Here is a 72,089-nt window from a genome sequence, read left to right on the forward strand (position 1 = left end):
CCCCTGGGGCAGAGACAAACCTGATCCCTCCCCAAGCTCCAGTCTGCCCTCACTGTCCACTTTTCTGGGATGAACCTGGATCCAGCTGCAGGTTCTTTATGAAATCTGCTGCGTCCAAGCTGGAGGCTGTTTCTTGCTAAGAGACAAAGAGGGAATCCAAACTAGGACCATTCAAACCCATCACACTCTGCCCACATTTTTCTTTGCAAAGAGCTCTAAGACTCTCTTAGCCACCAGCCAGCCCCGTCCCAGAGAGGGCGTCTAACACTGGACTCAGAACACATCCCACCTCTTGACCTCTTCTCCTGAGCCTCATTCTGATCCTCCCTGGTTCCACCCATGTCCCTTCCTGCCCTGTATGATTAGTTTTGAGACTGCCCACAGCCTGAGCTTGTGATCTGCATTGAGTAGGAGGCTGCCCTCCATCCTCCCTGAGAGCTCTGGGCACCCACCACAGGGTTTTGTTTCTATCCATCTTTTGCTTAGCAAAGACCCTAGGAAAGGAGAAACTGTCTTATCTTGTTCACTAGGGCGTTCTCAGTTCCTAGAACAGTGCCTGGCACAGAGAAGGACTCAGAGTCTACTTTCAGGGGAATGAATGAAATCACAGCCTCTCCTTGAATCCTGGGCAGCTTTGGGGCTCCTCGGCTTTTCCTGCAGTACTGGACTTCCCTTTCCTTGGGGAAGGCAGGGTGCCCTTCTCCGTATCTTGCTTCATTTTCCTCTTCTTTTGTGTCCTCCTTTTGTACAAGATTTTTTCCAGTGCCTGGATCATCTGGTGTTTTCAGAGGACTCGTACAGTGAAGTGCTGGCCGACTTAATCTTCCTCTCTAAAAACACTCCCAAAGTCACTTGGTGGTGGCGAGTCTTCATGCTACCTTCATTGTCACTATCAAAATTACTCACCACCCCTGCCGCTCAAGTGCAAGATCCAGGCCTGGCGCAAAGAGAATTAATTAAGGCTCTGGTCCATGCCCACCCTGAAGCTGGGCCACCAAGGGCAAGGCTGGACCAGAGAGTGATCTGGAGTGCCGCAGATATGTAAACGAGTGTTGTGGGGAATGTATGAATGGCTGGCACATTCTTAGAGAAGAAATGCTCTTTGCTTGGGGGTAGGGGGAAGGGGTTCATCTGTGCTTATGACAGAAGGTGAGTTCTCAAGAGCCTGATGTGGACTATGCCAAGGTTCAGAGAAGAGGAGGGCCTGGCTACATTTGATGAGCAGGGAGAACTGGACTTTTTTTCTTTTTTGGTTTGTTGTGGAGGGTGAGAGGAGAAATTGAGTGACTCAAAAATAAATAAATAAATGTGACCAGAAAGCATGGAGGAGGCACGAGTATAAGGCTGGACACTGAGCTGAGACGAAGGGGTCCTTCCAGTGACAAGGGGACAAGAAGAATATTTAAAAGCAAGAATGCCTCAGGAGTCCTTGTGAGCATGTGCATGTCAGCCATTCACAATGGTGGTCCACTCCAGCTCCTCCATAAAGTCAAGACTTTATCCCCAAATATTTCATGTGACTGAGTTCTGATTGTATCTTATACTTGGCACAACATGGTAAACAGAACAGAAGGCAGAAACCAGAGGCCCAGACAGCTTCCCAAGCCCTTGGGCCTTTCAGGATGCTTAGCAAGTGGAATTGCAGCTGAGTTTCCTAGATCATAAAGCTCAAGGGAGCCTGGTCCCAGGTGGGGCCACATTGCCACTCAAAAAGTAGAAATGGAACTGGATGTTGACCTAGAGGTCCATGCAGGTCAAAGAGGATACATAGTATGTTAAGAAACAATTGAGACTGGATGGGAAGAAACAAAAGGACTGTGCCGGAAACTAGGGGAGCCAGGTGCTGGCTTCAAAAAGACCCCTAAGCTAAGTTAAAGAGTCTGGACTTTTAATCTGTTGGCACTGGGGAGCCATTGAAAGTTTATCAGCTGAAGGAGGGCAGGTGGCCAGTAAGGGAGGGTGAAAGAGGAGAGGACAGAGGGGCACTGGGAGAAGTGGGGGGCAGGAGATCATCCTCCAAGAGAATCAGGGAGCTTAGGGTCTGTCAGCTGGGAAGAAAATCTGCCAGATGAGCTCATGTGGGGAGAGGTGGGAGGTTGTCCCTCCACCTTCACACTGCTCTTCTCAGATGCAAACCTCCTCTGTCCTCTGCTGTGTACAGAGGCGGCGCACAGGCTTGCTTTGGGATAAGAGAGGCATGTGTTTCTCATTGGGCAGAGAAATGCATCACCCCAAAATGCCCACTGTGCAGCCATTCAGCTCCCCTGACTTCACGGCATCTGCAAAGGGAGCCTGGCAGCTCCCACCTGGCCCGGGGCCTTTGCTGGCTGTTCCTGGGGACCACCCTGCTATCCTGGTGAACCTGCTCAGGATCCACACAGTCTTTGGGCAACCCAGCTACTCAGCTGCCTTTTCCACCCAAACCACTCAGACCACTACCTATGAAAGCATCCGTTAGGCATTTGATGTGCCCCATCTGCAAAAACCTGAAACTCCTCTGGCATTTAAGCCCTCCCGGCACCTGTTTGCCATCCTCTGTCCTCTCGCGCTGTCTCGTGGTTCTTCACCTCTGCTTCCAAAGTTTGCTCCTGTCACTTTGCACGTATTGCAGTTGGAGGTTTCCCATTATGTTTCTCTGTCTCCGCTGCATCTATTTCTTCCTCAGACCAATTTGTGTCCTGCCTGGCTAGTTTACATATGCTTTTCTGTGTTCATTTTTTCCACAATTCAACAATTCCCCTGGACAGACAGTGATGATTTGGCCTACGGCCCTATAATTAGTCCTTCTCTAACTTGCTGTCTCACACAGCAAGTCCTGGAGCCCAGAAGCACCCTTTTCTATTTTAATTCCCCACCCACCCTAGGATCTGGCTGTTCATGCCGCACTGATTGCTGGGAAACCCAGCAGTGGCCTCTCTTCTCTGGGATCTTCCTGGGAAGGCAAGATTACCTCCGCCAGACCAGCAAGGCCAGGTGGGTCCTACAGGGAACATTTGGTCTTCCTCAAGGACTAGACCCTCTCGTTCTGATTCAGGATTCTTTTGCCTATAGGTTTCTAAGAAGGAAAGGAAACTCTGTAGTACTTTTTGAAGTCTTTTCTGCTCATCAGATATCTCTGGGGGTGTGGCCTGCCCTCCTACCAGTCTAGCTGACCCTTCCTCAGATGTCAGGAAATTCTGTTCCTTCAAACAGGGAGGTGGCTTCCAGAGCATGGGCAGGAGTCTGTCACCCCATTCGCGTCCCCAGTCCCCGCCAGGGCAGGTGATGTCTTCATCCAAGCCTTCTGGCCTCAGGTATCTGGGATGGTATTTGGAGTCACATGTGTGACCCTCCAGCCAGGACATCCATGTCTGGCCACCGTGATTTTGATATAGGAGGCATCGTGGTTTCTGAGAGTGAGGGGGGATGGGCATGATTACTGGGCTGTGGCCCACACCCTCAGGGATAGAATCCACACAGCCAAGGGATGCTGTTGAAATGGGGATGCTAGAGAAAGGGAAACCTAAACGCCTTACTTCTCAAGACAGAGCCCCTGAACTAGGAGCAATGGCGTCTCCTGGGAACTTGTTGGAAATGCAGAATCTCAGGCTGCATGCGTGTGGAGTCAGCACGTGGAACCCTCTACGCAGGTTCTTGTGGTGATTCCTTGTGAGTCTTTATATACCATGTGGGCTTAGCCTCAGTGGCTTTCAAAGAGGTGTCCCCACAGGGGGCCTCCCAAGGACATCCATGGGCTGGATATTGGATTCCCTGGGCCTCACCCCTCTTGCTGGAACCCCTGATACCTCTCACACCCAGCATGCCCACCATGGGACACCCACCACTGTAGCCTTCACCCCGCAGTCCCAGAGGGCCCTGACTGAGAATGGCAGCTGAAGCCCTACAGCTGAAGCCCCACAACAGAAGCTGCAGTGGCTTGTCCAACCAGTTGGTGTCACCACCCTCCACAGTGTTTCCTGGCTCCCCTAAAAAGCTCAAGGCTATCAGACCCCTGGAAATCTTGGTGACTCTTGAGCTTATGGCTCTTCTGCTCAGAAGTGTTGCACTGTGAATCCAAGGGTCTTTTTTGTTTTTTGTTTCTGATAGGCACCTCCAGATCCATTCTCTGCTGTGCATGAAGCGGCCACACCCCTCCCAATCTGGACGGGGGTAAGAATGCCAACCCAACCCACATTGGGCATCCTCCTCTGAGTCGGTGGGGAAGCTGTGAAGTACAGGTGCAGACATGTGGCACCAGTCTTGCTTAGGGCTCTGGGGACAGATGGCCCAGGCTCAGAGGGGATTTTTTTTCCCTCCTGTGGTAGAAATGGTTGGAATTCACATAAACTCTGACCTCGAGTTTGCCCAAGTATACAGTGTGGACATGGAAGTCGAGGGTGTCTGGGTCCTCTCCACCACAACCACCCACATGACAAACCCCCTGGGTGCCGTCCTGCCCAGCAGGACTCAGTCCTCAGGTACAAATTGCAGGTTGGACCTTTCTAGGCTCTAGGACCTAGTCCCAAGGATAACGGTTAGTATCTTAGAGAAAAAATGCAAAAGCTTTAAACACAAAATTCTAATATAGAATGGAGTTTATGACAGCGGTGCTGGCATGACTGGATAGATGCCTGGGAGCAAATAAAATTGAATCCAAAGCTCCCACAATGGCTGTTTCAGAGACAGGGCTCAGGGAGACTGGCACATCAGGGTCTCTAGAGACTGTAGTAATTGGGGGGAAACCGGGGCACAGCGGGGAGGGCAGGGGGCAGTGTTGGCAGGCTTGTCACGAGCAACAAGCCTTGGCTTAATCTGCCCTTGGAGCCTTCATCTGACAGGCTGTCCATGGGCAGCAGCTGCTTTTTGTGGGGTTTGTTCCATGTCACAAGCATGGTCACTGCTGTTCTCTGCCCCGGGAGAGCACAGTCAGAGGTAAATGGGACCCAGTCCTAACTGCTGGTATGGCAGGGAGCAGACCCTTCATGATCATGCAGAGATGATGGGCCACAGCAGCCTGAGTTCAGCACTCAGGCAGGCTTCATCCTTCTCCACGGTTCACACTGAATGATCGAAGGGGTGGAGTACGTGGAAGGAATGCGGAGGAGGAAAGGACACTCTACCCAGTATCTGAGATCTTCTAAGGAACCCATTCAGACCCCAGGGGCCTTGCTCACACTTCTCTGGAAAGCCAGCACTCTCTCTGTCCACCTAGAATAGCCTGGTGGACCTGGCTGCGGTCAGCCTTCCTCCTTCCTCTACATACCTGGCCCCTCATCTTGGACAGAGTCCTAGCGCTGGGCGGCAATGTGACACCATGAATAACGCTCAGTCACCATGAATAACGCTCAGTCCTTCAACAGCAGGCAGACCATTGCAAGCCAGGGATCTGGGCAAGGTCATTATCAAAGTCTTGGCTTCCTCACTCTCAAAGTAGAAATGGTGACACAGAAGCTACTTTGCAGCGCTGCTGTATACATTAACAAACACATTAGTGCTGCGCGCCTGTCAGTGTCAAAAGTACTCAAAAGACATTAACACATCCAGTTCACAATACCCGGATGAAAGGTAATACTGCTGATTCTCCTGTCACAGATGAGGAGAGGGGAATCACAGAGGTTAAGAGATTTGCCTAAGGTCACACAGGTGGTAAATGTTAGAACCTGGATTCACACCCAGGGAATCCCGCTTCAGAGTCCAAGCTTCAGCTTAGTATGCAAATGAGTCTCTTTACAACACGTGTAGAGTTCTTACCCTGACCCCTGGAACACCATAAAAGCACCATAAATTGCAGCTGTTGCTCTCAGTTGCCAGGATGCAGATGCCTCAGAGAAGCAGAAGTATGGGCCATGATGGGGCTCTGTACAGACCTTATCTCCCTCCTACCCCAATGGTCTGAAAGCCAGGAGTGTGCCAGCCCCGGTCACCTTGGAAGCCCAGCAGGCACCAGCATCCGGGCCGCAATTCTCTGCTGGATGTGTAACAAAATGATAGTTCATGTCCTGAGCACCCACCATGGGTGCTCTCCCCGCCTCCCAAAGCTGTGAGAAGCTGAGAATTTTACGGTCTCAGCACGAAGGGACACCAGCACGAAGTGAATGGTGTAAAAAAGGAGGCTGGTCTGCACCATGGCATACCCTGCACCTGGCAGAGCTGCCAAATGAAAAAGAGATTATTCCATTTCATTAGTTGCTTTATGTGGTACTTATACAACTCTGCTGTTCTTCACTTTCTATTCCGGAACGTTTCCAGTAATTATTTTCCATGGGTCCTGATTCCAGCTAAAGGAGAGAAGAGTACACGCACACTCACCAAGACCTCGGGGGAACAGGGAGGGAGAGGGAAAAGATCAGATTCTGGGGATTGATGTCAAGCCCGGCTGAATCAACAATGGTCTCAAAATCTCACAGTGTGGGAAAACAATCATTACAAAGAAAAACGTGCCATCGTGGAACAGTGGGCATCCCAAAGCTCATCTCTACATCATTGATTTAAAAAGAGAGAGGAGACGTGCACAATCCCTGCAAACTGACTCCATTTTGGCAAATCGTGTCCTCACCTCACATGTTCTGGATGGGCTCTTCAGGAATGAGAACCAGACGAAGAGAGACCAAGTGTTCTGATTTGGATTTGGAATGTCCCCCAAAGGCTCATGTGTTGAAGGCTTGGTACCTAGGGCAGCAGTGTTCAGAGGTGGGGCCCTTGGGAAGTGATTGGATCATGAGGGCTCTGCCCTCACCAGTGGATGAATCCATTGTTTGCTTCATAATCTATCTAATGGGCTATTGGAGGTGGTGGAAGCTTAGGAGGTAGGGCCTAGCTGGAGGTGGTAGGTCCTTTGGGGCATGCCCTTGAAGGCTCTATCTTGTCCCTGTATTCTGTGACTCTTTCCACTTCGTAGCTGCCACGAGGTGACAGCTTTGCTCCACCACACCCTCTCCACTGTGGTGCTCTGCCTTGCTATAAGCCCAGAAACCCCAGAGCCAAGTGGTCATAGACTGAAACCTCTGAAACCATGAGCCAAAATCAAACTTTCCTCCTTTGAGTTAATTTTCTCGGGTATTTTGTCACAGCAACAGAAGCAGACTAATACACCAGGTGTGCTATGTTCCCCAGCACACAGCCCAATCAGATTCCAGTCACATTTGGGCAGAAAGCATTCCAGAATCCTGGATGCCCAGGTGAAATCTCAAAAGGGAAAGGCGCAGGCTCCAGGGGACATAGCCCCTTTGCCCTACAGATTCCTTTCCCCACCAGGAGGGGACACAGCTGAGTTGGCACCTCTTTGTTATCTTAAGTCTCCTTGAGCCACAGCTCAGGCATTCCACCATCCCAAGTGTAAACTTTTAGAGTCTCAAAAGGAAAGTACCCCACCTCTTCCCTTCACATAAATGACCTGGAAAAGGGCAGGCGATTCCTGATTCAAGACCTTCCCCTCATGAATCATGTGACCCTGTAGAGTGACTGACCTTCCCAGACTCATTCCTGCACATAGAAAATGAAGGCATTCACCCATCTCACCACATTGTCAGTAGGACTCAGAGGGTGTTGAAGTGCTAGGCAAATGGATCTGTTTCCTTATGGGGAGCTGGGGAGAGGGGAAGTGGCTGAATGGAACAGCCCTGGGCCTGCCTAAATGGTCACCAAATGCTCAAGTCTATTCCAGGGAGAACACCTACCCAAGGACTCACTGAAGAACTGAATTATAAGCAAAGGTTCCTGGCACACAAGAGGAACTCTATATCATTAATGGTGACCATTCCCGGGTGTCCCCCGTGCCAGATATCTGCAGCACATTCTTGGCTAAATTATACCTTTTAATGATCACAATAACCAATGGAATATGGTTTCTCCCATATTATATGTGGGGAGGGTAAGGCTAACATGGCAGAGACCACGAGCAGCAAGGCCAAGAATCACATAGAGGCCTGCCTGCATCCTGATCCTTGGTCCTGCCCAGCTGGTTTTCTTGCAGAATTTTGCAGGCTCTGAGGCTAATGCATTCAAAACACTCACAGCACGACACCTGCTCACAGTGCCCATGCCAGATGAGCCATTTAAATATTTAAATTGGAGACTGTGGGCTACCTGCTTTGCCAACAGATACATATGAGCTTATTGTGTTCCCATCCACGTAGACTTGGCTCATCCAGAAACCCATCCCCTCAAGCTAGGCACATGGGCACATGCCTGTAATCCCAACTACTCAGGAGGCTGAGGCAGGAGGATTGCAAGTTCAAGGCTAGTCTGGGCAACTTAGTGAGGCCCTGTCTCAAAAATTTAAAAAAAAAAAAAAAATAGGGACTGGTAGTATAGCTCAGAGGTAGAATGCTTCTAGGTTCAATACCCAGTACTGGAGGGGGTGTTGGAGGGAAAGGAATATGGAGTTTACTAAGCTAACCCACTAAACCTCATATAAGAAATAAAAGCAAATTTTGAGGCACTTTACAAAGAGTATCACACCCAGGTACTTTGCGGACCAAAGACTCAGGTAGCAGTGCAGGATGTGGCTCATGACAACCATCTGGAAAGTTCACATCTATTTGGTTCCCAACAATAATGGAAAATTAACCCTGTTTTCAAAAGTTATATGTTGTATACTGTACACTGAGTCCACATCAAGTGTTCTTGAATTCTCTGATAAATAAAAGCCACAAGAAATTCTGGCACTGCTGGGCTAGAGGGTGATAAGCACTGATTCCCACCTGTCAGTAGGAACAGCCAGAAGGCCTCATGGGGACAGATCCTTTTCCTACACTGGTGGTGTAGGAGTGGACACATCCAGATCCCTAGAACTGCACACACACACACACACACACACACACACACACACACACAGAATTAAGTCATTTATTTGCACCAAAGCAAACTTAACTTTACCCCCAGAGTTTCCAAACACAATGAGGGTGTATCCCTGAGTGTCAGGAGGAACCAGCCCAGCAGGAAGGTGCTCAGTGGAGGGAGCTCAGATGATGGGAGATCCACCATCCAGTGCTTGCCTCTAACACAATCCTGCTTGGATAAAGAGCTATCCTGGAGAACTCCAGTCACAGTTATGGCAAAAGAGAAAGAAAGGGCAGAAAAGTCAAGTAGACCATATCCTTCAGCTTTTTGGTTCTGTCCAAGGGTGACATGTTAGAATAGGAGGGAAAAAAAAGTGAGCTTTCTTTTCTGGCTGTTACTCACTTAGGGGTTAACCCAGCCTGGATGCATGCATCCCATTCACACTCATAAAAAGCTTATGCTGACCCAGGTGTGAGGAAATGATAAGCTAACTTTTTTTAACATGATTAGTTCTGTGTCCTCTGCAGATATCCCAAGAGTTTCCAAACACAATGAGGGGCAGTATCTCCTAACCTATAGTCGGTTTCCAGGAAATGATCAAATGAGCCCACACATGTGTATGTAGCACCATTTCATTCCCAAGCCTTTTTCCAAATCACCAGGACCCAGGGACCTCCTGCAGGTAGCAATGCAGGATGTGGCTCATGACAACCACCTGGAAAATTAGAGCCAGCCCTCCCTCCTCCACAACCTTGCACCCACACTCCTAATCATAGGAAAGAACCTCACCAGCCCCCACCTCAGAAAATATCCAGACCCAATGCACACGGGGTTCATGTCTAAAAGGTCTTTATTTTAAGCGCCTGTAGTGCTGAAGTTCCACCAAGGATTTAGAAAGTCATTGTCGGTGTCCCCTCCAGCAGGGACCAGTGGTGAGCACAAGGCGGCGCGGGGTTTAGACATAAGGCAGAAGAATCCAGCTTTTCTGGATGACTGAGCTGTAGTCATAAGACTCTGCAGATGAGAGTTGGGCATTTCCAGTTCAAAGGCTGAGAAGGCGCACAGCTGCGAGGTGTCCTGGCTTCCTCGTGTCACTGCTCAGGTTGTGAGCACACCACTATGGAGGGGGGAGAGAGTGCAGCCACAGCTGTTCTGCTTCCAGCCCCACCCCTCTGACAAACAGAGCTGAGGGGAGAAGAGTCAACAAAGGAGGTGAAGCGACAGGGCCAGGCCCAGCAGGCACCACGTGTGGGCTGCGCCACAGCGGACAGCCCAGCAGCACCAGCCACAGGGCTATACTTGGCCTGGGCTTCCAGGGCTCCCTTTGTGCCACCAGCACGCCTGCTAACAGCTAGGGTCACACAGCACCCACACCCAGGTGAGCCTCAGGGCCACGGAAGCCCCTGCCCATCTCTTCCCACCAAGAGAGCCCTTCTCAGGAAACTGAAGAGCCTGAAAATGGGGGTGAGGAGGGGAAGGTGGGAGTTTTCATCCCCGCCAACGGAACAGGACCATAGACAGGCAAACATAACAAACCGTAGGGCAGTGCCAGAAAGGAAAAGAAGGGGTAAAAAATTAAAAACACCTTTTCAGACAGAATGGAACCCCAGGGTCCCAAAGGCACTGCTAGTAGGCTTGAAGTAGAAATGCACTGGCTGCATCAATATGGGAGGAGAGCAAAATGGGAGGCCTCCGTCAATCTGAGAGGTCTCCCAAGGTCCCGTTCCACAGGGTATCTCTGGGTAAAGTTACCTCACAGGCTCCCAGGGAAGCGGCCTGCCTCAGACCCTACCCATGCCTAAGGGAGGGGGTCCTTGTGCAGTAAACTCCTGGGTCCAGGAAGTTCCCAGTCTAGACTGACTTAGGGCCAGCAGAGTCCCTAATCATGTCCTTCACTTGACCCAGCCAAATCACCATTGATTTAAATTACCACAGTGATTTTTAATTATATTTCTAAGACAAACAATGAAGAATCGTGACAAACACACACACAACACATACACAAAAGCATTTAAAAAAACAAAAAAGTTACCAACCCAAAGCTGCCCAGTGCTTTCCGTTCCCTTGAGAGGAGAAATTATTTTATATATATTCACACACATGTCCACACACACACACATACTTTGTTTTCCCTGATAACTGAAATTCTAAATTCTTTGTGAACTAGCCAGGCCTATTTCTGCTGATCCCTTTTAATAAAGGTGTGCGGTGGTGGGGACAGGAGCTAATACTGGTTCACTTCCAGTAGGGGCCAACCAGTCTCAGCATTCCCCACCTGAAATTTCATACAGCCATCACCAAAATAAGGCCTGAGCCCCCACCAAGCCAAAAAGATTGCCAAAGGGCCTGATGTCTAGCGTAGAGATCCAGGAGAGCAGAGTGGCAAGAATTCTAAGTGTACAGCTGAAGACTCTTCAGGCTGTTCTTAGATACTTGATCCTCCTAATTATAGTTCCACTATTGTCAAGAGTTGCTTTAAAAATATTTTTCAACATGTTTCTACCCTTTGCTTTAGCAAGGCAAAAAAAAAAAAAAAAAAAACCAAAGGGAGGCAGGAGAAGGGGTGACATTTTAAAAGGGCACCCAGAAAGTAGCAGAGGCAACTCCTCCCGGGTGGTGATTTGGAAACAAGCTTGATGGTGACACTCTGAATGGACGCTGGACACACATGACGGAGCCAGAGTTTCGTGAATGTTGTTTGTTTTGGTTTGAACACCGTGGACGAGAGACTGCTCCAGATCCTTCACAGCCCAGGCTGCAGCTGAACAATTTTCCACAGTATGCAACCCCCTGGGAAACAGGTTTTACCTGAAAGAAAAGGAAGATGGAGAATCAGCGCCTTCTGGCAGAGCACCAAACCACCCCCCCACATCACTCCCCAACAGTCTCCATCCCTTGAACTGCACTGCCTACTCTCCTCCCCCTCCCAGCCCTTCTCCAGGTGTTCACATCAGGGGTCAGCAAACTATTTCTGTAAAAGTTCAAGAGTTTTCAGGTTAGGCAGGCTCTGTGGCAACTGTTCAGCCCTGCTGCCGTTGGTGGAAAAGCAGCCAGACAGAGTGTTTGGGCATGGCTGTGTTCTAATAAAACTTTATTTGTGGACACTGAAATCTGAACTGCATGTAACCTTCATGTGTCATGGAATGTTGTTCTTGTGATGATTTCCCCATTAAAATATAGAAATCATTCTTGGCTCATAAGCTGTTGATATACCCTGGATCTGGACTGTCCCCCTAAAGGTCTGTGTGTTAAGTGCTTGGTCCCCAGGCTGGCACTACCAGAAGGTGGCAGAACTAGTGGGAGACCACCAGGTCACTGGGGGCATGTTCCCAAATGGATTTATGGAACCATGGTCACTTCCTATCTTCTATTTCCTGGTTCACTGATGAGGTGAGCGGTTTTGCTCCACTACGTACTCCTGCCGTGATGTGCTGCCTCACCACAGGACCAAAGCAACAGGGCCAACTGATCACGGACTGAAACCTCCACACTGTGAGCTAAAACAAAACTTTTCACTTTTTAAGTTGATTATCTCTGGTATTTTGTTATAGTGATGGAAAGCTGACTAACACACTTGTACAAAACAGGTAGTGGCCTAAATTTGGCCCATGGGCTGTAGTTTGCTGACCCCCAATTGTGTAAGTACCCTATCAGTATCTGTTTCTTGCTTAGAATAACAGATCATATAGGCAAGATCCATGTCCAAAGTTTGCTCACCTTTAATCTCCAGCACCAAAGTAGGGTTAGACAATGTAATGAATACAAGAAATATTTTTGAAAGGAATATTTAAAAAGTTTAAAAACTCAAAAAATCTATTCAAAATATCATCTAAAGGAACTCGGGAGGAAAAAGCTGACCAGTTACAGTTGCTACCATCATCTGTCAATGCTTGGATTACAGGTATTATATAATCATACATGTAAAAATGAAGGCTTAATAAAATTTATAAAATGGATGCCTTTTTGTAATTTCATGCTCCCAAATATTACCACATCAGGTAGTGATTTACTGAAAGATATGGACATCCTTTGTGTGTGTGTGTGTGTGTGTGTGTGTGTGTGTTTTACCGGGGATAGAACAGGCACACTCTACAACCTCAAGCTAAATCCCCAGCTTTTGTTAATTATTTTATTTTGAGATCGAGTCTAACTAGGTTTCCCAGGTTGGCCTCAAACTTGGTGATTCTCCTGCCTCAGCCTCCTGAGTACTGGACATCCTGTTTCTAGGAAATTCATGCACACAGTCCCCAACTTACACCAGTTAGGCTTATGATTCTTCAACTTTACAATGAGGCACAAGTGATACACATTCAGTAGAAACCACACATTGAATTGTGAACTCTTCCCAGGCTGGGAAACCCTCTCCCAATGCAGCAGCAACAAGCCACAGCTCCCAGCCAGCCACATGGGCATGGGGCTGTTAAACAAGCAACACTCCAGAGAACTGTGTTGCTGGGCTATGAGGTTTGCTAGGTTAGGTGCATTAAACGCATTCTTTACTTATATTTCCAGTTCATGATGTGTTAATCCTGATGTTTGTGGGAAAGGGCCATGATATTGAGATATATAAAAATATAATGTACCCTCAAATGACTCAGGGAAAAAAAATTGCATGTTCACACCCACACAGGGCAATCATAAGGTGAGAAGAAACGTCAAAAACGGAAAAATCTCAGTGAAAGGTACAAGGTGTCCTCCCCATACTATTTGTATTTTTGCACTAAGTTTGAAAGTTGTCTTAATTAAAAACCTTAAAGAAAAACACAGATATGGGCATCCTCATGTTAGCCACCAAGGGATCCAACAGACCAGGGGAAGGAAAGTATACAGGCCAAGCCGCCATGTCCACACGGTGCAGGCTGGCTTTTTACAGCAGCCACCTGTTCCCTCCTGTGGGCAGGGGAGTGGGGGAGTGAATCCACACTGAGAGGCGACTCTGCATCTTACCAGGGCCCCAAGAGCACACCCAGACCCTCTATCTGGTCTTGGGCCTTCACTCTATCCTGGTTGCAGTTTATACCCCTCATACCAGAGCAATGGAGCAGAGGGGAGCCCCACAACCCATCACTAGCACTTCATGATTCTCTGTCCACAACAGAACTAAACGCCCAGGGCCTGGGTGAGTAGAAGGGCCTTCCAAGCCCGGCCAAGTAGGGCCCCTTAAGAAGCAGAAGCAGCTGCAAGAAGTCACCACCCTGAAAGTATCTAGCAACTGCAATGAGAGCCCTGAGAGCCTCAGCCTAGGAGGAGCAAGTAGGTGTGTTTTCTCCCACTCCTTGCCTACCCTGCAGGGACCTCTTGCTGGGAACAGCATGGAATGTCCTTTGTTCCCAAAATGAGATGTCAGACACCGTCCCAGCATTACAGCAGAAATCTCATCGGTTTCTAATTATACCATTGCAGCAAGTTCTATCCCCAAGAGGGTGGGCAGTTTATACTGTCCACACCCCCCCTGGGACATCATTTCCACACTTAAGAACTGGGGACAGAGACCTGCCTCTTGGCAGGGAGGCAAGGCTGGCAGGAGCAGTGGGTTCTCTCCGCAGCATATCTTTGGGCTGCGTTGGTCACAGCTGCCCACAAGCGGGAGGAAGAGCCAGCATTTGCCTTGCCTTGGGGGATGCCTAGAAGGTGTGTCGAAAGTCTCCTGTAATGAGCCAGGGATTCGCAGAGGCCCAAAGCATCCACCACAAGTGCACGCTAGGCCAACCGTGCCCCAAACACACACAAGAGAAATCCAAACAACTCTTGAAATATGGAACCATTTCAAAACCCCAGGGTTCTCTGTACTCCACTTAGCAATCGCTTCCCCCTTCTAATTAGTCTTTTTAAGTGCAGAGTTGGAAAGTCATTTCTAAAGACTCTCCTACCCCTATCTGGCCAGAATCGCTGGAGGTCTCATCTCATGGATGACGACACCCCAGGTACTCGGAGCATAAAGAGAGTGCTGTCAACAGAAGCCTCCCTCTGCCCATCTTCTCTTCCTCTGCATTTCCTACCTGGCTAAAAACTTGGAGGGGGAAAAAAGGCCTTACTGATAATGCAGAGGCTCCAAGTGACGAGACGTTATCAGAAAATTACACGTGCAGAACAAATAGGCGGGTTATCACCTTACTACCTTGGCACTAAAAAACATGATTTTACTCTTTCCACTTGATCATAAAATAACCCAGTCATGATCCAATCACATCTGAATTAAATGCAGTCTGTTTTCTAGAAAGAACAAAAAAAAAATTTCTTTTGGTTGAGCCCCGACTTAATAGGAAAAAGAAGCCCCCGTGAACAGATTATCAATGTGCAGACAGGAGAGCTTAAAAACACTACACCCAACAGGAAACCGGCCTCAAAGCCTTTGTTCTTTCCTGCTTGTTAACCTGAAAAGCTGTTAGCAAAATGTTGCCATAGAAGTGTTCCCAAACAGCCACTGCAACGTGGTCCTATTTCAACAAGAAAGAAAATCCACATGAGTACTCACACACACTTAGTTCAGAAATCCACAGATGGGTACTCACACACACTCTAGTGGTTACCGTTAAGCAATGAGATCATAGGTCATTTCATTTCCCCCATTTCTTACCTGTAGTTTCTGTAATGGACATTACACCTGCAAAAGAGAAAAGCTACCACTGCCCAGCAGTCTTTGTTACTTGGTCCATTGTCTTAGGGCCTGATGACTTGGGGCGGACTTGGGGAATCGGCTTCAAGTTTGTTCACATCCTGATTTTTATCTCAACCACAAACAGCCCAAACTTCTAACAGGATCCACCCAAAGTTCAGTTCTGCAGGATAAGCAGGGAGGCAGGGTAGAGCCTGACAGTGACAGTGAGTGTCCGTGGGAGGTAGCCACACAGGTCAAGAATTGAATGAAAGAAGTTAAAAGAGAACAGAACATACCCAGAGAAAGCATAAGGAAGAGATGCAGATATCAACTGGAAATGGAAAACCATGATAGGATCAAAGGAGCCAAACTTTAGTTCTTTGTGTGGATTGATAAACTCGCTGCGAGACAGCCAGAAAAAAAAAAAAAAGGAGAAAAGGCAAAAATAAGAATTAAGAAAGGGGACCACCTGCATTTCCCATGTTTCCAAGATTTACAAGATGATAATAAAAGGATGTTATGAGTAACTTCATTAGAACACTGGAAAACTTGGACAAAATGGACAAAATCCCTGAAAACGACAACTCAGGATAACTGAACCAAGAAGAAATAGACTAAATAGTACTGTAAATATTCGAAGAACTGAACATTGGTGTTTTTCAAACTCTATGCACAAAGCAAGCATCAGTCCCAGCCAGTTTTAGCATGCTATATTAAGCATTTAAGAAACAAGTCATTCCAATCTTACACAAACTGTTACAGAGAAGTGGAAAATAAGGAACCATGTCTCTACTCACTTTATGACACGAGGAAAACTTAAGTCCTATGGGGCTGTTACAAAATAGGAAAATGACAGCCTAGATCTAAGTCATTAAGAGAGACAAGAAAACTCAAAACAAAATATTAGCCAACTGAGTGGAGCAATGCATATGAAAAGATAACATGATCAAACTCATTTTATCTCAGGAATGCTAAGCTGATTGAATATTAGAAAGTTAATATCAGCTGGGTACGGTGGCACATGCCTGTAATCCCAGCAGCTCAGGAGTCTGAGGCGGGAGGATTGTGAGTTCTAACCAGCCTCAGCAAAAGCAAGGCACTCAGCAACTCAGAGAGACCCTGTCTCTAAACAGAGCTGGTGATGTGGCTCAGTGATTGGCCCCTGAGTTCAATCTCTAGTACCAAGAAAAAAAAAAAAAGAATGTTAATGAATATCAATTCACCACCTTAACAGATTAAAGGAAAAAAGATAGCCTCCATGAAGCAAGAAAAAAAAAACACTGAAGAAAATCTACCTTTGAGACACTAGGAATAGAGGGAAACCTCCTGGGGGTGGGGGTAGGGAGAGCCACAGAAACCCTATAACAAACCCTATAACTTTTAGTGGTCAAATATTGAAAGCATACCCTTTAAGATCAAGAATAAGATAAGGTGCCTGTTATCACCACTTGTATTTAACATTGACTTAGAAAACAAGATAGAAAAAAGAGTAAAAAAAGAAAAAAATGGTTAAGGACTAGGGAGAGGGCAAAAGGGCCTAGGAGACCCTTACAACTCTTAAAAACCCAAAATAATCTATATTTATATTACTAGAGTTTGGCAAGTTGCTATATTTTGAAAAAAAACAACTGCTATGAACAAGTTTTAAAAACAATATTTTTATAAAGTTACTCCTGATGAAGTCACTAATCAAGAGTGGCAGCTTATGTAGGAACATGTTTTTGATGCTGTCCTCAAAGTGACAGCAGAGAAGACTGCAGCCCCAGGAGCAGAAACCCAGGCATGGAGACTGAGCCTGGGAGATAGGAGGGTTAATTATGGCCAACAGCCTGGGTTAGGCAATTAATACAAATGTATTTGCTGGGTCCTGAGTTTCTTCCTAGAATAGGAGCAGAGGAGAGATATGAAGGTGCTTAGGGAGGTAACACAATTCCCGTATCAAAAATGACCCAATGCTGAAGGGCCCGTGCCACTGCTGTATCAGAAAGAGATGGAGTGTCTGTAATTCAGGTGGTGGTGAAAACACTCTAGAGCATGCCTGCAGAACTGATTTCTCGCTGACTTTTGCCCTTACAACAGGCTGAGGAGTAAACTTGGGCTTTCAAAATACAAAAGTATTTGCTATTTTGATTTGTATTTCTCTTAATTGCTAGCGATGATGAACATTTTTTCATATATTTGTTGATTGATTGTACATCATCTTCTGAGAAGTGTCTTTCAGGTCCTTGGCCCATTTATTGATTGGGTTATTTGTTTTTCTGGTGTTTAGTTTTTTGAGTTCTTTATAAACCCTAGAGATTAGTGCTCTATCTGATGTGTGAGGGGTAAAGATTTGCTCCCAAGATGTAGGCTCTCTATTCACCTCACAGATTGTTTCTTTTGCTGAGAAGAAACTTTTTAGTTTGAGTCCATCCTATATATTGATTCTTGATTTTAATTCTTACACCAAAGGAGTCTTATTAAGGAAGTTGGGGCCAAATCCTACATAATGGAGATTAGGGCCTACTTTTTCTTCTATTAGATGCAGGGTCTCTGGTTTTATTCCTAAGTCCTTAATCCATTTTGAGTTGAGTTTTGTGCATAGTGAGAGACAGAGGTTTAATTTCATTTTGTTTCATATGTATTTCCAGTTTTGCCAGCACCATTTGTTGAAGAGGCTATCTTTTCTCCAATGCATGTTTTTGGCACCTTTGTCTGATATAAGATAATTGTAATCTAAGTCAGGATGGCAACTATTATGAAGACAAACAACAATAAGTATAGGCAAGGATGTGGAGAAAAAGGCACACTCATACACTGCTGGTGGGACTGCAAATTGGTGCAGCCAATATGGAAAGCAGTCTGGAGATTTCTTGGAAAATTGGGAATGGAATCACCATTTGACCCAGTTATCCCCCTCCTCAATCTATACTCAAAGGACTTAAAAACAGCATACTACAGGGACAAAAGCCACATCAATGTTTATAGCAACACAAGTCACAATAGCTAAGCTGTGGAACCAACTTAGATGCCCTTCAATAGATGAATGGATTAAAAATATGACACATATACACAATGGAATATTATTCAGCAATAAAAGAGAATAAAATCATGGCATTTTCAAGGAAATGAATGGAGTTAAAGAAGATAATGCTAAATGAAGATAGCCAATCCCAGAAAATCAAATGCCGAATGTTTTCTCTGATATAAGGAGGCTATTCATAGTGGGATAGAGAGAGGGAGCATGGGAGGAATAGAAGAACTCTAGATAGGGCAAAGGGGTTGGAGGGGAAGGGAGGAGGCAGGGGTTTAGAAGTAATGGTGAAATGTGATGGACATTATTATCCAAAGTACTGGTATGAAGACACAAATTTGTGGGAACATCCTTTTATACAACCAGAAATATGAAAATTATGCTCTCTATGTGTAAAAAGAATTGTAATGCATTCTGCTGTCACATATAAATAAAAAAATTAATTTAAAAAAATATTTGCTGTAACTTGAATGCAGACCAAGTGGTTCAATTTAATCATTTACCTCTGGTGGTGAATTTCATAGCCAGTGACAATGCCAATACAGGACTAATTGTTCGTCCAGCAGTGGAACTTGTACCATCAGTTGAAGAACTATGACACACTGTTTAAGTTTCTTAATATGAGAGTGGTTTCAATGAGTATCTTATCTTCATTTATACCAGACACAGTTTTAATCCATCATTGCCTGTAACTGCACCTGTATCCATGACCTCAAGAAAGGGCCATTTCTCTATGTTTTATTAAAGAAAGAGTCTATAGGTAGAATTTCTGAACAGATTGATTATTGTATCACCTTATTTAGAGTCTTTTCTTATGTAGTGAGATGTGAAGATAGCATAAAAATGGTTAAGTCTATGGTTTCCATGGAATCAGTTCAGTCACCAAATATGGATGTGACTCTGTTCCATGGCTTAGAATCAATACAGTATGACATTGATCCACAAAGACCAGTAAGTGCTCCATATTATACCATACACCCAGGCCTGCAGGTAGAGGCAGATCCTTTCTATTATGAATAATGATGAGGACATGGTTTTCTTCACATTATATTTTGTTTCTTTGCACTGAGTGTGAGACAGATAAAATGACTTGGCAATAAAATCACTAATAAACATACATACACACACACACACACACACACACACACACACACACATATATATATATATATATATATATATATATATATATATATATATAATTTTGCAGTATGGATGAATGTTACTAATAGATTTGATTTTTTTCAAAAGATGTTATTCTTTACTTAAAATGAAAACTGTAGCTCATGGGTTTCTCCCCAGTCTGCTATCCATAACCAACCAATTTTAATGTTTGATTGTTTTTTATAAAATTTAGATGTGATTCACTAACAAATGCTATTTCTAAAACCAGGTATATGTAAATATGATAATACAGACATTTTTTTCAGACATGAGTATAAATAAAATATATTTTAAGGCCATATATATATATATATATATATATATATATATGAAGTCATCTATATAGGTATATGTGTAAAACACATCTACAAATATATCTAACAAATTTATTAAAGATTTTGTGAGTAAATTTTTAAAATTGCTGCAGATATTTTTTTAAATTCCTGAATAAATGGAAAGTTATTCCATGTTCATGGATTGGAAGAGCCAACATAAACAGGCTGACTACAGAGTCGATGAAGTTCCAATTAAAATTCCAAACACTTTGTTTTTGTTGAATCTGAAAACTGATTTATATAGAAGGACCAAAAAGATGTCTGAAGAGAAACCAATGACAGTAGGTGTAGAAGGCTTGCCACCCCAGCATGGAGAGGCCATGGAATGGGGGAGGTCAGACTAGGACCCAGCCTAGATTTCTATTCCACTTTTCCTACTACCTGGGACTTCTCCTCCAACTCTGAGCCTCCAAGCCCTCTGGCTCTTTCACTGAGAATCTCACATACTCAAAGTACATCCCAAAAGGATATGAACACCCATACTGCAGTTGTGATGTCACGAAGTCATTCTGACTCTCCTACAGACCACCTTTAGGAAACTCACCTGTCTTTGGAGATCATGGGAAAGTTCCATTCAATCAAGAATCCCACCCACCCATATCCTTGACTGTTGGCTTGCACAATGCTGAAACGGAACGTCTATTTGGGTGCACAGTGTGTGATGCATGCAGCTGCTTGGCTCAGACCTCCTCCAGCCAGGGGCATGACCAGTTCCTTGTCTGAAGTCTGACCCTCCTTTTCCTCCCCTAAAACTGACTTAGCATTCTCATTTGGAAAAAGCAAGAGGTAAGCATTTCCCTGTCAGCTGGGTCTATGGGTGCTGTATGTCCTGGGAAAGGATCAGCACAGGTCCCCCCCCCCCAGAAGCAGAATGACTCAAGGCTCAACATACAACCAGAGAAGAGAGCACATTCACAACATGCCCAGGCTCCCGTGCTTTCAAAGGTGAACTGTTCTACCAACCCGGAGCCCAGGAAGACAGCTCTGACCCCACCCCGCACCTGTATTTGATGTCAAATACTGTGGAATCCTCGTCCTCATCGTCCTCTTCATTCAGAGGGGCCATTTCTACCCGCTCAGCTGGAGTGGTGATGATGTCATACTTGCGGGTCTTCTTTAACCTCTTTCCTGACCTGGAAGAGAAACACACTCATGAGAACAGGGCTGGGACAGAGGCCACCAAGCCCAAGCCTCAGAGGGCTGGACACAGACATGGCAGCCCATGCCAAGCTGGGTTCCTTCCACCCATGTGAGGGCACAATGACCCTGACTGAAGGTGCATCTTGTGGCTGCCTCCAGCCTGGCTCTGAGGAGACCTGAGTAAGACCCCAGCAGCCACAGGACCTCAAGCAAGTTACTGATCTCACTACAAAGGTGTGGTATGGTCTTCACTTGTGAAGCAGAGACACCTGCCCTGAGCACCAGCAACTCAGTAACCAAGATGATATCTGAATTCAGATATCTGATATCTGAATGCAAAATTCATGCCAAACAAAGAAAAAAAATCCATGATGAACACAACATTCCATGAGGACAGGATCCAGCACAGCCTGGCTGGCAGTGGCTAGTGTTGTCCTTGGCTCAGCCACACTCTGCCTGTGTAATCAGGGGCAAGTCAACCAATCCCCCTAAGCCTCAGTTTCATCAGAAATAAAACTGTAATAAAATAGTCTTCCTCTCGGACTACACCCAAACGACTTAAAAACAGCATACTACAGGGACACAGCCACACCAATGTTTACTGCAGCACAATTCAGAATAGTCAATTCATGTCTGTAACTGCACCTGTATCCATGCCCTCAAGACATGGAGCCAACCTAGATGCCCTTCAGTGGATGAATGGATAAAAAAAAAATGTGGCATTTATACACAATGGAATTTTACTCATCAATAAAAGAGAATAAAATCATGGTATCTGCAGGTAAATGGATGGCACTGGAGAAGATAATGCTAAGTGAAGTTAGCCAATCCCAAAAAAAAAAAACAAATGCCAAATGTTTTCTCTGATATAAGGAGGCTGACTCATAGTGGGTTAGGGAGGGGGAGCACAGGAGGAATAGATGAACTCTAGATAGGACAGAGGGGTGGGAGGGAAAGGGAGGAGGCAGGGATTAACAAGGATGGTGGAATGTGATGGACATCATTATCTAAAGTACATGTATGAAGACACGAATTGAGTGTCAACCTACTTTCTATACAAAAAGAGATATGAAAAATTATGGTATATATGTGTAATAAAAATTGTAATGCAAAAAAAAGTACATGTATAAAGACATGAATTGGCGTGAACATACTTTATATTCAAAGATATGAAAAACTGTGCTCTATATGTGTAATAATAATTGTAATGCATTCCACTGTTGTATATTTAAAAAACTAAAATCAATTAAATAAAAAATAAAATAGTCTTCCTCGCAAGCGAGGGAGGACCATGGGAGAGGATGAGCTTAACAAGGCTGAGTGCAGGAAGTTCTTGGCAAAAGTTGTTGGTAGGAATTGTAAACAGAAGTAAAAAATGCTCAATCCTCTCTCATTTGGCAAGCGCTTGTGTGAATGAGTTGATAATCTTTCCACTGTGAGGATTTATGAGGACGGTTGTTAGAACGCTACACCCTTCCCTTTGGGATGGCAGAGGGTCACCCTCAGCCACAGGGAGAGGGCTGACAAGGACTCTCTGCATGAAGGCTATAATATTTCTTAGGAAATGGCTGGAAAGTTTATAATGCCATCATGACAACCGATGTTCTTTGCACTTATTCCTGCACTACCTTGAACCTCTTCCCAATTTTTGTTTATTCTCTGCTGTCCCTCCTTCACAAGACTGTTTGACACTGTCCATGAGAAACCCACCAAACTCAAAGGTCCCAAGTGCACTGAAGAATGATGTCTCCTACACATTCTCCTGGCAGACCAGAAGCCATTCCCACAGAGACCACGTCAATGACATGGTGAGCTCTCTGTGGAATCATCAGCACAGAGAAACTCTTCAACAAGTTGGCAAAACAAATGAAAGCAGAACTTTACCTTCAGGTTTTCTAGAAATTTCTTAGCAACAGCAGCTTGCTCTTGACTTACCTAGTGTGAGTTACCAAAAATGAGATTTACCAAAGTGTCACTCACATAACAAATTTTAGTACTGTACCTTTGGCATTCAGCCTATTTGACCTGTATATATAGCACCTGCTCCTTGACATACTTTGCATAGAGAAAAGAGGTAAGACTTTGGGAAAGAGGATAACTCAGCTATAAAATCTGATGATCTCAAGCCAAGTTATAAAATAATGTCTCCGTAGGTTCTTGCAGGTACACACACAGGCACAGGTGTGAGTCTACCTGGATTCTAAACACAGGATGAAGAATGGTGCAATGCCAGGTGTGGTGGTAAGAGGCTAAGCCAAAGGAACATGGCCAGTTACCTCACCAGTGACCCTGGAGTGGTCAAAGCAGGCTTTGTGCAAAAAATACTGTTGGTCCAACCCTCCCTGCATCAATAGATTGCCTAGTCTCTCCACCCCCAAACAAAGGAATAAAATAAATCTTTGCATTCTACTTTAATTTATAATCCCTGACCAATTCCACCCCTGTTATATAGATAGAGGGAATTTAAGCTCAAAACGACTCTGAACGGCACAAGCAATCCAAGACAAAGGCCCAAGAAGAACTACCCCTCCCCAAGGCCTCAAGACAAGGGTCAACTTCCAATTTACATAGAACCACACACCACACCTTTCTCAGGAAGAGAGCTCTAAAGCTCCACCTGGATGACTTGCAGCTGTTTAGAAGAAACACTTGGCTTTGTAGAGGGACAAGGCTCCCGCCATGTTCATCCCGACTCATGTCTGGCCAACATACAACCAGAGACAAGAGCACATTCACATGTCTTCAGTGTCATCCAGAATGTCCAGAAAAGGAGATGTCAATGAGCCCAAGGACTTGACAAAGCCCCCTGTGTACCTTCAGTGGGACCACACCCAGATGGCTTCAGGCTGAGGAGCCATGGCTCTATATGGAATTCTTTTTCAGGTATCATGAGGCCTTGAAAATGCAGAAGCCCATTTGTCAACCTCACTATATACTTGGAACTTTGCCGCAGTCTGGCTGGGCACAAAATCACGAGCAGGACTGACTGCTGACCCTGGGAGAAGGTTCTGGAGGCTCTTGCTTCAGCCATGGTTCATGAGAGTGTACCTCCACATGTGGTAACTGGCTTTCCTTCTTCCTGATTTTATAACAAGAACTTGTTATAAACAAAGTTCTTGTAGTGAGGAAATTATGAGCTAAAATGCGGCACTTGAACACTTACCCATGAGAGACACTGGAAAACAACAGCAGCTTCAAGATCTAGGTGGCTTTAGCACCAACCCATTCCAGCCAATCTCAAAAAATACTCTTGAACCCCAAGATGACACTACTGGTGTGAAGGAAACATTACATGTGAACTTGATGGGGCCACAGGGAACCCAGACATGTGGTCACACATTATCCTGTGCATGTCTGTGACAGTGTTTCTGGATCAACAGACTGAATAAAGCCAAATGTCCTCTCTGATATGGGTGGGCCTCACCCAATCAGTAGAAGACCACCATAGAACAAAAGGCTGACCCTCCCTCCAGGAGTAAGGAGAAAAACTCCTGCCTGATGGACACTGGTTTTTATCCAGACTTTGGATTCTACTGAAACTTCAGTTGTGTCTGGGTCTCAAGCCTGCCTGCATCTAGTCTGGAGCTTACGCCATGGGCTCCTAAATATCCACATTGCAGGAACTCATGAGCCTTCATAATGTCGCAAGCCTCTTTCCCATAATAAATACATCTTCCCCTGCCCTATCTGTCTCTCTCTCATACACACACACACACACACACACACACACACACACACAGAGAGCATCCTATTGGTTCTGTTTCTCTGGAGAGCCCTCAGTAATACAAAGAGCCATTAGCAAGAGCCCTCGTGCGTGCTTCAAACGCCAGTTTTGACATAATGAGCCAGAGAAATTACATTTCCGTCAACTCACTGAGACACAACACGCTTTACAAAAGAAGAGCAATTTCTGCTGTTTCACTCTGACTGTGTTAATAAGGGAAAACTGAGACTCGTGAGTTTAAAGACACTTAGTCCTCAGCAAAGGCACACGTGTACATTGGTAAGGGCCTCTGCTGACGAGTCGAGGGAAACTGCCACACGGGAATGGAGGGGTGGGGGAGTCACACAGTCCTCACAGCAGAAGGAGAACCCTTCCTTTACCAGTCAGGGGTCCATGGGAAGCAGGGAAACATATGAACAGGGTGGATACACTTTCTCAGAGATCTGCAGACCCCCAAGCCTGACTGTCCTGGGGTCAGAAAACAGTGGCACCCTGCCTCAGAGAGAGAGAACACAAGAAAATAGAAAACAGAGCCCTTAGGGTTGGAATGACCCTAAGCGTGGACCTATTGCAAGCTTGCTGTGGAGCTGAATAAGATCTGATCCCTCTGAAAGTCACTGTGGAGTTTAATCCCCATTGGGAGGTACTGAGAGGATGGAAAAATTAATCTAGAGTGTTTAGAGAAGAGGCCTTTGGAAAACTGTTAGGATTAATGTCGTCAGGTGGAGCCCTGGATTGCATTCTGGTGGGTTTTTATAAGAGGGAGAGAGACCACCCACACACACAGACACACACAGAAACACACACGCGCGCGCGCACACGCACACACACGTGTTCCCTGTCTCTTGCCGTGTGATGTCCTGTACCACTTATCACCAGATATAGCCCTTCAACTTGGGACTAAAACTGTGAGTCAAAATAAACCTCTTTTCTTTATAACCTACCCAGTCTTTGGTATGCGCTAGCAACAACAGAAAACAGACTACAACTGCACCTTCTTACATTCATTCTCTAAAAGAGTTGAGCTCTTCTTGGGTTGTGGCTAAGCATTTACAAGTATGTTCACATGCACAGCTTCTACATAATCCCACAGGGGACACGTCACTATTATCTCTGTCATACAGCTGAAGAAACTGAGGACCAGAGAGGTCAATTTGCCCAAGGCCACATGGCTGCTCAGAGGTAGAGCTGGGTTTGAAGACGTCACCGAAAGGTCCTGACTGTAATTGGCCACCTCCTTCCCCACACAGCTAAGTGAAAGTGTTTCCCAACCTCTCACAGTTTGAAATGTGTCATGAAGAGAGGAGAGTACAGGGCTTAAAAGTATAGTCTATGCAAACAATTCAGGAAAACTGCAGGGCACAGGATGCACATGTTATCCCTGGGAGGACCAAAGGCTGCCCCAGAAGGTCACCTTGACACCCTGCACTGGCCAATAAACAAGGCGCCAGTTCTCCCTTGCCACTTCCCTCTCACTCCCAAGAGAGAGCCCCACTCCACACCCCGACCAGACTTTGCCACCACTTGACTTTTAACACCAAAAAATCTCCTTGCCCTCCTTACACTTTCTGGAACATGTCACTTAACATAACTCACACATTCATTCCTATTTCACATCAATCTAGGCACACTTCCAACCCTTCCCAAGAGGGACTCCCTGAGGACACATGCTGTTCTGCAGTTAGTTCCCCAGCATCCATTACCTCCCTCTTTCTGCCTGGCCACACCCCCAGCTCCACGAGTGGACACAGGAATTAAGCCTGGGCCAATCATTGCATGGCAGCAACCCCTGAGCCAACCAATAGCAGGGGGGAGGGGAGGCAGGCGTGACCAATCAGAGCCAACCACCGTTCCCTAGGAAGGAAGGATGGAACAGGGACAGGTGGGTGCCGCACCCTTCACCTTGAGAGTTAAATAGTGTAAGCCATCTTTCTACCTCCTAGGAATGGAAAACAGAGCCAACCTGTAAGAGAGGGAGAGAGAGAGACCAAATCCTAAATCTGCTATGAAGCCAGCCTTCTTTGAAAACTACAAAGCTCTTTTTTTTTTTTTTTTTCACCAGAGTAATTCCAGGCCAGATTTTCTGTCACACACAACCTAAAGAATTTAACTGCCAAGGATTCTCAAAGGGAGGCACAGCATGAAGCGAAACCACCACTATAATAATAAACACTATCTTGGGATTTTTTTAACATTTTAATAGTAAGTCTTCCACACATCAGTATAATTTTCTCATTTTCTCAAACCCTTTTAAGCCCTAGGACTCTTCCCTTTGTAGAAACAAAGAACCGTACACTGGTGACAATCGCATGACATTTTCTGCTTAGGGCTACCTGTGGCCAGGTTTTTTCAGAAAGCAAATATCCGGGTGGCTCCAACTCACAGGACTGTTTACAAGCACAGGAGCCTGGGATAAAGCAAAGACCACACAGCTGCCAAGAATCTGAGGTCACCTGCGTCTCTCAGAGACAGTAGGCAGCTAAGCCAAGGGAGCCATAGCTCCCTCTTACTCAGGGACACATGTGGCTTAAAGACAGGCACCTGGTTCTAAAAAGAGCCCAGGTGCAGAGTCAGACTTGGGTTCACAGACCCAAAATCCTACTGACAGGGCCTGTTACAGGGTGGAGTGTGGGGGTGGGATTGGGGGTAGGACAAGAAAGAAAGCAGCCCAAAAAATCTGCCAAGCATAGCAGAGAAAAAGGGAGATTCAGAATCAAAAACGGGTAAAGATCTTGCTCGCCAGTCCCCCATAGTGCGGGTACCAAGAGTTGGGGGGAGCCTTTGCCACAACTTTTCTTTTCTGGAACCCCACTACCTCAATGAAGAGACAGACATTGGTGGTCTCGACTAAATGCCCATTTCATCTTTCATTCAAACCCAAATGCACACTTCTAACAAGAGAAAGGAGATGTTTAGAATTCTTTTGCTCTGAAATGTAATCCCAAAGCCACAGGGTTTGTTTACTGAAAGGACCTTTCAACAGCTGGTCAGAAATGAGTTTCCAGTGAGCACTCATGCACCCCACTTAGACAAACAAGGAGGCTGAGGGAGGGAGCCCCAGAGTCCTGGGAGCCCTGGAGCCCAGCAAACAGAACTGCAGAGGGGCCTTCTTCTCCCACCCTCCCCCACAAATAAAAACAAAATAAGCCTGAGCCCTCATGGGTCAGTTCGATTTGGAGTGTGGCAGTTGGCAATGCAGACAGGGAGACGAGAGAATAAGGTTGGGGCCTCAGCTGAGCAGCTCCCTTGTCTGTGTCCCTCTGAGCAAATCATTCATTCTTAGCCCTCATTTCTTTGCATTTCTATCTCTTGCCAGGTGTGGCAGGGGTTCTGGAGATAGATCTTCAGGACCCTCCTCCCTATCTACTCCAAGGGCCATAAGCATTCCTAGTTCTCCTGGGGTCTTCCCAGAACACCCCAACCAGGCTGAGTTTTCTCCTTGTTGCAACTCCTGGAATCTCCAAACACCGGCCCCATCCCTGCTGTGGGGCACAGTCCACACTCTAAGCACACCTGGTCCTCCTGCACCATCTGCTCCATTGGAGTGACAGTAACAACAGCCACCATGATGAAACAACTTTTAGCACCAAACAGTGCACACATGTACGTGTAAAAGACAGAAAAGATTTTTTAAAAGATAGGGAAGATTTCTACATGCAAAAAAGTGAAGTTGGACCCACTCTATACACAATATTAAAGAATTAAAATCACATCATATATAAAAATTACCTCAAAATGGAATTTCTATGTAGGTATGTAAATATGAAAGACCTATATAAGAGCTAAAACTATAAAACTCATAGAAGCAAACAAAGCACAAACCTTTGTGACCCTGGATTAGGCAATGGCTTCTTAAATAGAATACCAGAAGCTAAAGCAGAAAAAGAAAAGTAGATAAACCGGACCTCATCAAAATTAAAAACTTTTGTGCTTCAAAGAACACAATCGAGCAAGTGAAAAGATAACCTAGAGAATGGGAGAAAAATATAAGAATATATAAAGAACTTTTAGACCTCAATAAAAAAGACAACTTTAGTTTAAAAATACACAAAGAATCTTAACAGACAGTCCTCTCAAGAGTATATATAAATGGCCAATAAACACATGCAAAGAAGGTCAATAGCATTAATCATCCATGTAATGCAAATCAAAACCACAATGAGATATCACTTCACACCCACCAGGGTGGCTATAATCAAAAAGACAACAACCAACTAAACTGTAACCTTCATAAGATGCAAAATAGAGTGATCATTTAAAAAAAAAAAAAACAGTTTGGCAGTTCTTTAAATAGTTAAACACAGTTACCATATGACCCAGCACTCCTAGATATATATACCCAAGGGCAAGAAAAATAATCCACACAAAATCTTGTACACAAAATGGTCAGAGCAGAACTATTCATAATAGTCAAAAAGTAGAAATAACCCAAAATATCTCCCAACTGATGAACGGACAAAGGGTGGTATATCCACTCAAAGGAACACTACTATATGCTAAATAAAATAAGCCATCAGAAGAGACCACATATTGCATGATTCTGTTCCCATGAAAAGTCCACCAGAGCTATCCATAGACAGTCTATCCATAGGTAAGTGTATGCCTAGAGCTGGGAGGAGGTACATGGAGAGCGACCATCAATGATGTCAGGGTTTCAGCTTGGAGTAATGAACATATTCTAAAATTGATTTGAGTGACTGAAAGCAGAATATTAGAGTCTGTAAACAAGTCAAGATGGCGCCTGGCATTTTGCAGAGGGAGTGGTTTGTGAAGTAACGCCAGGGAGCCATTAAGTGTGGAGATTCCTTATTGGTTGACTGCTGTATCTAGTTTATGTTAATTAAGCTAAGCTGTGTGGAATGTATATATACCCCTCCTGTCCTAAAATAAAGGGCTCCCACTCCTGCTGTATCAATCTACACAAGTTCCTCGTCACCCCCCCCCCCCCCCCCCCCCGTTATTTTGCTGCAGCCGGACTGCAGCAGATGGTGCGTACCAGGAGCCCCAGGACACTCGGGGGTAAGTGACAAAAAAAAGCTGCCCGTCCGCAGATAGGACGGGAGCAAATCTGCTCGTCCCTAGACAGATAGGGCGAGAGGAAAAATGGCCATTTTGAGAAAATGGAGAAGATTGATACAGTATGTTTGTGTCTTGTTTTGTCTTGAAATGTTGTATTGTCTTTGTGACGAAAATATGGAAGGGGTGAGAAGTAAATTACTAAGGGAAGGAGGCACCCCAGTGGAACCAAGAATAGTTAGGGCATGTGTTGACGAAAGCCCAGGAACTCTAGTCAGAAAGAAGAAAGTTCAGAGGAGGAAGGATTATCAGGAAAAAAGTTGCAGCAAAAGGCTATTACTGAATACTTTTCGTTACCGGAGGGTGCGTGAATCGGTGTGGTGGCTGCCACGTGCGCGAGCCGGTCATGGTGCAGTAAGGACTTTCCAAGTGGCGGCAGCCGGCTCTTCCCCACCCCCTGCCCGGGGGAGCGGGACGCCACTGCGAGAGCCCAAATCCAGACCTGACCCGGAGGCACGGTCTCACAGGCTCTTGCTCCCTGTGCCCAGTGGCAGTTTGAGTCTGGGACACTCCCCAGACTCTCTTCGGGGCCATCTGGGGCTGCCCGGGACGCTGCAGGCGGAAGACGGCCTGTGTCCCTGAAGTTTGATCATTTCCAAGGCCAGTAACTACAATGGTTCTCCCACACCTGGAAGCTGATGAATAATGAGCACCATTAAGGTTTATTTCAAATGTAAAAAAACCTTGAGATAATGCACTAAATTGTTCAGAAGGTTGTTTTCTTAGTGGAATACTACAGGATTTTCTTCAGCATCATTGCCAGAGTTCCTGCCTTGGTCCCAGTGCCGGTGAAGACGAAGGTGGAAGAATTTCCAGTGTTGCTGAGAACTGGACGAAACTTCGGATCAAGCTAGCTGCCTGCAGAACTTACCTGGACTGTGATTTAAGCTAGCTGCCTGCAGAACTTAACCTGGACTGTGATTTACCTGGACTGTGAGTTAATCTATTGAGACACTGCTTTACCTGGACTGAGACAACAAACTGTAATCTACAACAAATTGTTAACTCGGTATCTTTGCTAACGGTGTCATTGCTGGTATAATTTTTCCAAGGGCTTCTTGCATGGAGCCATCAATTGTCTTGGTATTGTGGCATTTTGTATCCTCCCCTTCTGCTTGTAGCAGATTATTTATGGTGTTTGTGTAAAAACCACTATGGTCGATATTTAAATTAAACAAAAGGTGGAAATGTTAGAGTCTGTAAACAAGTCAAGATGGCGCCTGGCATTTTGCAGAGGGAGTGGTTTGTGAAGTAACGCCAGCGAGCCATTAAGTGTGGAGATTCCTTATTGGTTGACTGCTGTATCTAATTTATGTTAATTAAGATAAGCTGTGTGGAATGTATATATACCCCTCCTGTCCTACAATAAACGGCTCCCTCTCCTGCTGTATCAATCTACACAAGTTCCTCGTCACCCCCCGGTTATTTTGCTGCAGCCAGACTGCGGCAGCAGAACTCTGTGAATATACTAAAACCATTGAGCTGGACACTTTAAATGGTGAACTATATGGTCTGTAAATTACATCTCAATAAAGTTGTTACAAAATAGGGAAGACTGTGTGTGTGTGTATGTGTGTACATTACATTCTTTGTTTCTATATTTATAAAAATCTCTCTGGAAAGATTCACAGGACATTGACAGCATCCAGTAGGAAAATTAGGAAGATGAGGGACAAGGGCAAAAAGGAGATTTTTCAAGAGGTGGGGTGATGGCACATGCCTATATTCCCAGCAACTCGGAAGGCTGAGGCAGGAGGATCTAGGTTCAAGGCCAGCTGCAGCAACTTAGCAAGGCCTAAGCGACTTAATGAAACCCTGTCTCAAAATTTAAAAATAAAAATTGAACCCCTGGGTTCGATTTCCAGTATCAAAAAGAAAAGAAAAGAAATGAAGGAGATTTCCCCCTCTGTGCTCTTTTGTTCTCTGTGCATTCTGAACCACATGAATATATTATCTGTTTTTAAAACAGGAAACAAATTAAAATTCAGAGGAAGTAATTAAAATTAATTTCAAAGTGGACCAGGTTGTGACCGGCCCTCCTGGCAGGGAACCTGCTCCCAGAGCTCACCCAGGGGCTGCCTGTGGCCTCCTCAGTGTGGCTGTGCTCCACTTACCTGATCACTTCAGAACCCAAACCCAGAAACACAGGCTGTTCCTTCACCTAACTGTTCCACGTTGAAGCCCCCTCAAGTGGCTCTGTAGTTCCCAGCCCCGGGTTCTGTTGAAACCACCCTACTTGACACAGCAGCACATTTGACCTCTAACATTTAGAAATCGTAATAAAAAACAATGAAAAATGGAACATGGGTGGAGAGACTGAAGCAAGCAGCTGCTGTGAGTGCACATTGGGGGCAGGGTGACATAACAGGTGAGCTTCAACGCCAAGTGGTGGCACCCAGCATTCTGAGCACAGGCCTGTTTCGTCTTTGACCCCTGAGCTCTACTCTGCACCACCTCCTCAGAACATAAGAAATAACTGTGCCACCCCAAGAAAACCAACTACTTGACAAAAGGAAGAACAGGACCCCAAAACCTGCTTTCCAGCCCTGGCTTCCAGAAGAAGATGCCAGAGGCCCCCAGAGCATCCATGGGTCAGTCAGGGTCTCAGTGGCAGACCTGCCACCACCTACCACCAAGACACGCTCACTTTCCCTCCCTCCCTGCCCTGGGCATATAGTCCCCTGAGCTCCACCCAACACTTTCCCTTGAATGCAGATTCAACAGGCCACTGAGACAGGCAAACACCACCTGCTCCACTGCAATGAGCATCTTCAGACAAATGCAGCATCATGTGACACAAAGCACTTCCCTCCAGCTCAGTGAGTTACTTCAAGACTCCCACAGCCCAGCTCTGCCCTGACCCCACTGAGCCCTCTGGAACATGAAGCTGGAGAGCCTTCCAGATGTAACCACTCCTTACTCCTGTCCTGGAGCTGCTCTTTCCCTCCCCTCTGTGACCCCTCTGTCCCAGCACCCAGTACACACTCGAGCACAATGACTCAGAGTACCAGGTCCACTACTGAAATGCACCAGTGCCCTGTAGATGCAGGAAACCCATGAAGCAGAACTGGTGTGAAATAAACACAGGTACAAACACAATGACAACTGGTGACCAACGCTCTGCCTTCAAGTCAAGGAAGCCTGAAGAGTGACACCATGCCCAGCCTAGAGGGGGCAGCAACTATGCAGCCCCTGTCACTTGCTGCCCCATGAACCAGAGGCCCTGTACTTCCAAGTACCCCATCTGTCAAAAGAAGCAGGAGCTCCAGATTTTTATGGGAAGATTCCCAATTTTTAAGTATTCTCAACTATCTCAGTTTTTGTGATCACTGTGCTGATCAAAACAAAACACAAGAACATGTCTGTGGGTCATATTTTCCAACTCATGGGCCATCCGTTTACAAATTCTGACTCAGTTTCCGGGCCAATGTTTACTTGGTCATAAGTATGAGTGATATTTAATAATTCAGCTGAAATCTCATGAGCCCAGACAGATGTAGTGATACGCATGTTCAACCCGGGTCTCCCTTATCTCTCTTCCCCAGCAGTAACAGTGATCAGCAGACACTGGCCATTATTTACATAACCCAGATGCTTCCCCTCCCCCGGCCTCAGGAATAACAAAGTGGTGCCCCTGTGACAGACCCCAAAGTGGCATGCAGCACACAACACTGTGCTGCCGGGAGTTTCTGCTTCCTAAAGGATTGTACACCCTGAGCCAGCTGACCCCACGGAGCTCAACTTCAAGTCCTGGGGCTCTTTTTCATTACACTCCCGTGTTTCACTTCCATCTGCTCCTCATCCTGTTGCTCCTTCCCGCTCTCAATCCCTGAGGGATGGATCAACTCTCATCCTCCCAGACAAAGCCAGCACGCCCTGGGTTTGACCTGTTTGAACAGCCATATGAAGGACAGCCACAGCCGGCACCCCAAGTCCTGTTCCTCCAGTTGTCGGGTGTGTTTGCACAGGGCTGGGCCCATTTGGTTTTTACATGAAGTGCCAGGTGAGAGAAGCAAAATTTAAAGCAAAGAAGGCATCCTCTGAGGATGGCTTCGTTGGTTTAAGGGCTGCAGCCCAATGACCAAGAGGAACCTTTTGTTGGATCCAGGGCAACTGGAAGCTCTGAGGTCACTGTGCTCTGAAATACACATCATAAATGGCCCTTTAGGGTCCACATCCCTGCCCATGGCAAGGGAGGCATGGCACGATCAGTCCTCACCACCCACTCCTGCAAGCACCACCACTTCTCAGCAGATGCTGCCAACCCCTCCCAAGCCCAGACGTCCAGCTGCATCCACACAGATCTTCCCTGCACTTCATCTTCTTCCTCATCAAGTCTTCCTTCTGCCTGCCACCCCCTTCACAAAGGCCCCGTCTCCAGGCCTTTCAACTCACCGGACACTTTCCTCTTTCTTCTCTTCATCCACGTGGGCCTCCCGGCCTCCAGCCCTCCTGACTGGTTCCTCCAACACCTTCCCCGGGTGTCCCCAACCAGACTACACCCCCATCAGAGCCATGTCACTGTCTATCCACTTGCTCAGCAAATATTTATGAAGACCTAAACTGGAACAGCATTTCTAATGCAGCCCTTTGGTTATTTCACTCTTGTATTCAAATCCCCCACTAGCTCCCTCCAAAGCACCAAATACTCTGGCTGGAACTGGCATCCTCCAAAATCTGCTGCAACAGAGGAAGGGAGAGTCAGTCCCCTCCCCTCCCCCAACCGTGTGGCCATGACCTAGACACTTCATCACTCTGTGCCTTGGTTCACTCAACTGAAAAATGGGGACCCTAAGAGACCACCCTTCACAGGAGCCAGGAAAAAAAATGCTCAGCACAGAGCCTGGTACTGTGAGGGCTTAGTAAATGTTGGTTGCTATTATTATTAGTGTCATCATGATGATCTCCAAGTGATCACTTCTGCAAAGTCTATTCCTAGCAAAACCCACTTCCCCCATCCAGCCTAGAACATCCTCCTCCCCCACAGTGCCTTCCCACACCATTCTGTCCCTGGCCCAAGTCTGTGGCATGCTTTCTGTTTATCAAGCGTTGTTTTTGATGCATGCCTCCCCTTCTGAATGGGAACGGCTTCTCTTGTGCCAAGAAGAGCCATTCAAGGGCATCATCCTCCCTCCCAGACTGAACTGGACACTTCTGGGCCTCTGATGGGCTCCCCACCCAGCACAGCTCCCTGTGTTCATTAGGAAGAACTCTGCCCACTCAACCATGATTTCTCCTAGGTGCTGACTGTGTGGTGCTGACACTCTTCTTGCAAACCCCCGGGTGACCTTAACAAACCATCCCCACTTTCGGGCCTCAGTTTCCTCATCTGTACAATGTGGGAGTGGGGTGAGTTTGAGGAGCTTCTGAATATGAAGAAAGCCCACACCTAAGAGGTTACAGGACCCCAGAGCCCCATGGCTGGAACAACCATGCTCTTAAGCCATACCTGCCAGCAAGAATGGGCTTCCTCTTCCCTGCACCTCCAGGAAAATAAATATCAAGGATAGTTTCCTGGAAGACTGCCCTTAGATTAAGTAGAGATTTTTTTTTTAAGTGGAACCATAACAAAATAATTCTAAATGCATGCTTCCAGAACTTCCCTTGAAAATGGTTAGATCCAAACATCAGTCACAATACTAAAGTACCCAGTATAACCCAGGAAGCCTTCTCTGCTCAAATCCTGAAGCAGACAATCACCCCTGATAAATCCTGCAGGATGCTCTGTGGACACTGACACTGAGGCCCCTTCACAGGCCCTCCCACCCCCACTTACTCCTAGATGTGCCTGGTGTTACAAGAAAGGGCCTGTGTTTGCAAAGACCCTCGAATGAAAAGAATACATGAGCATGAGACTATGGCCAAGCCCTATAAGCCAGAGGGCTCAGGGTTAAATTAAAGAGGGGTTTTTCTCCCTTTTCAATTTGATAGAAGGATTCAGTGGCAGGTGCCAGGTCCTCACCAGCCTGCTAATAAGGGCAGTCATGAGACACGTTCTTCATCAGGGAGCTGAAGAGTCAAAGAAGCTCACAAGGCTGAAGTTCATGGATCTCATTTGAAAAAGCCTAAGAGGCAGAGGCACCTGTCTGATTATTTTGGTCATATGGCTAATCCTTAGTTATGAGCAGAAGATTAAAAGGTTTGGTAAGAATCACATCTGTTTTCAGAATCATATTTTTAAATACAATAGGACACTTGGCTGCTTAAAGGAGAGCCAGGGACTTGATTGACACAATCTTTTTTTTTTAATTTATTTTTTAGTCGTAGTTGGACACAATACCTTTATTTTATTTATTTTTTTATGTGATACTGAGGATCGAACCCAGGGTGCTTGCTACGTAAGCACTCTACCACTGAGCCACAACCTTAGCCCCAACACAATCTTATTCTAAATGTCCCAACAGTCCTTGGAAGCTTATACTGTAATTAATGATAGGAAACGGATGTCCAGTAAGGTTCAAAAAACTGCTCACATCAGACAACTAGAAGGTCTTAAAGCCAGGATCCAAGAGTTTCTCAACCCCCAAACCCTTGATGTTTGTGGCTGTAATTCTTTGGGGGTTGTCCTGTACATTGTAGGATGCTGAACAGCATCCTGGCCTCTACTCAGTAGATACCAATAGTAATCTTCCCCCTACCCCGCCACCCCAGTCCTGCCAATCAGAAAGTTCTCTGGGCATAGCCAAATGACACTGGGGGCAAAAATCCTCCCCAGTTAGGGAAACTTTTTCCTTCCATGTGCCATGATCTTTTAGAGAACTAAATCAAAAGCACACTTTCTATTATTTAAAAAAAAAAATCTGGATTTTTCCTGAATCAGATTTAACATTTCTTCACTGTGTTTATATAAAATTGAAAGTGAAAGAAGATGAGTATGTACCATTCTACAGTTTTCTCCTTCAACTCAAAGCCTTGGTCAACACTCAGAAATGACCTACTGATGATCAACAAGTCCCACATTCTCTCTCAAACTCAGAAGGAGAGGCTGAATCTTCTAACCATAGCTCCACCCAAAGCTCTAATTCATTCAAATTACATTGACATACTAATGACCAATAACTAGAATCATTCCAAAATCCAAAATGACCACTTCCCCTAAATGCTAGAGGTACTAAACTTTTATATTAAATGACTTTTCTTATTATCACAAATGAAAACACATCACAGAAAACCTGGGGAACCCAAGGTAAGTAAGAAACTTCTCTAAGACCCGGCTCAGCAAATCAAGCCTCTATGGTATCAATGTCTTCAGGCGCCTTTGCCACCTGCAGCCGGGCAATGTCAGATTACCCAGAATCCATCCTCTGATCCCTGGAGAAGCACCATAATGAATCCTCCTTTCAGATAAGATGATTTTAGAGATATTTGGAAATAAGAAGTGGCTGGGTATGCAACAGGGAGTTGTGAGAGAAATGGAGCCTGCACAGCGAACACAAGTGACCCACCAAAACTGGAAAAGGAAAGCTGTGGTTTCAACATGGCAAACTTTCCCTGGCTTCCCCCAACCCCATCTAGAAGACACCAGAAGGTGAAGTGGGATTTGGCCCTCCCCACACATACACACACCCACATCCCATCCCAGAACTCAAAGAGTAAAGTGTTCTAAGGAAACTCCTGGGGAGAAAGGCCTGATAACAGCAGTCACTGGCCTACAGGCGATAGCCCCGCATCTGTGCAACCCCACCAAATGTTTCCCAGTATTTAAAAAAAAAAAAAATAGGAGAAATCCCAATTTTCTGCTCCAATACACAGCCTCTTTGTTGACATCCCATCAGCTCTCCCTAAGGTACCAAGCAGTAAACACAGGGGATCCCATCAGAGGGTAAACTACCTCCAGACCACCTATCCCTCCTTCCAGTTTGACCCCCCATCTTAAAAGGTGGAAATTATTCTGCAGACAGAGAAATAAGATTAAGATTAATGGTAGAATATGATGTCTACCATGAATAGAAATAAATAAATAGAAAACAGAGCAATGATTTGTTTTTTGTTTTTGTTTTTGTTTTTTTGGTGTTTTTTGTGTGTGTGTGTGGTTTTTTTGTTTTGTTTTGTTTTGTTTTTTGTAGAACTGGGGCATTCTACCACTGAACTACAGCCCCAGCCCTTTTTTTTATATTTTATTTGGAGACAGGGTCTTGCTAAGTTGCCTAGGCTGGCCTCAAACTTGCTCCTGCCTCAGCCTCCCAGACCCCTGGGAGCACAAGGGTGCACCAGAGGTGCCCAGCTAAGACAGAGCAATGAGATACCAAATTATACTCATCTGATGGAAAAGCATCAGAAAGTGAGGTAATAAGTATCAGATACGATGTGAGGGTCTAAGAACTAAGAGCATGTTAAGTAGGAGGGTACACTAGTATCTACTAAAGGAATTCCCATGCATGCACCAGAAACCCCATTCCCAGGTACATACACTAGATACTCTCATATACCTCAGATCCTCAGCAGGATATGTCCAAGGATGCAGGCAAGTTAAGTGTGCACACAGGGAAGGAAATCAGGCTACATGTTGCAGACAATGCAGAAATGTGTCATGAATGATAAATACATTATAAAGGAAGAATCACCCACATTTACATACATGCACATATACTAACAGATTTCTTTGCATATCTGCATATGTACATATTTATAATTTATTCATTGAAATGAGCTCATATTACCCAGGTTGTTTTGTAACCTATTTTACTCAAAAATATACAGCCAATATTATATCAGTGTCATTATTTTTAACAGCTGTTAAAACCAGATTATCATCATTTACCAAATCAATGCTAAATGGTGGATACAAAGGTTATTTAAACTTTTTCACTATCAAACAGAACTGCTCTGAAAATGCCAAGATGCACACGCATTTTGGTTTCTTCTTCTAATCATTAACATTAGAAGCAAAGAATATATGTTGCAGTGTCCACTTTAGCAATGGAATTTTCTGATTAAATATTTATATATTTTTCACTACAATATGTATTCTTTGCTTCTAATTTTAATGGTTTTCTTGGATCCATGTTTTTTCTGCAGTCTGATAAAGTGACTCCTTCAGGGAAAACAGACAAATAGGTTAGGACTGCTACTTTATAAGCAATAATGCTACACTCTTTCTCCTCCATCTATGCCGTGAGGATAATGAATGGGCATCGTCCAAATTCCCGTCTCACAGGTATCCCATATCAGCCATTCATCTATTCATGGTAGACATCCTATTCTACATCAGCAATGGAAAACAGTTGGGAGTTCAACATTCTTTCGCTAAAAATATCTTTATTAAATGCCAGCCTGTGGCTGGGACCACACCAGGTGTTAGAGAGACAGAAGATTAAGGCCAGCCCTGCTCTCAGGAGCCCTCAGCCTGGTAAGTCAGAGGGACACTTCAGCAACCCTCTGGGCTCCCAGGAGAAAATTTAAAAATGAGGTGTGCATCAGGAGCTCAGAGGGCCCTGAGGGAGGCTCAGACAAGGAAACACAGGAGGGAAAACAGCATGCTAGCATACTGGTGGTAGAGAGGATTCCAGGCAAGATTCTGAATGGGAAAAGACACTCAGGCCACATGGTCCCCTTGGAGAACCCCTGGGAGCCCATCAGGGCAGAAGCAGTAAGCAGAGGGGAACTGGGCAGAGCCAAAATGGAGGCTTGAAAAGGAGACAGCACCTTTGTCACAAAGAGCCAGCATTGTCCCAGCATCTATGATTTTGTATATGGGGGAAATGGGGGTAGCTGGTGTATACCTGGGAATGGGGTTTCTGGTGCATGCATGGGAATTCCTTTAGTAGATACTAGTATGCCCTCCTACTTACCATGCTCTTAGTTCGTAGACCCTCACATCGTACCTGATACCAACATGCCAGCAGAAGAGGGAGGTTGGGCTAGCGAGAGTGGAGGATGGAGTCAGGAACCCCAGCCTACGGGATATCGCTGTGACTAAGGAGACAAAAGGGAAGGATGTAACCCAGGCAGAAGGCACAGCATGTAGGAATGCTTCATTGGGGAAGGTGATATGGGCAGAAGTGAGATGGTCTCAGGGAGACATGGGTGGTGGGATGGTCAGAACTCAGTGCCTGCATGCTAAGAAGCTGGAGAGCAAACAGGTAAGGACACGGGCCAGCAGAGCAGGCATCTGGCAAGCATGATGAACCAAGCCTACAGAGGAACGGGGAAGGGGGAGCAGCCACAGAACACACCACCAAGTGTTGACCCTGCTTGGCCAGACAGACTTGTAGATGGTTCTAGATGCTGGTGATGACTTGTTCTACCCTTTGGACTGCAACTTCCTCATCTGCAAAGGAGCACTTGGGTACTTGGGTACCATCAAAGTTCTTCCCAGCTATTAAAATGTAACAAGCTCTGGTCTAAATTGGAATCCAGGGTGGGTGGCAGCTATCCACCCAAACAATAATGCTTTACCAGGCAGAGGCAGATCATGACCATAGTCAGCTTCTCTTGTGATCACAGCTCTTCCACACTTCTAATTTTAACGGTTTCTAAGCTGCTCAAACAGGAGGCTCCATCCCCTCACATCTGGCCTCATGCTGCCTCCTTTTCTCCCCCACTCCTGGATAATAAAGAGCAGACGGGAAAAATAGTTCAAATACCTTCTAAAAAATACACAGTCTTGTGGGCTCAGCCTATTTTAAACTAAATGTTTCAAACCTCCAGACTCAAAGCTGCTCTGGGCATTAGCTTACGCCAATTGATCAATTAGGAAGTCAGTAAATGACAATGTGCCTCTGTGGCATGTCCAAATCAGACATGGAGACACTAACATGAACTGGGCATCCCCACCCTCCAGTGCTTTCTGCTGAGTTTGGGAGCTGGGCCCCCAGCATGGCAGGATAAAGGCTGTATTGAAGAATGCCCAAGAATAGGGTTGGGGAGGACAGAATAGTAAAAGATAAGCCTGGCTTGGTGGTACATGCCTTTAATTTCACCAACTTGGGGGGCCGAGGCAGGAGGTTCACAAGTTCAAAGCCAGCCTCAGCAACTTAGCAAGACACTGTCTCAAAATAAAAAAAAATAAAATAAAAAGGGCTGAGGATGTAGCTCAGTGGTTAAGCACCCCTGGGTTCAATCCCCAGTACCAACGGGGGGAAGGGGGGGGGGAAGCAACAGCCTCTTTTGATTGTTCAGGAAAACTATACAGAGGAAGGAGAACGGAAGGTTGGTATCAGTGACCACGTGTAGTCTTGATAGGTGCAGAGTAGGCTTCAGGCCAGAAATAGGAAAGCACAAGCCAGCACCATGGAGCAACAGGAAAGGAGCAAGGGATGAGAGACAGGCTCAGAAGGGCTGGCTAAAGGGTAAGCTGGGGCCAATACGTACGCACTCCAAATGCCATGCTTAGGTAGTTCCATGCCTAGATGGTGGCCAAAATGAGCCACTGCAGTTTGCAAGCAGTGGTGGGAGGGCAATGAGAAGGGTGGAGTGAATCCAGAAAACAGCAAGGAGACCAGCATAGCAAGGACAACATGGCCTGACCCAAGGCAGCGGATCAATGTGGATCCCTGTTCCCCACTCTCCATTTTCTCAGACCACTGACTTTTAATCAGACTCAGAAGAAAAATCCTGGATTCAATGTCCCACAAAACCAAGAGCACACCTCAACAGACTGCTCCCAGCTCTGCCTTTCCCAGGTTTGCTTTCTGCTTCTACAATGAAAATGCTAATTAGAAGAGCAGGCCCCTGGCCCCATACCCTCAATGGCTATCAAATACCAAAGCCCAGTGTTTGAGGCAATGGGCAGGGAATAAATGACACACACAGATTTCCGGGTGTGGGGAGCAACCTAAGCAACAGGACATGTTTAGTTCATTTCCTACAAAAACAAGATTTCTTAGGGATTAGGGGGAAATATCCCAATATCCCAAGCATTTCCTAATCTCCCAGATACTTCCTTCTTGACCTTGAGCAACCTACAAAAGCCTCTCAAGATCCATCATCCCCCTGAGAATGTTGACTGGAAAAGCTTAGGGGGGTAGAGAGCTTCTGAATCCTCCAGTAATGGACAGACAATAAGACCACCAAGGGGCACCAAGCATCCTGAAATCCAGCACCAACTCTACGTGTAAAGCAGGCCTCCAACAGGCATTCTGAAGATGCCCCGTGCAACAAACTGTTTCTTTCTGCAGCAGAAAAAGAAGAAAGTGCATTGGGCATGAAGAATCTACAGATGAAATTCACAGAAGGGACAGCAAGATTGAAGTTAAAAGGACACAAGTTCAAATTCTACCTCCACCACTGAGTTACTCGGGTAAGCCTCCTTTCCTCTGAAAATGTTTTCCTCATTTATGAAACAGGTATAAAAATAAACTCTTTGGACTGCTGTCAGAATTCAGAGCACTGTTGTTAGTACTAAGCATTAGCAGAATTAACAAATGGAATCCACTATTCTAAAAGAAAGGAGAGAAAATTTCTAAAATGTTCACCACGAAAAAACAGATGTGCACACCCAACAAACCGAACCCACCCTGCCCAGGAAGGGAAGAGAGGTCCCTGGCTGGCGGGAGCACACCAAGATGATGAGATGAGGCGGAATCGAGCACCTGTGCGCGCGGCTCGGGCAGGCGCGGTGGCAGCAGATTGGGTGATGCCACCCGCTCGGCCCATGGAAAATGAAGAGAGCGGCTGGACCCACCTGAAGACGCGCAGCAGCAGGCAGGCGATGAGGAGGGCGCTGAAGGCGCACGCCACGATCACAGCAGCCTTCAGGGTGGGCAGGTCGCGGAGAAGGGTGGAGATGCGGGTCACCAAGGCATCGCCGCTGCTGTTGGAGCTGCCTCCACCCGCTGCCCCAACCCCAGGCCGGGTGGAGTTCCCGGGCCCGGGTCCGGGCGGCGGCCGCTCCTGGCGCTCGGGGTCTGGCTGCGGCGCGGGGGCGGACTCGGCTCTGCGGGCGCGGGCGGCGGGCGCGGCCAGGAGCGCAAGCAACAGCAGCGGCAGCAGCAGCCGAGCGGGCGGCGGAGCGGCGCTCATAGTGTGGACGGGTGGCTCGGGGCGCGCAGCTACCCCGGGTCCGCACCAACGCAAGGCCTGTGCCCGGGCTCCCGCGGCGGAGGCGACTGCGCGGTGCTGGGCAGGAAGCTGCGGAGCCCGGAAGAGCCCGCGCCGCCGCCACCAACACGTTGCACGGAGTCATTCGACGGGCTGCAGCCCCGCGTGGGCGGGGCAGGCCATCAGCCGGGTCGGGGCTGCGCTCTTTCTGCTGATGGCCCGGGTCCCCCTGGACTAGGGACCCCGTGGAAAAGTAATGGGCTCACTGTCGTGTAAGCCTTATGCTGCACATTTCACGGGTTTTATTTCATTTAATTCCCGCAACTCCCTTTAGAAACAGGTATTCTGTTATCTTCATTTGATAGTCCATTTCAGCACTTGAGAGCCAGTTTACAGCAACCCGGATTATTTCAGACTAAGAACCAAAGACTGTGAGACCTGGAGGTAAACCCTCTTTTTACGCATCACTCTGAAGCCCCCATAGTGAAGTGGGCTGTCTGTCTGATGCTCTATGCAGTGTATTTCAACATCTCCCCCAATTTCCTTTATTTTCTCAAAAAGTATTTCTTCCCTGCATTTTTTTGTCCGGCATTTTTGTACATCTGCTTATGAACTGGATTGCGATGTGAATTTTTGCTTTTGCCCCTTTGTTATGGAACAGCATTTAGGACAATTAACACCTCCTTGCCAGACTGATGTAAATTGCAGACTTCAAGAAATCAATGGCCTGCTGCCTCTGGTATGTAAACTAAATGATACTCAGGTGGAGAAAGCTAATTATGGAGGCTCTAGAAGAAGGCCTGAGGGTGAGGATTAAGGGAAGGCTCAGAGTGGAACAGTGGTGCCCCTTTCATTCTAAGGGTGGATCCTAGAGGAAGCTTTCCAGTGGTTGACAGCTAAACACACATAGCAAGGATCCATTGACCTTAAAAAGATAATTTCTGGTCTGGCTAAAGAAAGTGAGTTATGAGTATAATAGTGTATGCATTGTCCATTGCTCCATAACAAATTATCAAAATAAATTACCCCAACACTTAGGTGCTTAAAACAACACACATTTATTATCTCAGTCTGTGGAACAGGAAGATGAGCACAGATTTCTTGCAGAGATTTCACAAAGCTACAATCAAGGTGTCAGCCCAGACAAAGTCTCCTCTGAAGGCTCAACTGGGGAAGGATCTGCTTCCAAGCTCAATCAGCTTTTGCTGGCCAGATTCAGTTCCTCCCAGACTGTTTACTGGAACCTAGATCCCACAGGCTGTGGGCCACAGGCTGCCCTTAGCCCCTTAATACGTGGGCTTTTCCAACACAACAACTTGTATCATTCAAGTGTTCAAGCCAAGCTGGAAATGGAGAGAGTCTGCTAACAATTCAAAAGTCACGATTTTATGAAATCTAGTCAGTCAAGAGAAGCAACGTTCCCACACCTTTGCCCTCTTCTCTTGATCAGATGCTGGTCACAGGTTTATCCACTCAAGAGGGTTACCCAATGGTGTGAATATAAGGATGTAGGGATCATTGGAGCCATCTGAAAAACTGCCTGCCACATACAATGCAATACATTTTTATTTGGGGGAAGGATGAACAACAATCAGTTTTTCAGAAGTCATCATCCAGGAACTACTATTGGAAATGCTTATTGAATATGCAAGCACACTCCAGTAGTGAGGCATATGGATAGACCACATGATTAAGGTCTCTTCCAACTCTCAAATACACTTTGTGGTAGTTTAAAATTTTTGCATTACTCAAGAGTCAAAATTATCATTTCATGATAGAATATATAAAGGAAATTCCTTAAAGAACTGCCTTTGGTGTCCATGACTTTGCAGCCCCACTCTCTATGACATTCCTCAGATGCCACAGCCTTATATTTTTGTACTTATCAGAAATTCCTGGGGCTGGGGATGTGTCTCAGTGGTAGAGCACTTGCCTACCATGCATAATGGCCTGGGTATGATGCCCAGTGCTAGAAAAAAAAAAATCCTGTGTGGTAGAGCAAATAATTCTCTGTTTTGGAACCTGTCAGCTAGGATGAGACGTTTGACCACTGAGTGGCCTCTGCCAAGAACTTAACCACTAAATACCAATTTTGGGGGTGGGAGAGATGGAATGGGGATTGAACCCAGGGTATTCTTCCACTAGAATGATTACCATCATTTTTTTCTCTCTCTTTTTAATTTAGAGATAGGGTCTCACTAAGTTGCTGGGGGTCTCATTAAATTGCCAAGGCTGGCCTCAAATGAATGCGAATTTTTAAAATCTAAAATAGTAGGCGTGGTGGTGCATGTCTGTAATCCCAGGAACTCAGGAAGGGTAAGGTAGGAGATCCCAAATTCAAGGCCAACCTCAGCAACTTAGCAAGATCCTCTCTCAAAAAATAAAAAGGTATGTGGTGTAGCTTCATGATAAAGCACTCCTTGGTTTAATTCCAAGTACTGCAAAATAAAATAAACATAATAAAACCTAGGACAATAAGGTCACTGAGAGCATCCAGAAGAAGGAAGAAAATAATCAGTGTTCTTTTCCTTCTTGCCATAATTCTTTGGCTGATGTATACTTGTTTGATTATTTAACATTGACCACACCAAGAATACAGAAAGCATAAGTGTTAGACTTTTTAGTAAAGTCAAACTTTAGAATCTTTAATTCTTCCTAATCATTGCATATTTATGAATTGCCCTATATGAGAGTTGCTTAAATATTTTGATTCAAAGAATCATGAATTATGACCTTTTAAACTTAGAATGTTGGTAACTGACAATGGAAAATTGATTTGATTTCAAGAAAAGAGAATAGGTTGGATGCATGTTAGTTTGTTTCTAAAAGTACTATAAACTAAAGTAGAAGCTCTCAAAGTGTAGTCTTTGGAAACTTCAAAGCTAAAACTAATCCCATAATGATGCTAAGATGTACTTTGCCTTTTTCCCTGTGTTGATCTTGGCATTGATGCTGCAAAAGCAATGGTGAGGAAAACTGATAGTGACAGCATGAATCAAAGTAAGCCACACTTATTCCTACCAATTGTATTCTTTACAACCATGCTCTATTGGGGGGAAAAAGGCCAATTTTGCTTTATAATTCCCTTGAGGTGCCTGTACAATTATTAGATTTTGACCCTTGAGAACAGAACATTTTGATATCATTTGTGATGAAAAGTGCAACTTCTGTTGCACACTGAATTCTAGTGTTTGGCTCAAGAAAAAGCAAGTAAGCAATTCGTAGAGCTGCAAACTTAACTGGCCACATTTTCCATAGAACAGCGTTTTTAATCAAAAGAGTAGCCGACCAACTTCAGACCCAATTTTGGCACGCATTTTCTCAAAAAATGAACAAAACGAGCCTGTCACTTCAAGGACACCAATTGACAGTATTGCAGCCAATGATCAAATTCAAACCTTCAAGCAAAAACTAGAATTTGCAGAAAACTTGTCAATTAGGATGCTTTCTATCATGAGCTTGACAGTTTCCCAATACTTCAAAACTTTTCTGATGAGTTTGGCGGTGCTATTTTAAAAGTATGGAGTTTTTATATTTTATAACGAAATATGTCAAAATTTGGAAGATCTGCATAAATCAGCAAACATATTTTTCCAAATGGCCAATGCACAAAGTTATAAAATTATTCACAAATGAAAATCCAACCAAGTGCAAGACAGACAAAGAATGTTGATGAAACCAGGTATAAAACATTTATTGCTATGGTTAAATTTTTCACATGGGAACTCATCTTTAAGAAACTACCAATTTGGAGTTTTGGTATAGTCACAAAGAAGAAGGACCACACCTAGGTAAAAGGCTATTAAACTTTTCCTCCCTTAGCTGGGCACAGTGGCACACTTCTGTAGTCCTAGAGGCTTGAAAAGCTGAGCTAGGAGAATCACAAGCTTGAAGCCAGCCTTATCAACTTAGCAAGATCATAACTCAAATTTTAAAAATAAAATAAAATAAAAAGGCTGGGAATGTATCTCAGTGGTAAGTGTCCCTGGGTTTGATCCCCAGGACAAAAAGAAAAAAAGAAAAAAAAATTCCTTCCTTTTTTGACTATGTATCTGGGGAAGACTGAATTTTCTTTTTACTCTGGTTTCAAAATCACAAATCACAACAGATTGAATGCAAAAGCAAATATGAGGATCAAGTTATTTTCTATTAAGCCAGATGTTAAAGGTACTTCACAGGAAAAATAAAAAAGTCAAAGACACCCTTCTGATTTTTCTTTTTTTTAGAAAACTAGTTATCTTTCATAAAAAATATGTTGTTGATGTTAATAAACATCATTTTAATTAATTACTAATTTTTGTTAGTAATTAATTTTGTTTATAATATATTGGTGTTTATTACATTTATTAATAAACTTTATTATTTTTAATGAACTGTTAAATATTTGATGGCTTTAAATTGCCTTATAAATTAAAAAGACTCCACTTTAACTGACATAAATACAAAAGGACATCTCTTTTCTTTCATAAAGGAAGTACATCCAGGTAGGGAAGCTCAAGGTTGGCTGATTCTGCAGCACATGATGCCACAGACCTTGAATCTTTCCACCTCTCCACTCTGCTGTCCACAGTATCTGCATCAACTAGAGAAGAAAAGCCCCCTGGTCACAAGTGGCAATCAGGTGGCCTTCCTTCTTGTTCACATAGAGCAAATGGAAGAGAAAATTACTTTTTCCAATGTGGAATAGAAAGCCCCTTCATAATCTGACTGGTCCCTCTTGAATTCTAGCCACCTGGGGGATATCAGGCACTGACTGAACTAGACCTACTTTGGGATTGAGGTTAAAGTGGACCTCTGAGAAAAATTATGGAGAGAGAGAAGATTCTGTTGAGGAAGGGGGAGTCATGGATGCCACCTCAGCTATGACTCTCAGAAAATAGAACCATGTCTGGCTGGAGTGTGAAGCCAAAGCCAAAATGCAAATGCAAGAAAAGTCTCATTAGAGAGCAGCACTGTCCAGCAGATGTCCTGAAGGCATCACCATCACAGCTGCCTTTTAATGTCACTGCACAGTAGATGCCACTGCCACTAGAAGAGTGATTTCCAGTCTACAGTTCACTAACATGAAGACTGCATCACTGGTTTAAATTCCAAGCCCAGGGCTGCAGCATCTGACTGGCTAGCCTAAGTGACATATTATTGCCCTATCAGTTCCAGGAGGGGGAGAAGGCATATCCACCCCCTTCATCTTTCATATGGGAAGCAGGATCCTCCTGCACCATGGCTCATACCAATGGAGGAGTCCCAAAAATAAGGACACCTGGCTGGGTGTGGTGGCACACACCTGTAATCCCAGTGACTTGGGAGGCTGAAGAAGAAGGATTCGAAGCCAACCATATCAACTTAGCGAGGCCTCAAGCAACTTAGCAAGACCCTGTATCAAAATAAAGAAGGACCAGGAATGTGGCTCAGTGGTTAAGCATCCCTGAGTTCAATCCCAGTACCAAAAAATAAAAAATGTGGATTATAGGGTAGCCAAAAAAATGGTAACTGACCATTTCAAACATAGAGGAAAAGTCTTCAGAAATAATTCAGACCAAACAACGGGGGAGATGTACATTCACACATATAATATATGAACATATATATTTATACAGACACAATAGATACAAGAGGAGTGATTTAATTCTGATACAGCATTTACTATTTATGTGACCTTGATTGAACTCCTTATGCCTCAGTTTCCTCACTTATAAGTTGGAGATGCTAAGGAGACTGATCTCATGGGAGTAGGTCCAGGACTAATACTTGTAACATACTTAGCACAATACCTAAGAAATAGTAAGTGCTCAGCAAATGTTAATTATTAATAAGATATCAGAGCAATAAAGAAAGATCTGTGACATGACAGAAGACACTGAACTGTAAATTGTTTCTGCAACCTTCAAGGTTTGTGGACTTCTGCCTTCAAATTCAGAGCAGAAACCACTATAAGACATTGCTCGCTTACTTTCTGGTCCTATTGGCCAGTTTAGCCTAGAGGAAATGAGTTTTAAGCAAACAGCATAATCCTCTGGAAGACGGACATTCTCCATTCTCTGGGATTAACAGTTGACTTAAAGTCAGAGGACACAAGAGGAAAAAAATGGCAGGAAATGTACCAACAATATTAATAGCAATTATCCCTGTGATCAAGGGACATTTGTATTCTCTTCTTTTCCTTATCAGAATTTTCTCACCTCTATAATATATGGTCCTACTTTTGCAAAGTTTTTACATGGAGTAAATATTTTAATCTTAACCATTTTACTGCTGAGAATTAATAACTATAAGAATCATCTTCTTCTTAATATAACTTTGGGGAAAACGTTGACAGAGATGACCAGAGGCAGTCACCTCGCCTACGGTGCTGGCAGCACCAGCTGCAGCTCATTTTACTCCCTGCTAGAAATGGGAGTATTATCATATGATACTCATGCCTCTTTTTATAAATAATTTATCGTTTTTTTGCATGAACGTAAGATAGCCTGAAGCTAGAATGTTTAAAAGAAACGTCAGTGCCTTATTCATAAAATAATAATGTGTTCATTTGCCAGACAGTTTGTGAAAGTCCTGAAGCTAAAATACACCTCATTCCTGGTCTATTTTCGGCCTGGAAAGGCCTTCCAATCTCCTTGTCAGTTGGCACATGATAAGCTTTCTCTGAAACCGGGCTTTCCTAAAGCTGTAAATTCACTCAAGGAAAACTAAAAGATAGTTTGGCAAACAGGCATATTTACAAAATCCATGTCTCAAGTACACAGATGCTTTTTTTAAACTCCCCCAAAATAAATTATAAACAAAAGGATAATGGAGTCTATGGTCCACCACGGCTTAATCTGGGAAATGAGGCCACAGATTGTCGGCATCCATGCAAGTCTATTTCCCAAGCCTGACAGGGAGCTTCCCTTTGTAGAGTGGAAAGAGAGCAATTCTGGAAGCTGGAAATTACTATGATGAAAAGAATTATGGAGAAAACAATGATGATAGGTGATAAGATCTGGGACTCCATGGTAGGAGCTCCCATTCCCACCCAACACCATGGACTTTTATATATGAGAGATCTTCATCTTGTTCTCTGTGATGATTTTTCAAATACTAAGATTGCTCTTGTCAAAATATTTTCAAACAGACAAAAGCCAAACTCATGATATTGGTTGGCAGTAGGGTGACCATTCCAGTTTCCTGGGGATTAAGGAGTTTCTCAGGACTAGGGCCTTTTCATGATGGAGCAGAAAGTCCCATGCAGGAGTAGTTGGTCACCCTACCAAAGCAGAGGGATCCCTGGGAAAGGGACAGGAAAGAGAATGGTAATTGCGTCCTTTCATGTGATTGGAATATTGAGCCTTGTAAGTTTAATAGTTATTACGATGGTTTGTCACTATGAGAAGGCTCATTATTTAAATTAGTAGATATCTCAGAGTGCAAACAATATATTATTAGACCTATGCAAAATTAATAGCATTATATTTAAGATATGTTTCATTTGGGGTTTGTTTTTTTGTTTTGTTTTGTTTTATTTTGTTGGGGTTTTTTTGTTTGTTTGTTTGGTTGGTTGGTTTTTTTTAACCAGAGATTGAACCCAGGGGCACCTAACCACCAATCCACAGCCCCAGACCTTTTTATTTTTTATTTTGAGACAGATTCTTACTAAGTTGCTCAGGGCCTTGTTAAATTGCTGAGACTGGCTTTGAACTTTAGATCCTCCTGCTTGAGCCTCCCGAGCCACTGGCATTACAGGCACGTGCCCCACACCCAGCTTCATTTGTTTTTAAAATATGTCCTCCAAAGGACATTATCAAAAGAACTCAAAGATAGGCACAGTTCTTTAACACTCATGCTCACAACCCTGAACCATCATCGAACCTCACACATCAAGGTTCCGTTTTGAAGATTAGGAAACAGGCTCAATGAGGTTATCCGACTTGCCCAGAGTCAGACCAAAGCGTGCGTCAGGACCTCTGTCCCCCAGGGCGGTCCTCTTTTCTGCTGGCCTACTTCACATCTGGTTAGCATTGTCAAGCCATGGAAATAGCAGGCTGCTGCCAAAGAGAAATGTTTCTATCAGTTTCTCAAGTGTCCCCGAGGAATGCTGCAGAAAGCCCGTGATGACATAATATTGGCTGACAGAGCCGTCCCAGCCAAGGGAGCCGCAGCAACCAGTGCCACCCACAGAGAAACTCTTCCCTGGATTTCAACAGGACACAAAGTCCCGAGGTGCACAGCGCCGAGAGGGGCCCCAACCTCTGAGCTAGGGGCGCACCATCTGTCCACGGCTCCTTTTGCAGTTCAGCATTTTTCTTTTCACATCAAAGTTGCATCCGATTGAGAGGCGAAGACCAGCTGGGCAGAAGTAAACAGGTTTAAGTCTTCTATCCCCAGAAAAGCAGAGGATGAAGAGGGGGCAGTTCATCTTCCAGATGGCCATTGGTAAAATTAACACTGATTGTGCAGCAGACCCCCAACCTGCTTGAAAAAACAGCAGCTGTTGTCTCTGCATGCAGTTCCGAGTGGATTCACCCCCATGTCCAGAAACATCCCCTCCATACCTGTCCCTGCTGCGACTCCCCAACCAGCATCAACAGCCCTTGCAGCGAAGGCCCAAATTAGATTTCATATTCACACAAACTCGTGTTTTCATTCCCAGGCAGAACTTGGGCCTTTGAAAGATGGGGACACAGGAAAGTTTCCAGCTGACCCCAGGTGGGTGGGTCTTTCTCCTGTTGCCCACAGGGTAGATTCAAAAGCTGCATCCCTCTATCAACTCACCCCAGCCCCCCTCTGGCCCTTCTATCCCACAAGTGTCACCCACTTCCCAAAAAAGCACTGCTCTGCATTCCTGAACATCTTGACTTACATCTTTTCTTGTTCCCTTCCAATCTCAGGGTTACACCATCCTGACCCCTCAGCTCCTTTGCTCTGGATTCTACCCTCCCCATCTCCAGGGCTTTGCTCCAAGGATTACCTATCTCCTCCTATGTCTTCAAACCTCTGCTAAAAAACTTTTTATTCTAACCTCTCATTGCTTTGAAAGAAAACGTGCCCCAACTTTATGTGTCTCCTTCCTCACACTAAGAGCTTAGCAGCGTGACTGTACATTTACTCCTTAAACATTAGATTCTGTTATTATTATTAGCAGTCACTGTCTGCTCCCTTTCTAAGCATCCTTTCTGGGCACTTGAGGATGCTGGGTCTTCCTGCCTTGGTACTCGCTGCTCCCTTGATGGTTAAGACCACTTGCCCTGTGTGTTCCATCCTCCCCTCTGCCCCTCCATCCCCCTCCTACAGAGTCCTCTCTCCCTCTGCCCCAGCTCCTTGGTCCTCAACCATGATCCCAGCTTTAAGTGATTTTCTATTTGCCCCATGACCATCTTCAAGCACTCCTGACCACAAGAACCTCAAACTCAACATGTCCAAAACTGGGCTCCTTGTCTCTCCCCGAAGCCTGTTCTGTGTCCAGAGCTTCCTGTCTCTGTTGGTCACTCCACTCCTATTGTTGAAGCCAGAAATCTGGGATCTTGCTGCCCTTCTCCTCCTCCTCATTCCCTATCACTAACCAATAGAGTCCAACTTCATCCACAAGTAAGGCACGCTGTTTATTTGTTTATCTATGTTCTAACGTGCACAGCAATGCAACATCCACTGAATCAGAAAGTTGGTGTTTTATTTTTTGATGTATCTTCATCAACCAAAAATGTGCTTGGCACATAGGAAATGTTCAATAAATGTTGCTGGATTGAATGAATAAGTACCCTCTGCTTTAGTTTATATCACCTTATGTGGAAGTTGACCATGCATGTTTAAAGTCACAGAGCAAGAGCTGGGGACTTTGACCTTATCATTTACATTCAGTGCCACTTTAAATTAACTTACTGAGCCGATTCCTCCTCTGTATCAGAGGCGTAAAATAGCACCTAACGAAAGAGTCTGTTATTAGGCTACAATGAGATCACACACCTGAGAGCTTAGCAACATGACTGTACATTTACTCCATAAACATTAGATTATGTTATTATTATTGCTGTCATTCTCTCCTGACCTTGTGTCTCACCTGTGTTATAATATCCTAACTATTCTCCTAGCCTACTCCCCTTATGTGAATCCCAGCTATGGGTATGAATAGGTCCTTCAAAATAAAAAATTTTCACATGTTGAAAACTTAATCTCCAATAGGATAGTGTTGGGAGGTGGGGCCTTTGGGGACATGTTCAGGTTGTAAGTGGGGAGCCCTTGTGAATGGATTAGTGCCATTCTAAAGGCCTTGGGGGAGGGAGTTCTTCCCTCTTGCCCTTCCATCTTCTGCCATGTGAGGCCCAGCTGACGTGTGCCATTTTGGAAACAGAGCTGATCTCTCCAGAGGCCAGAGCCTTTCTGTTTATTACCCAGTCTGAGGTATTCTTTACCGCTACACAAAAATTACTAAGATAATCATCATCCTACTATCTAACAAGAGTTATATTTTTCAATGAAAAAATAAGTATCGGACTCTCTTACTTAGAAAACTCCTAAAGGGTTTAAATTCTTTGTCTCCTGTGTCCAAATGTCTTAGTATGATCGCATTTTCATCTACCTCCAGTCCCCATCTACCCCAAAATCTAACTTCACTAAACTATTTTCTGTACCTCCCTTCCAAGATTTTGCCTAAGCTGTTCCTGGGTTCTTCTACGAGGAATACTCCGCCTCCATTGTTTGCCTAAAGAACTCTTAATCATTCGTGATCTCTCCTCCACTATAGGCACCACCCCGTGCAAACTTAGCGCAGCCCACATGCATTCCTCTGTGACAGCTAAGGTGGCCAGCTGTTCCAAATCATTCAGGAAGAAGTTTCCAGGAGTGTAAGACTTGCAATGCTAAAGGCAGGAGAGTCCTGAACAAATGGGGCAACCCTAACAGTATTGATCACTTTGTTTTGGAATTGGCTGTCTTTCTGATCAGACTGGAGGGCAGAAATTCTGCCTTGATAACCTTCACCACGCCAGTACTGAGTATCGGGCACACCAAAGGCCTATGCTCAGTAAATATTTGTTGAATGCATTAATTGAGCTAGCACACAGTGAAAAAAAAAAAAGGCTAAAGATCATAGTTCAGATCCTGACCCCTTCTTATACAACCCTGGGATATTTTCAATTTTATATTTATTTACGTTGAAATGATTTAAAGCAAATTTCTGGGTGTCACTGAGCCTATTTCCTCACTTGTAAAATGGAGGTAATTTCCATTAAGTAGGATGTGGTGAAGATTGAATTCAGGTGAAATGGTTAACAATACCTGGCATATAGCCAGCTTTCCATAAATGTTAACTGCTATTTCTATTCATTAAAGGGTTAGCACAATGCATTCAATAAATGTTGGTTCCCTTCCCGCCCCAAACAGATTAATTCAGGTGGCCTTAAATGTAATTATACCAAAAGGCTTTTCCTAGGACAGTGGTGGGCCACCTTGGTTACACATTAGAATCCCCTGGGGTCCTTTTACAAACACTGATGCCCAACCCCAAACCAATTAACTCAAATCTTCCTTGATGGATCCATGCAGGCCATATTTAAATAGCTCCCCTGGTGATTCTAATAGGCAACCAGGTTGAGAACTGCTGCCTCTGGCTCTGAGTTGGTTGCTCTTTACCTCTTAATTGTAGTCTTTCCAAATGGTTATCGCTAATCTAGCTGTTGTCAACATAAGTGCTTAATTTCCTTTGTCCCCTTCAGTTTATCTTCAGGACAAGAATTAGAGAATTCTCAGCACACCTGAGAGCAGTGGGGTTGCTTCTCTTAACCACTTAGCAAGATCATAACAGCTTTAATGCCTGACCCTAAGTGGTTCCAGGCTTTCAGACTCTTCACAGCTTGATACTTTGGGAATTTTAGAGAAGTAAAAAAAAAAAGAAGAAGAAGTCTCTTCATCTGGGTCTTCTTCTTCAAGGAAACAGATGGTTACATTTTCTAGCCAGTGTTTCTCAATCTCGGGTCTGCAGACATGTTCTCAGGGGCCCTCAGTTCTGCACAAGGATTTGCTGATAATCTATAATATGTTATTGTACTTTATCTGGCTGCCCCTTGGTGAGAGATCTTCTACAAGATTGGAGTACCCATATTTGTGTTTTGCAAAGTAAAACAGTGCACACACTCCGATTTCAAAGTAGTGCAAATAGAAAGACCAAAGGGGAAACTCCCACAGCACAAGGAAATAGAAACTGACTCAAAATGACCAGTATGTAGTGCTTAGCTGCAGAAGCAGATGCCGCTTGTGCATCCTTTCAACCTGTAAATTTTCAGCAGTTCATTAACAGTGAGTGATGAATATACATTTAAGGTATTTGCTTTTCCCATTTCAAAGGCAATGCAAAAAGAAATCCCATTTAAAGCAGATTTTAATAAGGCTACAATGCTAACCATATCTTTAAGTGAACGTGAGCAATCTACAGATTTCCCAAGTGTCACCTCATTAAAATCAACAATTAGGAATTGCTCACTAGCCAAATTTGGGTCAGATAGTATCTGATTGTCCTGTCTTAACAGATACAGCCTTGGCATTATCAATACCATTTTGCCTCATTCTTATGAGAAGAGATGGTCTTTGCATGTGTGTTATTAAAAACAAAATAGAGAATAGATACAGAACTAGACCTAAGGCTGCATCTTTCCATTATGAAGTCTGCAATAGTCATTTATTTTTAGCACAGCTTCATCATAAATCCCATCAAAATAATGTTTATTAAAATGTGTGCCTATGTACTTTCTTTAGCTTTTAATTGAAATTTGCCTTTGGTTTTATAGGTGCGTAAGAGCTATAAGCATAAATGGTTTATACCTAGTTTTATTTTATATCTAATTAAGAGATAATAAAAAATACTCTTCCTTAATGCTGTCAGACCTGGATCATCCATTCCCTGCTAGTCTGGAAAGCCCATGCTGGCTTTCCACCAGGATCATCTGGGGATTATTAGACACACACAGACTCCAGGGTCCTGTCCAGCTTGGTCAGAGGCTAGAGACAGGGTAGAGAGTAGAGGACACTTCTGGGCTCCATGTCAGTAGAAGAAGAGGCTCATTTGTCCCTTGATGGCATTGGACCCTTGACCAAGTGACCTCACCACCATCTCCCCTCCCCTCCCACCTGCCCCTGCAGGGCCCCTTTCCTCATCTCCCTGAGGTCTCTGATCCCTTCCAATTCTCTCACTGCATCTGATAGAAAATCAGGAAGAGGTTGAAACACCTACAGAACTTGGGGTCAGACCTGGGTGACACTTCCAATCTGGGCCTTGACCCATCTTGGACACTTACGCTCAGTTGGCTGCCCACCGAGGGACTCCTTGGGGACTGCCTTCCTACCCCAAAGCTCTCCCTCCTTTCAGTAATCCCACCCCTTTTATCCATAGCAAGAGACGTTATGCTTTTCTTCCCCAATTTTCCAGTAGAAAAAAATCTTCTTAGCACCTGTCTAGTGGCTGTGTTTCCAACTACTACCAGCCCTGCTGATCATTGCAGGAACTTGTCCCAGGACCTGCTCCTTTTTCTGGCTAGTATTTATAACAGCTTTATAAACCCTTTCATTTCCAAGACCCTTCAGTTTTAACACAACCAAACAAGGTCTTCCTGAAACTTTGCTAGATTCCAAATATTTCGCCACAGGGGACACAAAGGGATATGGGAACTTTTTCCAGTGGGGCACAGGCTGAAGCTGGGGAGACAATGAGCCCAGGGGCTGCCCGTGTTGTTGCTGTGCAGAGAGCAGAGACAAGTGCCTTTCAGGGGTCAGGAAAGAAGTAATTCCACTTACTGCATTGCAGGGCCATTTGAAATGAGCTATGTATTTCCTGGGCACGTTTCAACTAGCAGTAATTAAGTAAACTAGATTTTTATTTATTTTTAACTCTAATAAGGTGTGAATGACTGAAGGCTTCAAACACGCACATCTGGCAGGCTTGTTTATGTAGATGGAGCTAGTCAGAGAATGTCCAGGCTGAGGCCAGAATCATGGCTGGGAAGGGCAGAGGTGAGAAATATTTATTTGATCCCTCCCCACATAGGCTCAGTCTCCAGATGGGGAGGAAGCCATTTGCTCTGTTTTCTCAATGAAGGGAGACGCCTTGTACTCTGTAGAGGACACTTCCACTGGCCTTGAATCCCAGGAGTCCCAGAATCCTCTGAGCCCCAGTTGCCAAAGTCTGGTGGGTAGGCAGGAGGGGGCTTCCCATATAGCCAAGGTTCACGTCACTCCAAGACACAAAGTCCTCCTGCCACCTGGAGAGTTCCTGCCACCTGCATGCCTGAGGACACAGGGAACCCAGGAGACCTGAAACGTTGGTCCCATTTCCCTTTTTTCTCTCCACCCCCTTCCAGCTGCTACACAAAAGATCAGCCCTGTTCAGTTCTGTAGAATGTGATTTCTTGATCTCCCTCAGTGACATCACGCTTAACAGAACAGCAATGAAGATGATGGCTGGGTGCGCATGTCCATCACTGGCCCTGTTTGCAAAATATCAGACAGGGTTGGTTAAACTACAGAAATATGTTTTCCATAATTCTGGTGGCAAAGAGTCCAAGGTCAAGGCGTTGGCAGGGTTGGTTTTTCTGAGCACATCTCTGGTGCATGCAGATGACGACCTTCTCCCTACGTCTTCACACAGTTTTCCTTTTGTGTCTGTCCAAGTCTCCTCTTCTAATAAGGTCCTATTGGTCATATTGGACTAGGACCCACCCTAAAGTCTTTGGCTTTAACTTACCTCTTTAAAGACCTTATTGCCAGTCGTGGAAGTGCACACCTGTAATCCCAGTGATTTGGAAGGCTGAGACAAGAGGATTGCAGATTTGAGAACAACCTCAACAACTTAGCAAGTCCCTTAGCAACTTGGTGAGACCCTATCTCAAATATAAAAAATAAAAAGGACTGCAGTATGGAGATTCCTCCAAACACTAGGAATGAAACCATCATTTGACCCAGCTATCCCACTCCTCAATATATATCCAAAGGACTTTAAATCAGCATACTACAGTGACATAGCCACCTCAATGTTTATAGCAGCACAATTCACAACAGCCAAGCTATGGAACCAATCTAGGTGCCCTTAAACAGATAAATGGATAAAGGAAATGTGAGATACACACACACACACACACACACACACCATGGAGTATTACTCCATGAAGAAGAATGACTTTATGGCATTTGTTGGTAAATGGATAGAACTGGAGACTATTATGCTAAATGAAATAAGCCAGTCCACAAAAGTCAAAGGTCAAATGTTTTCTCTGATACAAAGAACCTAATTTAATATGGGGGGGGGGGTTAAAAAAGAATAGAGGAAAGATCAGTAGAGTAGAAAAAAGGAAATGAAGGGAAGGGAAGAGGGAAAGGATAGGGAAACACAGTGGAATGAATCTGACCTCACTTTCCTGTGTAAATATATGAATATACCACACTGAATCTCACAATCACGTACAGCCATAAGACACTAATTAAAAAAAAAAAACTATAATAGCAGAAAGATAGTAGAATAGAGGAAAGAGAACAGGAGGAAGAGAAAGGAACTGGAGACTGAATTAGAACAAATTATATTCCATGCTTTTATAATTATATCAAAATGAATCCTATTGTCATGTGTAACTGAAAAGAACCAATAAATAAATAAATAATAAAGGGCTGGGAATGTGGCCCAGTGGTTAAGTGCCCCTGGGTTCAATCCCTGGTACCAAAAAAAAAAAAAAAAAAAGACCTTATCTCCAAATACACTTACACACTGAATAAAGATATACTGGCAGTTTGGACTCCAATGGGTACATTTCAGAGGGGTAAAATTCAGCCTATAACAGATATTGTGATGATTCATTTTATGTGTCAACTTGGCTAGGCTGTGGTGCCCAGTGTTTGGTGAAACACCAGTAGAGAGACCACCTCAAAGAATTTTTAGATGAGATTAACATACAAATCAGTAGAGTTTTTTTTAATAAAAAAAAAAAGCAGATTACTCTTATTGTGAATGAATTTCATCTAATCAGCTGAAGGCCTTACCAGCAAAGATTGAGGTCTCCCATAGAGAAAGAAATTCTAAGCCTGAGTAAAAGACCTCAGACTTAAGAATGCCACATCAACTCTGGCTGGAATTTCCAGCTACCTTCCCACCCTGCAGAATACAGACCATCAGCCTCCACAATCGTCTGAGACAATTCCTTAAGATAAGTCCCTCTCTCCCTCTCTCTCATCTGTATTAATCAGCATTCTCCAGGTAAATAAAAACAATCGCATATACACATGTACAGACTGTCTTGAACGTATGATTGTTCAACTCAAAATTTTTTCACTTTAAAAGGATGTGAAAGCAATATGCATTCAGTAGAAACTGTACTGTGTATTTTGAATTTTGAGCTTTCCCTGGGCTGATGATGCACAGTATGATACTCTTGCTATGCTGGGCAGTGGTAGAGAGCTGCAGCTGCTAGCCAATCGTAGGATCTGGAAGAGAAATGACGGATGCTCTACAGGGTACTATGTGACCAATGGTTTGGGGATACAGATATTCAGTAAATTATGTGACACATTCAACACTTTCTTGTAAAACAGGCATCGTCCTAGATGCTTAGGAGGCTAGGTGTATTTAGTGCATTTTCAACTTACAATGGGCTTATCAGGACATAACCCAATGGTAAGATGAGGAGCAACTGTACATGGCTCTCAAAGAGACCAACACACACGATCAACATTGGTGGGTCACAGGATATGCACATCTTTAACTTGGTAAAGACCACCAGGTTGCTCTCAAGAGCAGCTGCACAGACTAACCCCTACCAGCAGAGCATGAGTTCCTACACCCCACATATCCCCACAAACAGGTGGCAAGTCCAGCTGTCTAATTTTACCATTCTAATAGCCTTAAATTATCAGTTCTATCTTGTTCTAATTTGCATTTCTCATGTTACTAATGATTTGGAACATCTTCTCATGGTAACTTTTTTTAATTTTGTAGAGAAGACAAAATTTATCCTCTTAAAGTCTCTGACTAGACCCAAAAATTTCTAATATCAAGAAAACTGATAAAAGCTCAATTAACAGGAGAAACATATACAAATTTTATTTAGTAATTTTTACATGTACATGGGAGCTCTCACAAAGAAAATGAAAACTCAAAGAAGCAGTTAGACCCTAACAAAAATTCCATTTTTGTTACCATAATGAAATACCTGAGACTAGATGAACTTATAAAGAAAAAGGGTTGTTTGGGCTCATGGTTCTAGAGGTCCAAGGTGAAGGGGCCATATTCAGTAGTGGTTTTCTTGCTGGCAAAATTCTGAGGTAGCACAAGTCTTCACATGGCAAGAGACAGGGAGCATGCATGTGTATGTGTGTGTTTCTCCTCTGCCCTCTCTCCCTCTTCTTATAGAGTCTTCAGGATATATAAATGAAACCAGTACTTAAAGTATAAGTAAAACAACCGCATTAATGAATTCTAAGCTTTTCAGAAGAAGGAGAAGGAGAAGGAGAAGAAGGAGGAGAAGAAGAAGAAGAAGCCGCTGCCATAGGCAATTTTCTTTATTAAATAGATTGAGAACAGGTAGTAGCTCTGCTAACTGTGGGTCCATACTGGCGCTCTGGTCCTTTCCCTTTTAAATGCACATTGAAATGCTAACAAATGGATCATCAACAGTACTTATGGATTTTCTGGGGGTGTGATTTCCAGCTCCCATTTTCAGGAAATTGCATATTTTTGCTCTATTTGGGTAAAAGCATGTTTATAGTAACAGCTTAGTCATAAAAAAAAAAAAAATCTTTGCAAACCACTCTGGTTCTTTGATGTGACTGCAGAGACTTTCCTCACGGCTGACAGCGAGGATTTTAAATAAGATTTGCACGACTTGGACAGACTTTCTGTTCTGCTTGGAACTGGGTGATTTCTTGATCTCCCTCAGTGACATCACGCTTAACAGAACAGCAATGAAGATGATGGCTGGGTGCACATGTCCATCACTGGGCCTGAAAGATGTTTACAACTGTGCAAATGGAGCTGGGTTCCCTATTCCAGCAGCGCTGATTATCTGATTTCAGCACTTTTCCCCTGTGATCCTGAGCTGGAAGAATGTTTTACTTATGAACCACTAAACCTCCATGTAAAATGGAATTGTGGAATTACAGTGTTAGAAATTATTTTCACTATCAAAGCCATACTACCATCTCCATAAAATATATAACAGAAGAAGTACAGAAAGAATCTCTAGGTAAGGTGTTTCAAAGCATGTATTAAATGCCTACTACATGCCTCCCTTACTGAAAAAAGATCCACCCAATGATCTTTTGAGATGGCTGAAGGCCATAAAAACAAAGTTGCAATAATAGCTATCGATAAAGTAAATCCCGGGAGTTATGCACATGGCCTTGAGTAGGCCACTATTTTTTTAAAAAGTCAGCTCTGAGCCAGGAGCATGGTGCATGTCTGTGATCCCAGCTATTCTGGAGGCTGAGGCAGGAGGATCCAAGATCCAGACCAGCCTCAGCAACTTAGTGAGATCCTGTCTCAGAATAAAAAGAAAAAGGGCTAGGGATACGGCTCAGTATTAGAGTGTCTCACTAAGTTCAATCCCCAGTACTGTGGATGGGGTACTGAGTTCTGCCACTTAAGATCCTTCTTTCTTAACCTCTCTGTGCTTTGATCTCCTTGTCTGTGAAATAGAAAACTACAATACTACCTCAAAAGGCAATTTAGGGGATTAAGTGAAACAGTGTAGGTGACATGCTGTATCAGCTGCAAACTATCTTCAACTGCAAACAGCACCTGGGTTTTTGTTTTTCTCAAGTAAAGCAAACTCTGGAGCTGGGGAGCAGCTGACACTGGCTCAGCAGCTCAAGGGTATTAACACAGAAGTCTCTAGGGCTTCTCATCCTGGCCCCAAGATAGCCACTGCTATTACCCCCCTGTCACATTCAGATGCCCAGCAGGAAGTAGGAGGAGGCTAACAAGGAAGAACAAAAGGACATGCCATACAACTGAGTCATCCCGTCCCTTTCCAGGACCTTCCAGAAGCCCCTCAACACTGCTTCCTGGCCCCACTTCCTCCTTCCTCCTCTAACCCACCCGGCTCCTGGTGACAGCACACTGAGGTACTCTAGGTTGAGGACTGACCTGTTGCCCTATTTAATAGACACTCTTCACTCCTGGTCTTTCTTGGCCTCCTTCTCTCCACAGAGCAAGATTCCCTTCTAGAAATACGTCCTCCTGGGGCCTCCGAGCACCTCTCTCTCTGCTCCTTTCTGTCTGGCAGCCCCGCTCTCCCCTTTGCATTTCCGTTCTCCTCAGAATGACCACTAGCCTGCAGGTGTCTTCTAAGCTGGGCCCCAACCCCTTCCCTGCCCCCTCCACAGCTCTCCACAGGTCATTTCAGCCACACTCGCAGCATCTTTCCACCTGCACAAAGATCAAGGCCAGCTCCCCCTCTCAACCCAGTCCTCCCCTCTGAGCTGCACACCTGAGCATCCCCTTACCCACGCAAGTCCTCATTGGGTTGTTTCAAAGCTTCTCCTAATCGATATATCCAAGAAAGTGTTCAGATTCCCACCAAACTTCAAGCCTGGGCCCCTCCCCACGATCCCCTACCCAGGAAATGGCCGTGTCCGTTGTCCAGTGGAGCCAGTTGAAAACCTGGGAGTCATCCTTGATTGCTCCCTCTCCCTCTCCTTCCAGTCCCAGAACAGGAACAAGTCCTGGCTATTTTTACTCCTAAAGATTCCCCAAGTCTATTTGTCTCTGTCCTGCTCCAAGCCACTCTTGTCACTCATTAGATTGTGGAAATAGCCTCCCAGATGGCCAGCTCATGTCTATTCTTGTTCCAGTATATTCTCTACATAGTAACCACGGAGCTCTTTCCAGTGCACAAACTCGATCATGTCGTCAGCAGCAGCAACACATGTTACCCTCTCTGCACCACTTAAGTCTTTCTAGTTCTTTCTCATTTCTTTTAGAACATAAGCCAAAATCTTTAACATGACCCACAAAGTTCGGAGGGATGGAGCTCTGCCTAATTTGGGGCCCTGCGGGTTCCATAGTCTATATTCTAGCTGTAATGGCTTTCTTCCAAGCCACCAAGCCTTCACCTTGCCATACTCTCTGTCTATGGTGAGGCAATGGGAACAGACCTCTGAAGTAGAACAGAGTAAAGAGTGTGAACGTAGAGGAGATCAAGTTGCTGGGAGGCTATGGTGCAGAACAGGTCATCCATATGAATAATGAAGTTGACCAGAAAGCTGACAAGAAGTAGGAGAAGACTCCTACTTGTCACTTGTCAAGCCCTGGGTCAATGTGCAGAAGAAACCTCAAAGAGCAGACAACAAACACAACCACAGAGGTGGAAGATATCCCACTGGCATGAGCCTTAAAGCACTGGGAGTTCAGGGCTCATGAAGAATTGTGAAAGCAGCCAGGCAGAACAAGGAAAATGCTAATCCATCCCCTGCCCTGTCCTTTCTCCAGGAGAATCTGCAGCCTCCACTCAAAAGAGACACAAAGGCAGTATAGTCTCTAAGACTCCCACTGTGCCCCGTGTACCATCTGACTTTCTAGAGCCTTCCCTCTTTCTTCTTTTAACACCAGCTGATTGGTGACCTCCCCAATAAAACAGGGATAATAACATTGACCTTAAAAGAAAAGCTTCTGGGATATACTTCCTAAAAGGGACGTGTTCAAGGATACTTGTTGCAGTTGCTTATGGTGGCAGGCAGTTGAAGGCTGCCTTCATCCCCATCGCTGGAGGGACATATTTGAACATATAGAGAGTGCACACTCTGCAGTATGGTGCAGCAGTTAGGAAAAGCAGGCTGGATATGCAAACCACACTGCGGATAAAGTGTAAAAACACAGTGCTCCTAGCACCCAGGCTGTGGTCTCCAAACACAGCTTCCCACTAATCAGAATCAGGACCCCTTGAAGAAATGGCCCACTCCAGGAATGGGACAGGAAATGTACAAGATCAACCAGGAACATCTTGATATAACAAGCAGCAAGGAAGCCATCAAAGACTAGTGAGGTGGTTTCAGTAACAACCAGAAGGAAAAAAAAAAAAACAGCTTAGAGTTACTTCCATCTACCAAAGATGGGACAACTTAGAAATCAATGTGGATAATAACTGCAGATGGTTGAAGAAATCAATTTTTTAAATCCATGAGTTTATAATATTTTTAGATTTTACTAGTGTTATGTGGTTTGGATGTGAGGTGTCCCCCAAAAGCTCATGTGTGAGACAATGCAAGAAGGTTTGGAAGAGAAATGACTGGGTTATATATATCCTTAACATAATCAGTGAATTAATCCCTGATGAGATTAACTGAAGGCAAGAGGGGTATGGCTGGAGGAGGTGACAATTGGAGGCATGGCTTTGGGGTCTATATTTGTATCTGGCAAGTGGAGATCTCCCTCTCTGCTTTCCAGTCATCATGTGAGCTGCCTCCCTCTGCCACACCCTTCCACCATAATGGCCTCACCTTGAGTCCTGAGAAATGGAGCCGGCCGTCTACAGATCGAGACCTCTGAAACTCTGAGCCCTCTGATAAACATTTCTTCCCCTGACATTGTTCTGGTCTGTTCTTTAAGTCACAGTGGTGAAAAAGCTGACTAAAACAACTATTTATCTTTGAAGGGATTTAACTCATTAATTTGAAAAATCTGTGAAGTATAGAATTAGCATTTATCTTGCCTTTCCTATACCAACTGTACCTCAGGATAACTAAAGAGTTGGTGAGGGAAAGTTCCTCCTTATACAAGTATTTCAGCTAGTAAGTGAAGAAGAAATGACAGGAGTGATTATCATCATTTTATAACCCCCAGTGAATTCACGGAAGATTGATCAATGTTGATAACATCACAAAGAGAGACAACCAGATATATACCTCTAGACAGAAGTCCAAAACATTACCTAGTAAGTATTTCTTGCCAAAAAAAAAAAAAAATTAACTTGAATCTGATCAAGCCTCTAGATCTAACTACCAATTTATAGGAAATACAGAAGGCCAGAGTGTGAACATCACTACAGGGATACAGTCAGCAAAATCCAACCTATGGAAAACTCCAGAAAGATCAATTATTTGATCTTCAGCAAATAAATTGCAAGATAAAAAGGAATGGAAGGCAAATCCACAAGCTAAAAAAGATTTATCAGCCAATCACAATATATAAATCTTATTTTTAGTTACTTTAATTCAAATATCTAAAAGTACAATGAGAAAATCAGAAAAATTTGAACACCAATTGAAGAGTTCATGATATTAAGTGATCATTTCTAAGTTTTAGGTATGATAATATGATATGATTATGTATTTTAAATAAAGAGTACTTATATTTTAGAGGTACATACTAAGATATTTATTGATAAAATAGCATGATTCCAGCAATCACTTCAAAATAATCTGCACACAATGGAAATGGGCAGGGTATAGATTAATATAATTGGCCACAAATTTATGCTCAACTTTGAATGACAGTACTTTGGAGTTTATGACACCATTCTACTTTTGAAAACATTCGACTTTTTGCTTAATTAAAAAAAAATTTTAAATAGTGGTAATTGTAAAGAAGAATGAAAAAGGATGAGATCTACTACACTATTTACGTAAAAATTAAAATATAAACACACAAAGCAACACATAGAAAAGATATACACCAAACATATCAAAATGGTTGCCATGGAGAACAGACATGGAGAATATGATAAAAGAATATAAAAATAATGAAACAAGAGAGGGACATTTTGTTGACCCATAATGAGGTATCATTGATATAACCCTTGCATCTGTTGTAATGATTCAATGAGATGCGTGGGTACTATTCTTGGTACAAGGCCTGGCACAGCAGAAGTTCTTAATTACTGTTCATTTCCCTCCATTCCCTCCACTTTCTACCAATCCCCTGCCCTACTGAGAAATAAAAAGTGTTCTGATAAGTTAATTTGCCTAAAAGTACTAAGCACTGATAACAACAGAGACTTACCAGAGAGGACAATACTGAAGAAATGGACCTCTAATAAGAGCAATTCTTGCATTCCAGAAAAAAGTTTCATTTCCTTAACTCCTAGCCCTAAAACAATAGAACCAACAATGTCCATCACAAAAGCAATTTCAGGAGGGCTGGGGTCTGCCCACCAGCCCACAACTCTTCAGGATGTCATTCTGGGCTTGTTTCCATCTCCCATCTTCTAAATCGAACACATCAGTACTAAAAAGTATACCACCTGCTATCTCATCCCAGGAATCAGAGAACTCTGGGTTGCAGCTGCATCTTAGATGAGCATCAAAGTGAAATATTTATGTGCTGAGCTTTGCTCTTCCACCTAACTGGAAACATTTCCATTTCAAGTTCCCCTGCCCCATAAGCAAACTTTCACTGTTTCTTCCTCTCGGCCTTTTCAGCTATGAGTGCCATGTCCCTTCCAAGCAATATATGAACTTCTAATTCTAAAATCATGTTCCAGGTGACCAGCTCACTGGGATTCATTCAGAAGTTGCCTATGTCTCCCCCAATAAACCTGAGGCCCAGCAATTGACTTCAAGCTGCAGTGCCTGACAGCTGCTCAGTGATTGAAGAAGAAAAGCTGGAGTCTACACTGGTGTATAAAAGTTCCCCTGCTCCATCCTATAGGATTTGTTGGAGTGAAAAGCAATCCATTAGCAGTGTTCCTGGCTGCAGTTTGGTCAAAATTAAGGTCAGAAGAGGGAAGGACATTTCACTATCTGAATTAAACCCAGCCAACCATACACGTCTTCATCTAGTAGATTCAGCATGTCCACTAGAAGGCGCAGAACAAATTACTCTAAGACCCCTGATTTCAAAATTTTAATAACTTTGTGAGGGATGTAGAAAATCATACAAAACAATTTAACATAGTATATCTGACACTATAACTCCTGGCATCCATTTCTGTCTGGAATCACTTTTCCCACCATTATTGGTAGACCTGAATCCTACTCCTACCTAAAAGCCACTACCTATACAGATTCTTGGTGACTTATCTTGGCACTTGCTTTTTTGTCTGATCCCTCCAATATAGTTCTGTGGGACTCCCAGGACTCCCCAGGGACTTTACCCTCTGAACTCAGACAAGAGCCAGAACTACCCTCAGCCCATCCCTCATGGGGTTAGTGTTATGGTTTGGATCCGGAATGTCCCCCAAAGGCACATGTACTGAGGGATTGGTCCCCTGTGCAGTAACTTTCAGAGGTGACGATTTGTGGAAGTGATTGGATCCCAAGGACTCTGACTTCACTAATGGATTAGTCCACTGAAGGATTCATAGCTGAATGGATTATTGGGAGATGGTGGAAACTGGAGTAGGTAAGACCTAGTTGGAGAGAGTTGATACTTGACCTTTGGGACTAATTCTTGTCCCCAGTCCCTTCTTCTCTCTGCTTCCTGGTGCCATGAGCTAATAGCTTTCCTTCACCACACATTCCACCATCATGTTCTGCCTCACCTCAGGCCCAAAAGAATGAAACCAGCCAGCCATGGACTAAAATCTCTAAAACCCTTAGTCAAAACAAATATTTCCCCTTATATGCACGTTTTCTCAGGTATTTTGTCCCAGCAAGGAAAAGCTAAGTAACACAATTAGAAAGATGAGAAAGAAGTCAAAGTGGCTTCTGAGGGTCTCCACTTTGGGGTGGGAGCTAGATGAAGTCCTTTCTCCAACCCCTTACTTCTTGATTCTGTAGTTATTTTGACCAGGTGCTACTGTGTACATAATCCAATCGACTTTAGGTCCACTGACAAGAGAAAGTAACTGACATAATCATCCAGGAACTCAGGAGAGAAGATTTTCCTTGTACCACCAGACACACACTACATTCTGAGTCATTAATCCTCCCTCTGGCAGGTTGGGATTAGATTCCACTGCATCTGGACCACTTGGCCACATTTGTATTGTTGGGAACAATGTCAGAATCGTGCAACTCAGAGGTCTAATATCTGTCACAAACCGTTTCTGAACTCATTCTTCTCTCTCCTCATTCCAAGCCTTCTGAGCAAGCAAATGAAAGCTTTCAGCCATAAATGATTGAGTTACCTAACCAAACTGACCAGAAGAGGTTGGCAGCAAACAGAATAACAGCTAGAAATTTGAATTTAGCAAAAGGAATTGTACAGCAGAGAATGGTCTGTCAATCTGAGAAAGCTGAGGGCAGATGTTAAGAAAATTAAGCATTTTTCATGCATCAGGTATCCCATGTTAACTCAAAGAGGCTTAGAATACCAGATGGGGCATTATCTTTAGAGACGCTTAATGCTGGCAGAATTCAGAAACTACCTAACATGGTTGCATGGCACACACCCTGAACCTGGGCTATCTCCACACTCTGCCATCTTATCTTTGAACACCATGATGAAGGACAATTTCATTTTAAAAAGATAGCACTACAACTTTTATTGCATTTGATGCAAGCTACAAAACCTACCTCTCCTAAGCAAAATGGGAATTGTGCTGGGCTGGAGTTGTGGCTCAGTGTAGAGCACTTGTCTATCATATGTGAGGCACTGGGTTCGATTGTCAGCACTGCATATAAATAAATGAATAAAATAAAGGTCCATCAACATCTAAAAATATATTTTTTAAAAAATGGGAATTGTGCTGGAGGAAAGATACAGAGTGGCTAGGAAGATGGAGTGTAGAGCTGAACCATCAGCCAAAGAAAGAGTGAGATCAGACCCTCTTTCAGGCACCTAGGGAACTGGGATTGATTGACAGCTCATAAAGGCTCCACTTTTGAGATAAATATGGAACCCATACTTTCTATATTACTGCGAACTCAAGGTCTAACTGACCAGCCTAAGTCATGTGCCTACCAGAATTGGGTGGGGCATTTTGAGTAACACCCCTGAAAAGCCAGCGCACTCTGGGGGAAAATTTCCTTTGGTCACCATTACCACAAGAAGAGGAAAGGAAGTTGGGCAAGCAAATACACATGCACTTTACCAAATCTCACGGATGCCACACAACAGAACATAGAGAGGTCCCAGAGGACATCTGCATAAAATTTCATGTATTAACATAAGAGATGTTCCCCCAAATGGTCATTTAACCTCCCTGAGAATCGTTTCCTCAGTTATAAATGAGAAAGTTGAATCTGATAAGAATTTATAGGAACTGGAGACTATCATGCTAAGTGAAGTAAGCCATTCCCAAAAAACCAAAGGCCGAATGTTCTCTCTGATATGCAGATGCTAACATAAAATAAGGGGCAGGGGAAGGAAGAATAAAGGTTCATTGGATTAGACAAAGGGGAATGAAGGGAAGGAAGAGGGATGGGAATTGGAAAAATAGTAGAATGATTCAGACATAACTTTCCTACATTCACATATGAATACATAACCAGTGTAACTCCACATCATGTTCAACCACAAGAATGAAAAGTTATACTCCATGTATGTATAATGTCAAAATATACTCTAGTGTCATGTATATCTAAAAAGAACAAATTTAAAAATCCTTTAAAATTTTCAGAAACTAGAAATGCCAATATAACTTGTCAAAGTGCTTAATTACGAAGGATTTTGGAGGTCAACATCAGCATCTATGCAGTGGCTAAGTACCCAAGTTGGTTGAAGGTCATGCTGTGTCCATCAATAGTGTCCTTATGTGAAGAGAATGAGTAAGAAAAATGCCATTGACCAGGTTATGATGCAGTTTGGGAGGATGAACAATGCTAGTGACAGGAAGACACAAAGCTCAAATAATGTAGTAGGGAAAAGGAGAGCAAAAACAAAAAACTTTGAGGCAGAGCTTTTCTTTTTCTTTCTTTCTTTTTTTTTTTTTTTTTTTTTTTTTTTTTTTTGTACTTGGGATTGAAACCAAGGGCACTTTTGACCCCACATTTCTGTCCTGAACATTCCCTAACTCTTTCTAGTCTTGACCATAGTCTTGTCCTGAATAAAGCCAAATAAGGGGGGGCAACCAGCCAGAGGCCAACAGAGTGAGGAAAATACAACCCAGGGCAGAGAGGTTGGTGCCATGGGCCATGTGGCTAATGTAACCAACAGCATCACTGAGTTTCACCCTCAGTTCTCTTTATTTTTTATTTTTGAAATAAGGTCTCTCCAAGTTTTCAAGGCTGGCCTGGAACTTGCAATTCTCCTGCCTCAGCGTCCCAAATAGCTGGGATTATAGGCATGTGCCTCTGCAACCAGCTCTTTTTTTAATGAAACATGTGGTGGCCATAATCCTCTATCCAATTTGACCATGGAATGTGCCAATCCCTAATCTGGATATTAAAGGACTCCCCAAAATTAGAGTGGCAACACACACCCTGATATTCACCAACCCATTACCACCATCACCTTTCTTTGATGAGGGAAACAGATTTTCTCAGTAAGACCTACATGAATTCAGATTGAAGACAAAATCCTTCCAACCCCATTAGTTCTCCACTCCACACAGAGATTTGGAAGTTATCTAGACTTCCACCACACAACTCTGAAATTTGTATCCCAGAGGTTGACCTACTGAAATTCAGACATGTACCACTGAAATGTGTCCAGTGATTATTGTAGAGTTTAGTTTACCAGATCCTCAATTTCATTGTCATATGTCTCAGTATGTCCCTAGAGTGCTACTGGTCAATAATCCAATTCAATTGTGAGGGTTGGTTTTATAGCATTGATGGAACGGACTCATGTAGGGCTTTGTCTCTTAGGACACACTCCCTCTTTTCTGAGCGTCTGACTAGAGGTTGGAGGTGGGAGAAGGAGTCCTTTACTGAATAACTTTGATGGTGTAATAATTTTTGTCTTTTATCACCTTTCATAGTTTAGCAATAAAGATACATTGTAACTTTTTAGTCATTGGGAAAACATGGAAGCTCTTCTCTTCTTGGCTTGTTCCCCAAGAAGTGAACATCAGCTGCCCACTGGACTGTCTTTAGGAGATTCCCACCACTTGGTGCCCATCTATGGTAACCCCAAGATCTAAGAAAGAATGAGGGGATGTGAGTGTGGGGTTAGTGGCAAATGTACTTTTGTACATTGTTAGTGGCAAATGTACATGTGGGCTGCTGTCTCTCCTCCCTCTGAAGCTGTACATTACACAGCAACCCTCCCTTTTCATTTGCCATTGCTTTCCACCCCACATTTCTATCCTCAACATTCCCTAACTCTCTCTAGTCATGACCCGAATAAAGCCAGGTCAAGGAAGGGCAACCAGCCAGAGGCCAACAGAGTGAGGAAAATACAACCCAGGGCAGAGAGGTTAGTGTCATGGACCATGTGAGTAATGTGACCAACAATGTCATGGCTGACCTTTTAGTAAGAGCCCCGGGCTGGTTTGGGGTCTGAACAGTGTGTGCAAACACACACACATGCGCACGCACACACACACACATACATACACATGCATGTGTGTGTGTATATATATATATATATACACACACACACACACATATGCTTCCTGTATTTTTCATATGTACATATTTATTTTTATATAAACATATTCTATATTTTTATATACTTAAATTATATATTCTCATAGATTTAGATAAACAATAAAATTTCATCACTATTGTCAACTTTATTGTCACTGTTTTTTTTTTAAGTTGTCAATTGAAAAGTTTATATAAAACAAATGTAAATCATCACATTTTTTTCATTGATTTTCATTGTCATTTCATTGGTATGGTCCAATAAGGAAAAAAAATCTGACATGTGTAGTAGTAAAAATCATTGATAGAATATATATTATACATATATATACACACACACATATATATACATATATTATATATATATATATATCCTTAAAAGAATATTCTCCCTTCAACTTAGTATGATTTATGAATATATTATTTTCTCCCACTGGACAACTGCAAGAGAAGTTATTCAAATAGGCAATGAATTAGAAAGAGTGCTCCATAAACATTTATTTATTATTTATTAACCACCTTTCTTGATTGATTGGCTTCCCTTTTATTGGTTTTTCTCAATGACCCATGTAAACTGACTACTTCATCATTCACATGTGTAACCATTTGACAGCATATTCCATGATGCTGCCTGTGAGCCCGCTGGGCAGTGCCTACTGCTAGGTGCAGATCCTTAACACCCTCCCTGCCTCCGGAACAAGCTGGAATGTGCTGATGGGTTCTGACTTGTCCTGTAGAACTCTGCCCCTTAGTGATTCCCCTGGTCATGAGACAGATTCTCATGAACTGTGCCTTTCTCAGCCCTAGGAGACACAGTCAGTCCTTGATGAGCGTCTGCCCAGCACAGGCTCTTCCCCATGCTGGCCTTCACCCTCAGGAGCAACCCTCTGCTCTGTGTTTGTTGGGTTGAGGGCCCAGAGAACTTAAATGATACTCCTTCTTAAAAAT

At 44.2% G+C, this 72,089-nt stretch overlaps 1 protein-coding gene across 1 annotated transcript; it reads right to left on the bottom strand.

Annotated features, from left to right (window-relative positions):
* Positions 1 to 9,592: 9,592 nt before the first annotated feature.
* Fam174b (family with sequence similarity 174 member B) lies at positions 9,593 to 42,842 on the bottom strand. The gene is made up of 3 exons (XM_027956180.2): positions 42,436 to 42,842; positions 20,872 to 21,003; positions 9,593 to 11,568 (listed from the first exon to the last, which is right to left on the bottom strand). Exons 1-3 carry the CDS (start codon positions 42,771 to 42,773, stop codon positions 11,565 to 11,567), a joined length of 474 nt encoding a protein of 157 aa, XP_027811981.2. The 5' UTR covers positions 42,774 to 42,842; the 3' UTR covers positions 9,593 to 11,564.
* Positions 42,843 to 72,089: the final 29,247 nt, after the last annotated feature.

The sequence above is a fragment of the Marmota flaviventris genome, chromosome 2, assembly GCF_047511675.1.
Source record: "Marmota flaviventris isolate mMarFla1 chromosome 2, mMarFla1.hap1, whole genome shotgun sequence".
NCBI lineage: Eukaryota > Metazoa > Chordata > Mammalia > Rodentia > Sciuridae > Marmota > Marmota flaviventris.

Bases quoted from the DNA above. Each gene is read 5' to 3' on its own strand.
- Fam174b (XM_027956180.2), bottom strand. From the start codon at position 42,773: ATGAGCGCCGCTCCGCCGCCCGCTCGGCTGCTGCTGCCGCTGCTGTTG. The intron at 21,004-42,435 runs GTGGGTCCAGCC...TTTCTCTTCCAG, and splicing joins CTGCTGCTGCGCGTCTTCAG to GTCAGGAAAGAGGTTAAAGA.